Source organism: Scyliorhinus torazame, chromosome 5 (genome assembly GCF_047496885.1).
Source record: "Scyliorhinus torazame isolate Kashiwa2021f chromosome 5, sScyTor2.1, whole genome shotgun sequence".
Classification (NCBI taxonomy): Eukaryota; Metazoa; Chordata; class Chondrichthyes; order Carcharhiniformes; family Scyliorhinidae; genus Scyliorhinus; species Scyliorhinus torazame.
In genome coordinates this window covers 37934267-38006355 of record NC_092711.1, presented here as the reverse complement: position 1 = coordinate 38006355, position 72089 = coordinate 37934267, and positions in this window count along the sequence as shown.

Here is a 72089-nt window from a genome sequence, read left to right as displayed (position 1 = left end):
CAATTTTACCATGTTTACGGTAGACCAGTGTTCAATTTGGCCTTGTTTACTGTACGGCTGTGTCTATTTTTTCCTTACTTACTGCAGGGCTCTGTTTTATTTTACCATGTTTACTGCAGGGCACTGTTAAATTTCTCCTTTCTCCCAGTGGGCTCTCTTTGATTTTACAGTGTTTCCTACAGGACTCTGTTTTATTATTTCACCTTATTTACTGTAGGGCTCTGTTCAATTTAACCTTGTTCAATGTAGGGCATTGTTTAATTGTACCTTGTTTTCTTCAGGGCACAGTTTAATTATTTTACCTTGTTTACTGTCGGGCACTGTTAAATTTGACCTTGCTTCCGGTAGGCCTCTGTTACATTTGACCTTGTTTACTGCAGTCCAATGGTTACTCTGACCTCGTTTCCGGCACGGTTAAATTCGACCTTGTTTACTGTCGGGCACTGTTAAATTTGACCTTGCTTCCGGTAGGGCTCTGTTAGATTTTACAGTGTTTCCTGTAGGACTCTGTTTAATTATTTTGCCTTTTTACTGTAGGGCCCTGTTTAATTTGACCTTGTTTATTGTAGGGCACCGATTATTTTACCATGTTTAGAGCAAGGCTGTTTCTTTACCTCGTAAACTGTGCGGCACTCACCAATTTTACCGTCATTACTGTGCGACACGTTCTTAATGTCGGCTTGTTGAAGTAGTGCACTGTTTAGTTTTACCTTATTCAGTGTAGAGCACTGTTGATTTTTTTTACCGTGTTTCCTACAGAGCACTCTTTATTTTTATCTTGATTACTATCGGGCACTCTTTAATTTTACGTTATTCACTGTAGGACACTGTTAACCATTGCTTGTTAAATGTGGGGTACATTTGAAATTTAGCGTGTTTATTGTAGGACACTGTTTAATTTTAATTGTATATGTAGGGCACAGTTTATTTAACCTTGTTTACTGTAGCACTCTGTTCAATTTTACCTTGTTCACTGTAGGGCACTGTTTAATATGACTTTGTGTAGTCGGGCTCTGTTTAATTTGCCCTTGTTTACTGTAGTGCTCTGTTTAATTTTACCTTGTTTATTGCCGTATTCTGTTTAATTATTCTCTCTTTACTGTCGGGCTCTGTTTAATTTGACCTTGTTTATTGTAGAGCACTGGTAATTTTATCGTGTTCCCTGTGGGATGATTCTGTTATCTTGTTTACTGCCGTGCAATGTTTAATATATCATGCTATCATTTAACTTGTTTCTTCCAGGGCTTTGTTCAATATGACCTTACTTACTGTACGGATCTGTTTTGTATCAGTCTTGTTTCTCGAAGGCACTGTCCAATTTTACGACCTTTACAGTCGGGCACTGTTTACTTTTCCCTTCTTTACTGTAGACTGATAATTTGACCTTGTTTACTGTCGGGCTCTGGTTAATTTGACCTTCTTTACTCTAGGGTCCTTTTTAATTTTACCTTGGTTACTGTTGGGCTCTGTTGAATTTCGCATTGTTTACTGTAGGCTGATAATTTGACCTTTTTTGTAGAAGTGCTCTGTTTAATTTGAAATTGTTCACTGTAGAGCTCCGTTTAATTTGACCTTATTTACTGTAGTACACAGTGTAATGTTACCTCCTTTACTTAAGGGCGCTTTTTAATCTTACCTTGTTGATTGTACGGCTGTTTACTTTTAACTTGTTCACTGTGTCGCCTTGTTTCATTTTACCTTATTTACTGTACTGCTTTGTTTAATTTTACCTGGTTTATTGTAGCGTCTGTCCAATTTAACCATGTACACTGTGGGGCGCTATATAATATGACCTTCTTTAGAGTAGGGCTCTGTTTAATTTGCCCTTGTTTACTGTAGTGCTCTGTTTAATTTTAACCAGTTTACTGTATTGCTCCGTTTAATTTTACCTTGTTTACTGCCGGGCTCTATGTTTAATATAAGTCTCTGTTTAATGTGTCCTTGTTTACTGTTGGGCTCATTTTTAATTTGCCCTTGAATACTTTATTTACTGTAGTAAACAGTGTAATTTTAACTTCTTTACTGAAGGGCACTGTTTAATTTTACCTTGTTTATTGTCGGGCTGTTTAATTTTACCTTGTTTACTGTGGCGCCTTGTTTCATTTTACCGTAATTACTGTCGTGCATCGTTTAATTTGACCTTGTTTACTGTGGGCTCTGTTTAGCTTGTTTATTGCAGGTCACTGTTTAATTTGGCATTGTATTCTGTAGGGCTATGTTTAATTTTCTCTTGGTCACCGTAGGGCACTCGATAATTTTACCTTGTTTACTGTTGCGCACCGTTTAATTTTACCTTGTTGACTGTAGGGCACTGTTTCATTGTACCGTATTTGATGTCGGGCTCCATTTAATTTTACCCTGTTGTCTGTCGGGCTCTGTTTTATTTTACCTTGTTGACTGCAGGCCATTGTTTAATTCGACCTCGTTTTCTAGAGGGCACTGATTCAATTTACCACATTGAATGTTGGACTCTGATTAATTATACCTTGTTTAACTGTAGGTCTCTGATCAATTTTACCATGTTTACTGTAGACCAGTGTTCAATTTGGCCTTGTTTACTGTAGGGCTCTGTCTATTTTTTCCGTACTTACTGCAGGGCTCTGTTTTGTTTTACCATGTTTACTGCAGGGAACTGTTAAATTTGACCTTGCTCCTGGTGGGCTCTCTTCGATTTTATACTGTTTGCTACAGGAATCTGTTTTATTATTTCACCTTATTTACTGTAGGGCTCTGTTCAATTTAACCTTGTTCAATGTAGGGCACTGTTTAATTTTACCTTGTTTTTTTCAGGGCACTGTTTAATTTTACATTATTTACTGTCGGGCTCCGATTAATTTTACCTTTTTCACTGTAGGACTTTGTTTAATTTGACCATGCTTATTGTCGGGCTCTGATTAATTATACCTTGTTCACTGTTGCGCTCGGTTTAATTTTACCTTGTTCACTTTAGCTCACTGTTTCATTTTACATTGTTTACTACAGTCCAATGATTAATCTGACCTCGTTTCCGGCACGGTTAAATTCGACCTTGTTTACTGTCGGGCACTGTTAAATTTGACCTTGCTTCCGGTAGGGCTCTGTTAGATTTTACAGTGTTTCCAGTAGGACTCTGTTTAATTATTTTACCTTATTTACTGGAGGGCCCTGTTTAATTTGACCTTGTTTATTATAGGGCACCGATTATTTTACCGTGTTCAGTGCAACGTTGTTTCTTTACCTCGTTTACTGTGCGGCACTCACCAATTTTACCTTCATTACTGTGCGACACTTTTTAATGTCGGCTTGTTGATGTAGTGCACTGTTTAGTTTTACCTTATTCAGTGTAGAGCACTGTTGGTTTTTTACCGTGTTTCCTACAGAGCACACTTTTATTTTATCTTGGTTACTATAGGGCACTCTTTAATTTTACGTCATTCACCGTAGGACGCTGTTAACCAATGCTTGTTAACTGTGGGGTACATTTGAAATTTAGCTTGTTTATTGTAGGACACTGTTTAATTTTAATTGTATACTGTAGGGCACAGTTTATTTTAACCTTGTTTACTGTAGCGCTCTGTTCAATTTTACCTTGTTCACTGTAAGGCAGTGTTTAATTTGACCTTGTTTATTGTAGTTCTCAGTGTAATTTTACCTTGTTTACTGTATTGCTCCACATAATTTTACCTTGTTTACTGCCGGGCACTATTTAATTTTTCTATCCTTATTGTAGGGCTCTGTTTAATTTGACCTTGTTTACTGTAGGGAACTGATCATTTTACCGTGTTCACTGTGGGCTGATTCTTTTATCTTGTTGACTGCCGGGCAAACTTTAATTATATTTGCTTACAGCAGGACATTGTTTAATTCTACCTTGTTTACTGTACAGCACTGTTTCATTTTACCGTATTTACTGCACGGCTCTGTATAAGTTGACCTTGTTTACTGTAGGACACTGTTTAATTTAACTTGCTTACTCCAGTGTTTTGTACAATGTGACCATATTTACTGCAGGGATCTGTTTTGTTTCATTCTTGTTTACTCTGAGGCACTGTCCAATTTTACGGTGTTTGCTGTAGGGCACTGTTTACTATTCCCCTGTTTACTGTAGGCTGATAATGTTACCTTGATTACTGTTGTGCTCTGTTTAATTTGACCTTCTTAACTGTAGGGTCCTTTTTAATGTTACCTTGTTTCTGTAAGGTACTGTTTAACTTTACCTTGTTTACAGTAGGACACTGTTTAATTTCACCTTGTTTACTGTTGGGCTCTGTTGAATTTCAGTGTTCACTGTAGGGTTCTGTTTCATTTTATCTTGTTTACTGTATTCTGATAATTTGACATTTTTCACAGAAATGTTTAATTTGAACTTGTTCACTGCAAAGCTCCGTTAAATTTGCCTTTATTTACTATAGTACACAGTGTAATTTTATCTTCTTTACTGAATGGCACTTCTTAATTTTACCTTGTTTATTGTAGGGCTGTTTCATTTTACCTTGTTTACTGTGGCGTAATTTTTCATTTTACCGTATTTACTGTAGTGCTTTGACCTTGTTTACTCTAGGTCACTGTTTAATTGGTTACTGCAGGTCACAGTTTGATTGGACTTTGTTTACAGTAGGGCTCTGTTTCATTTGTCCTGGTTCACTGTCGGGCTCATTTTTAATTTGACCTTGATTACTTTAGGGCCGTGTTTATTTTTACCTTGGTCACAGTAGGGAACTTTATAATTTTACCTTGTTTACTGTTGCGCACCGTTCAATTTTACCTTGTTCACTGTAGGGCACTGTTTCATTGTACCATATTTAATGTCGGGCTCTGTTTAATTTTACATTGTTCACTGTAGCGCACTGTCTCATTGTACTGTATTTAATGCCGGGCTCTGTTTAATTTTACCTTGTTGATTGTAGGGCACTGTTTCATTGTACCGTATTTAATGTCGGGCTCCGTTTAATTTTACATTGTTCACTGTAGGGCACTGTCTCATTGTACCGTATTTAATGTCGGGCTCTGTTTAATTTTACATTGTTCACTGTAGGGCACTGTCTCATTGTACCGTATTTAATGTCGGGCTCTGTTTAATTTTACATTGTTCACTGTAGGGCACTGTCTCATTGTACTGTATTTAATGTCAGGCTCTGTTTAATTTTACCTTGTTCACTGTAGGGCACTGTTTCATTGTACCGTATTTAATGTCGGACTCCATTTAATTTCCCCTTGTTTACTGTAGGGCTCTGTATAATTTTGCATTTTTCACAATAGCGCACTCTATAATCTTACCTTGTTTACACTTGCGCTCCGTTTAATTTTACCTTGTTTACTGTTGGTCACTGCTAATTTGACCAGGTTTCCGGTAGGGCTCATTTTTAATTTCACCTTGATTCCTTTAGGGCACTGTTTTCTTTTATCTTGGTCACACTAGGGCACACTATAATTTTACCTTGCTTACTCTTGTGCTCTGTTTAATATTACCTTATTCACTGTTGGGCACTGTTTAATTTACCTTGTTTACTGAAGGGCACTGGTTAATTTGACCTCGTTTACTGGTGGACACGGTGAAATTCGACCTTGTCCACTGTAGGGCACTGTTTAATTTTACCATATTTATTGTAGGGCTCTGTTTAATTCTACCTAGTTTACTGTAGTGCACTGTTTAATTTGACCTTTCTTCCGGTAGGGCACTGTTCGATTTTATCGTGTTTACTGCCGGGCTCTGTTTAATTTTTCGGTCTTTACTGTAGTGCTCTGTTTCCTTTGACCTTGTTTATTGTAAGGCACTGATTATTTTACCGTGTTCACTGTGGACTGATTATTTTATCTTGTTGCTGTAGGGCAGTGTTTAATTATATCTTTCATACATCAGGACATCGTTTAATTCTACCTTGTTTACTGTATGGCACTGTTTCATTTTACCACATTTACAGTACGGCTCAGTATAAGTTTACCTTGTTTACTGTGGGACACTGTTTAATTTAACTTATTTACTCCAGGGCTTTGTTCAATAGACCTCATTTACTGCAGGGATCTGATTTGTTTCATTGTTGCTTACTGTAAGGCACTGTGCAATTTTACGGTCTTTGCTGAAGGGAACTGTTTACGTTTCCCTTGATAACTGTAGGCTAAAAATCTGACGTTGTTTACTTTAGGGCTCTGTTAAATTTCACCTTCTTCACTGTAGTGTCCTTTTTAATTTTACCTTATTTACTCTAGAATACTGCTTATTTTGACCTTGTTTACTGTAGGTCACTGTTAATTTGACCTGGTATACTGTAAGGATCATTTTTACCATGATTACTGTTGGGTTCTGATAAATTTTACCTTGTTTCCTGTAGGACACTGTTTATTTCGACCGTGTTTATTGAAGGGCTCTGCTTAATTTGACCTTGTTTACTGTAGGGCCCTGTTTCATTTTACTTTGTTCACTGGAGGGCATTGTTTCATTGTACCGTATTTAATGTCGGGCTCTGTTTAATTTTACCATGTTTACTGTCGGGGTCTGTTTAATTTTACCTTGTTTCCTGTAGGACACTGTTTAATTCGACCATGTTTATTGAAATGCTCTGTATAATTTGGCCTTGTTTACTGTACGGCTCCGTTTAATTTGACTTTTTTTACTGGAGGCTGATAATTTGAACTTTTTTATAGAAGTGCTCTGTTTAATTTGAACTTGTTCACTGCAGAGCTCCGTTTAATTTGACCTTATTTACTGTAGTACTGTAGTACACAGTTTAATTTAACCTTCTTTATTGAAAGGGACTGTTTAATTTTACTGTGTTTATTGCAGGGCTGTTTACTTTTATTATTTTTATTGTGGCACCTTGTTTCATTTCACCGTATTCACTGTTGTAGTGCTTTGTTTAATTTGACCTTGTTTACCGTCGGGCTCTTTTAAATTTCACATTGTTTACTGTAGGTCACTATTTCATTTGATCTTGGTTACATAGAACATAGAACAATACAGCGCAGTACAGGCCCTTCGGCCAACGATGTTGCACCGAAACAAAAGCCATCTAACCGACACTATACCATTATCATCCATATGTTTATCCAATAAACTTTTAAATGCCCTCAATGTTGGCTAGTTCACCACTGTAGCAGGTAGGGCATTCCACGGCCTCACTACTCTTTGCGTAAAGAACCTACCTCTGACCTCTGTCCTATATCTATTACCCCTCAGTTTAAAGTTATGTCCCCTCGAGCCAGCCATTTCCATCTGCGGGAGAAGGCTCTCACTGTCCACCCTATCCAACCCCCTGATCATTTTGTATGCCTCTATTAAGTCTCCTCGTAACCTTATTCTCTCCAACGAAAACAACCTCAAGTCCATCAGCCTTTCCTCATAAGATTTTCCCTCCATACCAGGCAACATCCTGGTAAATCTCCTCTGCACCCGCTCCAAAGCCTCCACGTCCTTCCTATAATGTGGTGACCAGAACTGTACGCAATATTCCAAATGCGGCCGTACCAGAGTTCTGTACAGCTGCAACATGACCTCCTGACTCCGGAACTCAATCCCTCTACCAATAAAGGCCAACACTCCATAGGCCTTCTTCACAACCCTATCAACCTGGGTGGCAACTTTCAGGGATCTATGTACATGGACACCTAGATCCCTCTGCTCATCCACACTTTCAAGAACTTTTCCATTAGCCAAATATTCCACATTCCTGTTATTCCTTCCAAAGTGAATCACCTCACACTTCTCTACATTAAACTCCATTTGCCACTTCTCAGCCCAGCTCTGCAGCTTATCTATATCCCTCTGTAACCTGCTACTTCCTTCCACACTATCGACAACACCACCGACTTTAGTATCGTCTGCCAAGTTACTCACCCACACTTCTGCGCCTTCCTCTAGGTCATTGATAAAAATGACAAACAGCAACGGCCCCAGAACAGATCCTTGTGGTACTCCACTTGTGACTGAACTCCATTCTGAACATTTCCCATCAACCACCACCCTCTGTCTTCTTTCAGATACCCAATTTCTGATCCACATCTCTAAATCACCCTCAATCCCCAGCATCCGTATTTTCTGCAATAGCCTACCGTGGGGAACCTTATCAAACGCTTGCTGAAATCCATATACACCACATCAACTGCTCTACCCTCGTCTACCTGTTCAGTCACCTTCTCAAAGAACTCGATAAGGTTTGTGAGGCATGACCTACCCTTCACAAAGCCATGCTGACTATCCCTGATCATATTATTCCTATCTAGATGATTATAAATCTTGTCTCTTATAATCCCCTCCAAGACTTTACCCACTACAGACGTGAGGCTCACCGGTCTATAGTTGCCGGGGTTGTCTCTGCTCCCCTTTTTGAACAAAGGGACCACATTTGCTATCCTCCAGTCCTCTGGCACTATTCCTGTAGCCCATGATGACATAAAAATCAAAGCCAATGGTCCAGCAATCTCTTCCCTGGCCTCCCAGAGAATCCTAGGATAAATCCCATCAGGCCCTGGGGACTTATCTATTTTCAGCCTGTCCAGAATTGCCAACACCTCTTCCCTACGTACCTCAATGCCATCTAATCTATTTACCTGGAGCTCAGCATTCTCCTCCACAACATTATCTTTTTCCTGAGTGAATACTGACGAAAAATATTCATTTAGTATCTCGCCCATCTCTTCAGACTCTACACACAACTTCCCATCCCTGTCCTTGACTGGTCCTACTCTTTCCCTAGTCATTCGCTTATTCCTGACATTCCTATAGAAAGCTTTTGGGTTTTCCTTGATCCTTCCTGCCAAATACTTCTCATGTCCCCTCCTTGCTCGTCTTAGCTCTCTCTTTAGATCCTTCCTCGCTACCTTGTAACTATCCATCGCCCCAACTGAAACTTCACACCTCATCTTCACGTAGGCCTCCTTCTTCCTCTTAACAAGAGATTCCACTTCTTTGGTAAACCACGGTTCCCTCGCTCGGCACCTTCCTCCCTGCCTGACCGGTACATACTTATCAAGAACCTGCAGTAGCTGATCCTTGAACAAGCTCCACTTATCCAGTGTGTCCAACACTTGCAGCCTACTTCTCCACCTTATCCCCCCAAGTCACGTCTAATGGCATCATAATTTCCCTTCCCCCAGCTATAACTCTTGCCCTGCGGTGTATACTTATCCCTTTCCATCCTTAACGTAAACGTCACCGAATTGTGGTCACTGTCCCCAAAGTGCTCACCTACCTCCAAATCCAACACCTAGCCTGGCTCATTACCCAAAACCAAATCCAATGTGGCCTCGCCTCTTGTTGGCCTGTCAACAAACTGTGTCAGGAAACCCTCCTGCACACACTGTACAAAAAACGACCCATCTAATGTACTCGAACTATATATTTTCCAGTCAATATTTGGAAAGTTAAAGTCTCCCATAATAACTAACCTGTTACTTTCGCTCTTATCCAGGATCATCCTCGCCATTCTTTCCTCTACATCCCTAGAACTATTTGGAGGCCTGTAGAAGACTCCCAACAGTGTGACCTCTCCTTTCATGTTTCTATCCTCAGCCCATACTACCTCGGAAGATGAGTCCCCATCTAGCATCCTCTCCGCCACCGTAATACTGCTCTTGACTAGCAGCGCCACACCTCCCCCTCTTTTGCCTCCTTCTCTGAGCTTACTAAAACACCTAAACCCCGGAACCTGCAACATCCATTCCTGTCCCTGCTCTATCCATGTCTCTGAAATGGCCACAACATTCGAAGTCCCAGGTACCAACCCATGCTGCCAGTTCGCCTACCTTATTTCGTATACTCCTGGCATTGAAGTAGACACACTTCAAACCTATTACTGCAGGTCACTGTTTAAATTGACCTTGGTTACTGCAGGTCACTGTTAAAATTTGATGTTGTTTACAGTCGGGCTGTGTTTAATTTGTCTTTGTTCACTGGAAGGTCATTTTTAATTTCACCTTGATTCCTATAGGGCTCTGTTTAATTGTACCGAGGCCACAGCAGGGCACTATAATTTTACGTTGTTTAGTGTTGCGCTCCGTTTAATTTTACCTTGTTCACTGTAGGGCACAGTTTCATTTTACCATATTTATTGTAGGGCTCTGTTTAATTCTACCTTATTTAAATATAGGTCCCTGTTTTATTTTACCATGTTTACTATAGTGCACTGTTAGTTTTGACCTTGATTCCGGTAGGGCTCTGTTCGATTTTACACTGTTTCCTGGAGGACCCTGTTTAATTATTTTACTTTATTTGTTGTAGGGCTCTGTTTAATTTCACCTTGTTTACTATACGACACTGATTATTTTACCGTTTTCAGTGTTGGGATGTTTCTTTATCTCTTTTACTGTCGGTCACTGACTAATTTTACCCTCTTTACTGTCGGGGAAATTTTAATTTTAGCTTGTTTAAGTAGTGCACTGTTTAATTTTACCTTATTTAGTGCAGAGCACTGTTTATTTTTTTACCATGTTAACTGTAGAGCACTCTTTAATTTTATCTTGATTACTGTAGGGCACTGTTGAATTTGACCTTGTTTCGAGTAGGGCTCTGTTTAATTTGCCCTTGTCTACTGTAGTGTTCTGTTTAATTTTACCTTCTTTACGGTATTGCTCCGTATAATTTTTCCTTGTTTACTGTCGGGCTCTGTTTCATTTTTATATCTTTACTGTAGGGCTCTGTTTAATTTGGCCTTGTTTATTCTAGTGCACTGATTATTTTACCGTGTTCACCGTGGGCTGATTCTGTTATCTTCTTTACTGTAGAGCAATGTTTAATTATATCTTGCTTCAGCAGGACACCGTTTAATTCTACTTTGTTTACTGTACGTACTGTTTCATTTTACCGTATTTACAGGACGGCTCTGTATAAGTTTACCTTGTTTTCTGTAGGACACTTTTTAATTTAACTTATATACTCCAGGGCTCCGTTCAATATGACCTTACTTCCTCTAGGGATCTGTTTTGTTCCATTCTTTTTCACAGTGAGGCACTGTCCAATTTTACGGTCTTTGCTGTAGGGCACTGTTTACTTTTCCCTTCTTTACTGCAGGCTGATAATGTGACCTTGATCACTGTAGGGCTCTGTTTAATTAGACCTTCTTTAATGTAGGGTCCTTTTTACTTTTACCTTGTTTACTAGAGGGTACTGTTTAACTTTCCCTTGGTCACAGTCGGGCACTGTTCAATTTCACCTTGATTACTGTTAGGCTCTGTTTAATTTTACAGTGTTTATTGTAGGGCTCTGATTCATTTTGCCTTGTTTACTGTCGTGCTCTGTTTAATTTGAACTTGTTCACTGTAGAGCTCCGTTTAATTTGACCCTTTTTACTGTAGTACACAGTATAATTTTCCCTTCTTTAATGAAGGGCACTGTTTAATTTTACCTAGTTTATTGTAGGGCTGTTTAATTTTACCTTGTTTACTATTGCACCTTGTTTTATTTCACCGTATTTACTGTGTTGCTTTCTTTAATTTGACCTTGTTTACTGTAGGGCTCTGATTAATTTTACCTTGTTTACTGAAGGTCATGGTTTAAGTTGACCTCAGTTACTGCAGGTCAGTGTTTAATTTGTCCTTGTTTACAGTAGGCCTCTGTTTAATTTGGCCTTGTTCACTGTAGGGCTAATTTTTAATGTGACCTTGATTACTGTAGGGCTCTGTTTAATTTTCTCTCGGTCACAGAAGGGAACTCTATAATTTTATCTTATTTACTCTTGAGCACCGTTTCATTATCCTTGTTGATTGGAGGGCACTCAGTCAACTCAGTTTCATTGTACCGTATTTAATGTCGGGCTCCGTTTAATTTTAACTTGTTTACTGTTGGTCGGTGTTTAATTTGACCTCGTTTACTGCAGGGCACTGTTTCATTTTATCATATTTAATGTAGGGCTCCGTTTAATTCCACCTTGTTTAACTGTATGTCTCTTTTAATTTTACCATGTTCACTGTGGGCCTCTGTTCAATTTGGCCTTGTTTACTGTAGGGCTCTGTCTAATTTTACCGTGTTTGCTGTAGGGCTCTACTTAATTTGACATTGATTACTGTTGATCTCTGTTTAATTCTACCTTGTTCACGGTAGTGCACTGTCAAATTTGATCTAGCTTCCGGTAGGGCTCTTTTCGATTTTCCACTGTTTCCTGTAGGGTTTCCTCCGGGTGCTCCGTTTTCCTCCCACCGTCCAGAGATGTGGAGGTTGGGTGAATTGACCATGATGAATTGCCCTTAGTGTCCAGAATTGCCCTTTGTGTTGGATGGTTGTGTTGACGTTGGGTAGGGTGCTCTATCCAGACACCGGTGCAGACTCAGTGGGTCGAATGGCCTCCTTCTGTACTGTAAATGCTATGATAATCTATGATTAATCTAGGACAAACGTTTGGCACAACATCGTTGGCCGAAGGGCCTGTTATGTGCTGTATTTTTTAATGTTCTATGACTCTGTATAATTATTTTACCTTTTTTACTGCAGAGCTCTGTTTATTGTCACATTGTTCACTGTAGGACACTCTTTAATTTTACCTTTTCTACTGTGGGGCACTGTTTACTTTTACCTTGGTTGATGTCGGGCACCGTTTAATTTGACCTCGTTTACTTTATGTCATTGTTTATTTTTACCTTGTTCACTGTCGGGCTCCGATTAATTTTACATTGTACACTGTCGGACTTTGTTTAATTTTCCATTGTTTTCTGGAGGCCTCGGTTTACTTTTACCTTGTTTACGGTAGGTCACTGTTAATTTGACCTGGTTTAAAGTAGGGCTCATTTTTAATTTAACCTTGATTACTGTAGAGTTCTGGTTAATTTTACCTTGGTCTCAATAGGGCACTCTATAATTTTACCTTGTTTACTGTTGCGCTCCGTTTAATTTTACATTGTTTACTGTCGGTCACAGTTTAATTTTACCTTGTTTACTTCAGGATACTGTTAAATTGGAACTTGTTCACTGTAGGGCACTGTTTCATTTTACCCTATATTGTAGGGCCCATATTAATTCTATCTCGGTTAACTATAGTTCTCTGTTCCATTTTACAGTGTTTACCGTAGTGCTCTGTTTATTTGACATTGATTACTGTTGGTCTCTGTTTAATTCTACCTTGTGCACTGTGGGCCACTGTTAAATTTAACCTGGCTTCCAGGACGGCTGTTTTCGATTTTCCAGTGTTTCCTGTAGGACTCTGTTTAATTATTTTACCTTATTTACTGCTGGGCTCTGTTCATTTTTACCTGGTTCACTGTAGGACACTCTTTAATTTTACTTATTTTACGTAGGGCTCTGTTTAATTTAACTTTGTTCAATGTTGGGCACTGTTTAATTTTAACTTGTTTACTGTAGGGACCTGTTTAATTTTACCTTGTTTACTGTGGGGAACTGTTTAATTTTACCTTGTTTTCTGTAGTGCACTGTTTAACTTCACCTCGTTTACTGTATGGCATTCTTTATTTTTACCTTGTTCACTGTCGGGCTCCGATTAATTTTACGTTGTTCACTGGAGGACTTTGTTTAATTTTACGTTGTTCACTGTAGGACTTTGTTTAATTTTTTTCTTGTTTACTGTAGGTCACTGTTAATTTGACCTGGTTTAAAGTAGGGCTCATTTTTAATTTGTCCTTGATTACTGTAGGGCTCTGTTTTATTTTCCCTTGGTCACAATCGGGCACTCTATAATTTTAACCTTGTTTACTGTTGCGCTCCGTTTAATTTTACCATGTTCACTGTTGGGCACTGTTTCATTGTACTGTGTGTGCTGTCGCGCTCTGGTAATTTTACATTGTTCACTGTTGGTCACTGTTTAATTTTACCATATATTGTAGGGCTCATTTTAATTCTATCTTGTTTTACTAGAGGTATCTGTTTAATTTTACCTTGTTTACTGTATGGAATTGCTTATTTGTATCTTGTTTACTGTCGGGCTCCGATGAATTTTACCTTGTTCACTGAAGGAGTTTGTTTAATTTGACCATATTTACTGTGGGGCTCTGTTTAACATTACATTGGTCACAATAGGGCCTGTATTATTTTACCGTGTTTATTGTTGCGCTCGGTTTAATTTGATCTTGTTCACTCTGGGACACTGTTTCATTGGACCGTATTTCATGTCGGGCTCTGCTTAGTTTTACCTTGCTCACTGCAGGCTGATAATGTGACCTTTTTTATAGAAGTGCTGTATTTAATTTGAACTTGTTCACTGTAGAGCTCCGTTTAATTTGACATTATGTATTGTAGTACAGAGAATAATTTAAATTCTTTACTGAAGGGCACTGTTTAATTTTATCTTGTTTGTTGTAGGGCTGTTTAATTTTACCTTGTTTACTCTGGCACCTTGTGTCATTTTACAGTATTTACTGCAGTGCTTTGTTTAATTTGACCTCGTTTACTGTAGGGCTCTGATTAATTTTACCTTGTTTACTGTAGGTCACTGTTTAACTTGACCTTGGTTACTGCAGGCCACTGTTTAATTTGACCTTGTTTACAATAGGGCTCTGTTTAAGTTGTCCGTGTTCACTGTCGGGCTCAATTTTAATTTGACCTTGATTACTGTAGGGTTCGACTTAATTGTATCAAGGGCACTCTATAATTTTACTTTGGTTATTGCTGCGATCTGTTTAATTTTACTTTGGTCACAATAGGGCACTGTTTCATTGTACCGTATTTAATATCGGGCTCTGTTTAATTTGACCTTGTTTACTGTTGGTCACTGTTTAATTTGACCTCGTTTACGAGACGACATTGTTAAATGTGACCTTCTTTTACTTTATTTACTGTAGAGCTCTGTTTAATTTGACCTTGTTTCTGGTAGGGCATGGTTATTTTACCGTTTTCAGTGTAAGGTTGTATCATTATCTCGTTTGCTGTAGGACCTTTTTAATTTTAGCTTCTTTATGTAGTGCACTGTTTAGTTTTACCGTATTCAGTGTAGAGCGCTGTTGATTTTTTTTACCATGTTTACTATCGGGCACTCTTTAATTTTCCTTTTTTTCTGTAGCGCACTGTTTAATTGACCTCGTTTACTGTTGTACAGAATATAATTTTACCTTCTTTACTGAAGGGCACTGTTTAATTTTACCTTGTTTATTGTAGGACTGTTTAATTTTACCTTGTTTACAGTGGCGCCTTATTTCATTTTACCGTATTCACTATCGTGCTTTGTTTAATTTGACCTGGTTTACAGTAGGGCCCATTTTTTATTTCACCTTGATTACTGTAGGGCTCTGTTTTATTTTATCCTGATCACAATAAGGCACTCGATAATTTTACCTTGTTTACTGTAGGTCAATGTTTAATTTTACCTTGTTTACAGTAGGGCTCTGTATAATTTTACCTTGTTTCCTGTTGCACTCCGTTTAATTTTACCTTTTTCCCTGTAGGGGACAGTTTAATATTACCTTGTTTACTGTAGGTCAATGTTTAATTTGACATTGTTTACAGTAGGGCTCTGTTTAATTTTACCTTGTTTACTGTAGGTAAATGTTTAATTTTACAATGTTTACAGTAGGGCTCTGTATAATTTTACCTTGTTTACTGTTGCACTCCGTTTAATTTTACCTTTTTCCCTGTAGGGGACAGTTTAATATTACCTAGTTTACTGTAGGTCAATGTTTAATTTTACCTTGTTTACTGTAGGTCACTATTTAATTTTACCGTGTTTACTGTAGGCCACTGGTTAATTTGACCTTGTTTACTGGTGGACACGGTTTAATTCTACCTCGTTTACGGCAGGTCCCTGTTTAATTTATCCTTGATTACAGTAGGGCTCTGTTTAATTTGACCTTGCTCACAGTCGGACTCAATTTTAATTTGACCTTGATTACTGTCGGGCTCTGTTTTATTTTACCTTCGTCACAATAAGGCTCTCTACTGTAGGGCACAGTTTAATTTTACCTCGTATACTGTGGGGCACTGATTATTTTTTTCTTGATTACTTAGGGCACTGTTTCAGTTTGTCTTGTTTACTGTTTGACTCTGTTCAGGTTTACCTTATTTACTGCAGGGCTCTGTTTAATTTTAACCTTATTTTCTGTAGGAACTGTTTAATTTTACCTTGTTTACTCTAGGGCTCTGTTTAATTTTACCTTGTTTACTGTCGGGCTCTGTTTTATTTTACCTTGGTCACAATAGGGCTCTCTACTGTAGGGCACAGTTTACTTTTACCTCGTATACTGTGGGGCACTGAGTAATTTTATCTTGATTACTTAGGGCACTCTTTCAGTTTATCTTGTTTACTGTTTGACTCTGTTCAGGTTTACCTTATTTACTGCAGGGCTCTGTTTAATTTTAACCTTATTTTCTGTAGGAACTGTTTAATTTTACCTTGTTTACTCTAGGGCTCTGTTTAATTTTACCTTGTTTACTGCAGGGCTCTGTTTAATTTTAACCTTATTTTCTGTAAGGCACTGTTTAATTTCCCCAGTATACAGTTGGACACAGTTTAATTTACCCTTGTTTATAGTAGGTCACTGTTTCATTTTCCCCTGTTTTCTCTACGGCTCTGTTTACCTCTACCTTGTGTGCTGTAGTTCACTGTTTAATTTTACCTTGTTACTCTGTTTAATTTGTCTTGGTACACTTTAAGGCTCTCTTTTATCTTACCTTATTTACTGTAGGGCACTGTCAAATTGTACCGAGTTTACTGCAAAGTGCTGTTGAAGTTTACCGTGACTACTGTAGAACATTGTTTAATTTTATCTTGTTTGCTCTAGGGCATTGTTTACTGCTGGGTAATGTTTAATTTTACCTTTTGTACGGTAGGGTACTCTTTAATTTTGACATGTTAACTGTAAGGCTCTGTTTAAATTAATGGTGATTACTGTAGGGCAATGTTTATTTTTATATCATATACTGAGGGGCACTGTTCAATTTTACCTTGTTTACTGTAGGGTTATGTTTACTTTTACTTCGTTTACTGTAGGGCTCTGTTTAATTTGACCTGGTATACTGTGGGGCACTGTTTAATTTCACTTGTTTACAGTAGGGTTCTGCTTACGTTTACTTCAATTACTGTAGGGCACTGTTGAATAAACGTGTTTACTGTAGGGCTTTGTTTAATTTCACCGGGTTTACAAGAGGGCGCTATTTAATTTTATGTGGAATACTCTGGGATTCTGTTTAATTTAACTTCTTTTAAACTCGGGCGCTGTTTAATTTTCCCGTGTTTAGTGTAGGGCTCTGCTTCAATTTACTGTGATTACTATATGGCATTGTTTAATTTTTCCTTGGCTGTTCTGGGACTCTGTTCAATTTTACTATGTTTATTGTGGTCCACTGTTTAATTTAACCTTGTTTACTATTGTGCTCTGTTTCATTTTTCCGTCTGTACATTTAAGCTCTGTTGAATTAAACCTTGTTTATTCATGGGCACTGTTTAATTTACCCTGTTTATTGTATGGCTCTGTTGAACTTTACCTTATTTACTGGAACTCAGCTTAATTAAACTGCAGGGCTCTGTTTCATTTTACCTTGTTTACTGTCGGGCTCTGTTTAATAGTACCTTGTTTACTGTCGGACTCTGTTTAATAGTATCTTGTTTACTGTCGGGCTCTGTTTAATTTCACCGTGTTTACTGTCGGGCTCTGTTTAATATTACCTTGTTTACAGTCGGGCTCTGTTTAATATTGCCTTGTTTACTGTCGGGCTCTGTTTAATAGTACCTTGTTTACTGTCGGGCTCTGTTTAATATTACCTTGTTTACTGTCGGGCTATGTTTAATATTACCTTGTTTACTGTCGGACTCTGTTTAATATTATCTTGTTTACTGTCGGGCTCTGTTTAATTTCACCGTGTTTACTGTCGGGCTCTGTTTAATAGTACCTTGTTTACTGTCGGGCTCTGTTTAATATTACCTTGTTTACTGTAGGGCTGTGTTTAATATTGCCTTGTTTACTGTCGGGCGCTGTTTAATATTACCGTGTTTACTGTCGGGCTGTGTTTAATATTACTTTGTTTACTGTCGGGCTCTGTTTAGTATGACCGTGTTTACTGTAGGGCTGCGTTTAATATTACCTTGTTTACTGTAGGGCTGTGTTTAATATTACCGTGTTTACTGTCGGGCTCTGTTTAATATTACCTTGTTTACTGCAGGGCTCTGTTTCATTTTACCTTGATTACTGTCGGGCTCTGTTTAATTTCACCGTGTTTACTGTCGGGCTCTGTTTAATATTACCTTGATAACTGTCGGGCTCTGTTTAATATTACCGTGTTTACTGTCGGGCTCTGTTTATTAGTACCTTGTTTACTGTCGGGCTCTGTTTAATATTACCTTGTTTACTGTAGGGCTGTGTTTAATATTGCCTTGTTTACTGTCGGGCGCTGTTTAATATTACCGTGTTTACTATCGGGCTGTGTTTAATATTACTTTGTTTACTGTCGGGCTCTGTTCAATATGACCGTGTTTACTGTAGGGCTGCGTTTAATATTACCTTGTTTACTGTAGGGCTGCGTTTAATATTACCGTGTTTACTGTCGGGATCTGTTTAATATTACCTTGTTTACTGCAGGGCTCTGTTTCATTTTACCTTGATTACTGTCGGGCTCTGTTTAATTTCACCGTGTTTACTGTCGGGCTCTGTTTAATATTACCTTGATAACTGTCGGGCTCTGTTTAATATTACCGTGTTTACTGTCGGGCTCTCTTTAATATTATCTTGTTTACTGTCGGACTCTGTTTAATTTCACCTTGTTTACTGTCGGGCTCTGTTTAATATTATCTTAGTAAGACGTCTTACAACACCAGGTTAAAGTCCAACAGGTTTGATTCGATGTCACTAGTTTTCGGAGCGCTGCTCCTTCCTCAGGTGAATGAAGAGGTCTGTTCCAGAAACACATATACAGACAAATTCAAAGATGCCATACAATGCTAGGAATGCGAGCATTAGCAGGTGATTAAATCTTTACAGATCCAGAGATGGGGTGACCCCAGGTTAAAGAGGTGTGAATTGCATCAAGCCAGGACAGTTGGTAGGATTTCGCAGGCCAGATGGTGGGGGATGAATGTAATGCAACATGAATCCCAGCTCCCGGTTGAGGCCGCACTCATGTGTGCGGAACTTGGCTATAAGTTTCTGCTCGGCGATTCTGCGTTGTCGCGCGTCCTGAAGGCCGCCTTGGAGAACGCTTACCGGAGATCAGAGGCTGAATGCCCTTGACTGCTGAAGTGTTCCCCGACTGGAAGGGAACATTCCTGCCTAGTGATTGTCGCGTGATGTCCGTTCATTCGTTGTCGCAACGTCTGCATGGTCTCTCCAATGTACCACGCTTCGGGAAAACCTTTCCTGCAGCGTATACCTCTTCATTCACCTGAGGAAGGACCAGCGCTCCGAAAGCTAGTGACATCGAAACAAACCTGTTGGACTTTAACCTGGTGTTGTAAGATTTCGTACTGTGCTCACCCCAATCCAACGCCGGCATCTCCACATCAATATTATCTTGTTTACTGTAGGGCTCTGTTTACTATTACCTTGTTTACTGTAGGGCTCTGTTTAATTTGACCGTGTTTACTGTAGGGCTCTGTTTAATATTATCTTGTTTGCTGTAGGGCTCTGTTTACTATTACCTTGTTTACTGCAGGGCTCTGTTTAATATTAACTTGTTTACTGTCGGGCTGTGTTTAATATTACCTTGTTTACTCTCGGGCACTGTTTAATATTACCGTGTTTACTGTAGGGCTGTGTTCAATATTATCGTGTTTACTGTCGGGCTCTGTTTAATATTAACGTGTTTACTGTCGGGCTCTGTATAATATTACCTTGTTTACTGCAGGGCTCTGTTTCATTTTACCTTGTTTACTGTAGGGCTCTGTTTAATTTCACCGTGTTTACTGTCTGGCTCTGTTTAATATTACCTTGTTTACTTTCGGATCTGTTTAATATTGCCTTGTTTACTGTCGGGCTCTGTACAATATTACCTTTTTTACTGTTGGGCTCTGTTTAATATTACCTTGTTTACTGTCGGGCTGTGTTCAATATTACCGTGTTTACTGTCGGGCTCTGTTTAATATTAACGTGTTTACTGTCGGGACTGTATAATATTACCTTGTTTACTGCAGGGCTCTGTTTCATTTTACATTGTTTACTGTAGGGCTCTGTTTAATTTCACCGTGTTTACTGTCTGGCTCTGTTTAATATTACCTTGTTTACTTTCGGATCTGTTTAATATTGCTTTGTTTACTGTCGGGCTCTGTACAATATTACCTTTTTTACTGTTGGGCTCTGTTTAATATTACCTTGTTTACTGCAGGGCTCCATTTAATATTACCGTGTTTACTGTAGGGCTATGGTTAATGTTACGGTGTTTACTGTCGGGCTCTGCTTAATTTAACCGTGTTTACTGTAGGGCTCTGTTTAATATTACCGTGTTTACTGTAGGGCTCTGTTGAATTATACATTGTTTACTGTTGGGCTCTGTTTAATCTCACCGTGTTTACTGTCGGGCTCTGTTTAATATTATCTTGTTTACTGCAGGAAACTGTTTAATATTACCTTGTTTACTGTCGGGCTCTCTTTAATATTATCTTGTTTACTGTCGGGCTCTGTTTAATTACTGTAGGCAACCGTTTAATATTATAGAACATAGAACATGGAACGATAAAGCGCAGTACAGGCCCTTCGGCCCACGATGTTGCACCGAAACAAAAGCCATCTAACCTACACTATGCCATTATCATCCATATGATTATCCAATGAACTTTTAAATGCCCTCAATGCTGGCGAGTTCACTACTGTAGCAGGTAGGACATTCCACGGCCTCACTACGCTTTGTGTAAAGAACCTACCTCTGACCTCTGTCCTATATCTATTACCCCTCAGTTTAAAGTTATGTCCCCTCGTGCCAGCCATTTCCATCCGCGGGAGAAGGCTCTCACTGTCCACCCTATCTAACCCCCTGATCATTTTGTATGCCTCTATTAAGTCTCCTCTTAACCTTCTTCTCTCCAACGAAAACAACCTCAAGTCCATCAGCCTTTCCTCATAAGATTTTCCCTCCATACCAGGCAACATCCTGGTAAATCTCCTCTGCACCCGCTCCAAATCCTCCACGTCCTTCCTATAATGTGGTGACCAGAACTGTACGCAATACTCCAAATGCGGCCGAACCAGAGTTCTGTACAGCTGCAACATGACCTCCTGACTCCGGAACTCAATCCCTCTACCCATAAAGGCCAACACTCCATAGGCCTTCTTCACAACCCTATCAACCTGGGTGGCAACTTTCAGGATCTATGTACATGGACACCTAGATCCCTCTGCTCATCCACACTTTCAAGAACTTTACCATTAGCCAAATATTCCGCATTCCTGTTATTCCTTCCAAAGTGAATCACCTTACACTTCTCTACATTAAACTCCATTTGCCACCTCTCAGCCCAGCTCTGCAGCTTATCTATATCCCTCTGTAACCTGCTACATCCTACCACACTATCGACAACACCACCGACTTTAGCATCGTCTGCAAATTTACTCACCCACCCTTCTGCGCCTTCCTCTAGGTCATTGATCAAAATGACAAACAGCAACGGCCCCAGAACCGATCCTTGTGGTACTCCACTTGTGACTGTACTCCATTCTGAACATTTCCCATCAACCACCACTCTCTGTCTTCTTTCAGCTAGCCAATTTCTGATCCACATCTCTAAATCACCCAGGACCCAGACGTACTACCCAAGGACCACTGTAAATAATGATATTCTACCCGAGGACCACTGTAAATAATGATATACTACCCAGGGACCACGGTAAATAATGATATACTGCCCAGGGACCACTGTAAATAATGATGCACTACCCAGGGACCACTGTAAATAATGATATTCTACCCAGCGACCACAGTACATAATGAGATAATACTCAGGGACCATTGGAGAGACGGATATACTACCCAGGGACCACTGTAAATAATGATACACTACCAAGGGACGACTTTAAATAATGATATTCTCCCCAGGGCCCAAAGTAAATAATGAGATAATACCCAGGGACCATTAAAGATACGGATATACTACGCAGAGACCACTGTAAATAATTATATTCTCCCCAGGGACCACAGGAAATAATGAGATAATACCCAGGGACCATTGTAGATGCTGTTGTACCACTCAGCGACCATTGTAAATAATGAGATAATACCCAGGGACCGCAGTAAATAATGATATACTACACAGGGACCACTATAAATAATGAGAAAATACCCAGGGACCACAGAAAATAATGAGAAAATACCCAGGGACCATTGTAGATCCTGATACACCACCCAGGGACCACTGTAAATAATGATATTCTCCTGAGGGACCACAGTAAATAATGAGATAATACCCAGGGACTATTGTAGATACGGATATACTACCGAGAGACCACTGTAAATAATTATATTCTCCCCCAGCGATCGCAGTAAATAATGAGATAATACCCAGGGACCATTGTAGATACTGATATACCACTCAGCGACCATTGCAAATAATGAGATACTACCCAGGGACCACAGTAAATAATGATATACTACCCAGGGATCACTGTAAATAATGATACACTACCCAGGGACCACTGTAAATAATGATATTCTACACAGTGACCACAGTAAATAATGAGATAATACGCAGGGACCATTGTAGATACGGATATACTACCCAGGGACCACTGAAAATAATGATATTCTCACGAGGGACCACAGTAAAAATGAGAGAATACCCAGGGACCATTGTAGATACTGATGTACCACTCAGGGACCACTGTAAATAATGATATTCTCCCGAGGGACCTCTGTAAATGATAATATACTACCCGGGGACCATTGTAGATATGGCTATACTACCCAGGGACCCCTGTAAATAATGATATTCTGCGCAGGGACCACCGTGAATAATGATATTCTACCCAGGGACCACTCGAAATAATTATAAACTCCCCGGGGACCACTGTAAATAATGATATACTATCCATTGACCATTGTAAATAATAATATACTACCCAGTGACCCCTGTAAATAATGATATTCTGCGCAGGGACCACCGTAAATAATTATATTCTACCCAGGGACCACTCGAAATAATGATATACTCCCCGGAGACCACTGTAAATAATGATATACTATACATTGACCATTGTAAACAATGATATACTACCCAGAGACCACTGTAAATAATGATATCCTACCCAGGCACCACTGTGAATAATGATATTCTGCGCAGGGACACCGTAGATAATGATATTCTTCCAAGGGACCACTGGAAATAATAATCTACTCCCCGGAGACCACTGTAAATAATGATATACTATCCATTGACCATTGTAAATAATAATATACTACCCAGGGACCCCTGTAAATAATGATATTCTGCGCTGGGACCACCGTAAATAATGATATTCTACCCAGGGACCACTCGAAATAATGATATACTCCCCGGAGACCACTGTAAATAATGATATACTATACATTGACCATTGTAAATAATGATATACTACCCAGAGACCACTGTAAATAATGATATCCTACCCAGGCACCACTGTGAATAATGATATTCTGCGCAGGGACACCGTAGATAATGATATTCTTCCAAGGGACCACTGGAAATAATAATCTACTCCCCGGAGACCACTGTAAATAATGATATACTATCCATTGACCATTGTAAATAATAATATACTACCCAAGGACCCCTGTAAATAATGATATTCTGCGCTGGGACCACCGTAAATAATGATATTCTACCCAGGGACCACTCGAAATAATGATATACTCCCCGGAGACCACTGTAAATAATGATATACTATACATTGACCATTGTAAATAATGATATACTACACTGAGACCACTGTAAGTAATGATATCCTACCCAGGGACCACTGTGAATATTGATATGTTGCCCAGCGACCACTTTAAATAATGCTGTACAATGCAGGGACCACTGTGAATGGTGATATACTACACAGAGCACACCAGAAAAGATGACGTACAGCCCTGGGACTACTGTAAATAATGATATACCAAACGGGGACCAATGTAAATAATGCAATATTACCCAGGCACCATAGTAAATAATGATATTCTACTCTGCGGCCACTGAAACAAATGATATGCTGCCCAGGGGCCAATGCAAACAATGATCTTCCACCCTGGGACCACTATAAATAATGATATACCGTCCAGAGACCACTGCAAATAATTATATATAACCAAGGGACAACTGTAAATAATGATATACTACCCAGGGACCACTGTAAATAATGATATTCTACCCGATGACCACTGTAAATAATGATATACTACCCAGGGACCACGGTAAATAATGATATGCTGCCCAGGGACCACTGTAAATAATGATGCACTACCCAGGGACCACTGTAAATAATGATATTCTACCCAGCGACCACAGTACATAATGAGATAATACTCAGTGACCATTAAAGATACGGATATACTACGCAGAGACCACTGTAAATAATTATATTCTCGCCAGGGACCACAGTAAATAATGAGATAATACCCAGGGACTATTGTAGATACTGATATACCACTCAGAGACAATTGTAAATAATGAGATACTACCCAGGGACCGCAGTAAATAATGATATACTACCCAGGGACCGCTGTAAATAATGGGAAAATACCCAGGGACCACAGACAATAATGAGAAAATACCCAGAGACCATTGTAGATCCTGATACACCACCCAGGGACAACTGTAAATAATGATATTCTCCCGAGGGACCACAGTAAATAATGAGATAATGCCCAGGGACGATTGTAGATACGGATACACTACCCAGAGACCACTGTAAATAATTATGTTCTCCCCAGCGATCTCAGTAAATAATGAGATAATACCCAGGGACCATTGTAGATACTGATATACCACTCAGCGACCATTGTAAATAATGATATAATACCCTGGGACCACAATAAATAATGATATACTACCCAGGGATCACTGTAAATAATGATACACTACCCAGGGACCACTGTAAATAATGATATTCTACCCAGTGACCACAGTAAATAATGATATACTACCCGGGGACCATTGTAGATATGGATATACTACCCAGGGACCTCTGGAAATAATGATATTCTGCGCAGGGACCACCGTGAATAACGATATTCTACCCAGGGACCACTCGAAATAATGATAAACTCCCCGGAGACCACTGTAAATAATTATATACTATCCATTGACCATTGTAAATAATGATATACTGCCCAGAGACCACTGTAAATAATGATATCCTACCCAAGGACCACTGTGAATAATGATATTCTGCGCAGGGACACCGTAAATAATGATATTCTTCCAAGGGACCACTGGAAATAATAATATACTCCCCGGAGACCACTCGAAATAATGATATCATAGATTATCATAGAATTTACAGTGCAGAAGGAGGCCATTCGGCCCATCGAGTCTGCACCGGCTCTTGGAAAGAGCGCCCTACCCAAGGTCAACACCGCCACCCTATCCCCATAACCCAGTAACCCCACCCAACACTAAGGGCAATTTTGGACACTAAGGGCAATTTATCATGGCCAATCCACCTAACCTGCACATATTTGGACTGTGGGAGGAAACCGGAGCACCCGGAGGAAACCCACGCACACACGGGGAGGACGTGCAGACTCCGCACAGACAGTGACCCAAGCCGGAATCGAACCCGGGACCCTGGAGCTGTGAAGCAATTGTGCTATCCACAAGGCCACCGTGCTGCCCGTTATACTCCATTGACCATTGTAAATAATAATATACTACCCAGGGACCCCTGTAAATAATGATATTCTGCGCAGGGACTACCGTAAATAATGATATTCTACCCAGGGACCACTCGAAATAATGATATACTCCCCGGAGACCACTGTAAATAATGATATACTATCCATTGACCATTGTAAATAATGATATACTACCCGGAGACCACTGTAAGTAATGATATCCTACCCTGTGACCACTATAAATAATGATATACCGTCCAGAGACCACTGCAAATAATTATATATAACCAAGGGACAACTGTAAATAATGACATACTACACAGGGACCACTGTAAATAAGAATATACTACACAGGGACAACAGTAAATAATGATATTATTCACAGGGACCACTGTAACTATTAATATACTATCCAGGGTCCAATGTAAATAATGATGTTTTACCCAGGGACCATTTAAAATAATGATATCCTGCACAGGGACCACTGTAAATAATGATATATTACCCAGGGACCACTATAAAGAATGATATACTGCCCAGGGACAACTGTAAATAATGAAAAACTACCCAGGGACTACTGTGATTAATGATATATTTCCCAGGGACCACTGTAAATAATGATATACTATACAGGGACCACTGTAAATAATTATATACTACCCAGGGACAACTGCAAATAATGAAAAGCTACCCAGGGACTACTGTGATTAATCATATATTTCCCAGGGAACACTGCAAATAATGATATACTACAACATGGACTACTGTAAATAATGATATACTACCCAGGGACCACTGTGATTAATGATATATTTCCCATGGACCACTGTAAATAATGATATATTAGCCAGGGACCATTTAAGATACAGATATACCGCCCAGAGACAACTGTCAATAATGAGATACTACTCAGGGACCACTATAAATAAAGATATACTGACCAGGGCCTACTGTAAATAATGAGATGATACCCAGGGACCACTGTAAATAAATAAATAATACCCAGGCACCACTGTACATAATGATAAGCTACCCAGGGACCACAGTAAATAATGATATACTACCCGGGGACCCCTGTAAATAATGATATTCTCCCCAAGAACCAATGTAAATAATGATAATCTGCACAAGGACCACTGTAAATAATGATATTCTACCCGGGGACCACTGAAAATAATGATATTCTACCCGGGGACCACTGTAAATGATGATATACTACCCGGGGACCACAGTAAATAATGAGATAATACCCAGGGACCATTGTAGATACGGATATACTACCCATTGACCACTGTAAATAATGATATACTACCCAGGGACCACTGTGATTAATGATATATTGCCCAGGGACACTGGAAATAATTACATACTATCCAGGAGCCAATGTAAATACAGATGTATTACACAGGGCAAACTATAATTGATGACATGCAGTCCAGGGACAACTGTAAATCATGATATACTGCCCAGGGACCACTGTAAATAATGATATTCTACCAAGGGACCACTGTAAATCATGATGTACTGCCCAGGGACCACTGTAAATAATTATATTCTCCCACGGGACCACTGTAAATAATGATATACCGGACAGGGACCACTGTAAATAATGAGATTCTACCCAGGGACCACTGTAACTAATGATATTCTGCACAGGGGCCACAGTATTTAATGTTATAATACCCAGGGGCCATTGAAGATACGGATATACTACCCAGAGACCACCTTAAATAATGATATACTACCCAGGGACCACTGTAAATAATTATATACTACCCAGGGACGACTGTATATAATGACATACTACCCAGGGATACTGTAAATAATGATATTCTACCCAGGGACCACTGTAAATAATGATATACTTCCTAGGGACCTCTGTAAATAATGATATACTACCCAGGGACCACTGTAAATAATGATGTGCTGCCCAGGGACCACTGTAAATAAAGATGCTTTACCCAGGGACAACTGCAAATAATGATATTCAACCCAGGGGCCGCTGTAAATAATGATATGCTATCCAGGGACCTCTGTAAAAAATGATATACTACCCCGGGACCACTGTAAATAATGATGTACTGCCCAGGGACCACTGTAAATAATGATGTTTTACCCAGGGACCACTGTAAATAATCATTTTTTACCCAGGGACCACTGTAAATAATTATATTCTGCACAAGGACCACTGTAAATAATGATATTTTACCCAGGGACTACTGTAAATAATGATACACTGCCAAGGGACCAATGTAAATAATGATATTCTCCCCAGGGATCACTGTAAATAATAATATATCGGACAGGGACCACTGTAAATAATGAGATTCTACGCAGGGACCACTGTAAATAATGATATTCTACCCAGGGACCACTGTAAATGATCCACTACCAATTGACCACTGTAAATACTGATATTCTCCCCAGGGACCACAGCAAATAATGAGATAATACACAGGGACCATTGTAGATACGGATAGACTACCGAGACACCACTGTAAATACTTATATTCTCCCCAGGGACCACAGCAAATAATGAGATAAAAGCCAGGGACCATTGTAGATACTGATATACCACTCAGGGACCATATTAAATAATGATATTCTACCCAGGCACCACTGCAAATGATGATATACTACCCGGGGACCACAGTAAAAACGGAGATAATACCCAGGGACCATTGTAGATACTGATATACCACTCAGAGACCGCGGTAAATAATGATATTCTGCGCAGGGGCCACTGTAAATAATGATATACTATCCATTGATCACTGTAAATAATGATATACTGTCCAGGGACCACTGTGAATCCTGATATATTGCCCCGGGACACTGGAAATAATTATATACTATCCAGGAGCCACTGTGAATGCAGATGTATTACACAGGGCACACTATAATTGATGACATACTGTCCATGGGCAACTGTAAATCATGATGTACTGCCCAGGGACCACTGTAAATAATGATATTCTACCCAGGGACAACTGCAAATAAGGATATTCAACCCAGGGACCACTGTAAATAATGATATAAACCCAGGGACCACTGTAAATAATGATATTCTACTCAGGGACCACTGTAAATAATGACATACTACCCACGGACCACTGTACATAAGACCATAAGACCATAAGACATCGGAGCGGAAGTAAGGCCATTCGGCCCATCGAGTCCACTTCGCCATTCAATCATGGCTGATTTCAACTCCATTTACCCGCTCTCTCTCCATAGCCCTTAATTCCTCGAGAAATCAAGAATTTATCAACTTCTGTCTTCAAGACACTCAACGTCCCGGCCTCCACCGCCCTCTGTGGCAATGAATTCCACAGACCCACCACTCTCTGGCTGAAGAAATTTCTCCTCATCTCTGTTCTAAAGCGACTCCCTTTTATTCTAAGGCTGAGTCCCCGGGTCCTAGTCTCCCCTGCCAATGGAAACAACTTCCCTACATCCACCCTATCTAAGCCATTCATTATCTTGTAAGTCTCTATTAGATCACCCCTCAACCTCCTAAACTCCAATGAATATAATCCCAGGATCCTCAGACGTTCATCGTATGTTAGGCCTACCATTCCTGGGATCATCCGTGTGAATCTCCGCTGGACCCGCTTCAGTGCCAGTATGTCCTTCCTGAGGTGTGGGGCCCAAAATTGCTCACAGTATTCTAAATGGGGCCTAACTAATGCTTTATAAAGCTTCAGAAGTACATCCCTGCTTTTATATTCCAAGCCTCTTGAGATGAATGACAACATTGCATTTGCTTTCTTAATTACGGACTCAACCTGCAACTTTACCTTTAGAGAATCCTGGACTAGGACTCCCAAGTCCCTTTGCACTTCAGCATTATGCATTTTGTCACCGTTTAGAAAATAGTCCATGCCTCTATTCTTTTTTCCAAAGTGCAAGACCTCGCACTTGCCCACGTTGAATTTCATCAGCCATTTCTTGGACCACTCTCCTAAACTGTCTAAATCTTTCTGCAGCCTCCCCACCTCCTCCATACTACCTGCCCCTCCACCTATCTTTGTATCATCGGCAAACTTAGCCAGAATGCCCCCAGTCCCGTCATCTAGATCATTAATATATAAAGAGAACAGCTGTGACCCCAACACTGAACCCTGCGGGACACCACTCGTCACCGGTTGCCATTCCGAAAAATAACCTTTCATCCCAACTCTCTGCCTTCTGCCTGGCAGCCAATCGTCAATCCATGTTAGTACCTTGCCTCGAATACCATGGGCCCTTATTTTACTCAGCAGTCTCCCGTGAGGCACCTTGTCAAAGGCCTTTTGGAAGTCAAGGTAGATAACATCCATTGGCTCTCCTTGGTCTAACCTATTTGTTATCTCTTCAAAGAACTCTAACAGGTTTGTCAGGCACGACCTCCCCTTACTAAATACATGCTGACTTGTCCTAATCTGACCCTGCACTTCCAAGAATTTAGAAATCTCATCCTTAACAATGGATTCTAGAATCTTGCCAACAACCGAGGTTAGGCTAATTGGCCTATAATTTTCCATCTTTTTCCTTGTTCCCTTCTTGAACAGGGGGGTTACAACAGCGATTTTCCAATCCTCTGGGACTTTCCCGGACTCCAGTGACTTTTGAAAGATCATAACTAACGCCTCCACTATTTCTTCAGCTATCTCCTTTAGAACTCTAGGATGTAGCCCATCTGGGCTCGGAGATTTATCAATTTTTAGACATCTTAGTTTCTCTAGCACTTTCTCCTTTGTGATGGCTACCATATTCAATTCTGCCCCCTGACTCTTCGGAATTGTTGGGATATTACTCATGTCTTCTACTGTGAAGACTGACGCAAAGTACTTATTTAGTTCCTCAGCTATTTCCTTGTCTCCCATCACAAAATTACCAGCGTCATTTTGGAGCGGCCCAATGTCAACTTTTGCCTCCCGTTTGTTTTTAATGTATTTAAATAAACTTTTACTATCATTCCTAATGTTACTGGCTAGCCTACCTTCAAATTTGATCCTCTCTTTCCTTATTTCTCTCTTTGTTATCCTCTGTTTGTTTTTGTAGCCTTCCCAATCTTCTGACTTCCCACTACTCTTTGCCACGTTATAGGCTTTCTCTTTTGCTTTGATGCATTCCCTAACTTCCTTTGTCAGCCATGGCTGCCTAATCCCCCTCTGATAACCTTTCTTTTCTTTGGGATGAACCTCTGTACTGTGTCCTCAATTACTCCCAGAAACTCCTGCCATTGCTGTTCTACTGTCTTTCCCACTCGGCTCTGCTCCCAGTCGATTTTCGTCAGTTCCTCCTTCATGCCCCTGTAGTTACTTTTATTTAACTGTAACACCTTTACACCTGATTCTACCTTCTTTCTTTCAAATTGGAGATTGAATTCTACCATATTATGATCACTGCCTCCTAAGTGCTCCCTTACTTTAAGATCTTTAATCAAGTCTGGCTCATTACATAACACGAAGTCCAGAATGGCCTGTTCCCTCGTGGGCTCCATCACAAGCTGTTCCAAAAAGCCCTCCTGTAAACATTCAATGAATTCCCTTTCCTTGGGTCCACTGGCAGCATTATTTACCCAGTCCACCTGCATATTGAAGTCCCCCATGATCACTGTGACCTTGCCTTTCTGACATGCACTTTCTATTTCGTGGTGCATTTTGTGCCCCCGGTCCTGACCACTGTTAGGAGGCCTGTATATAACTCCCATTATGGTTTTTTTGCCTTTGTGGTTCCTCAACACTACCCACACAGACTCCACATCATCTGACCCTATGTCATTTAGTGCTATTGATTTAATTTCATTCCTAATTAACAAGGCAACACCGCCCCCTCTGCCCACCTCCCTGTCTTTTCGATAGGTTGTGAATCCCTGGATGTTGAAATGCCAGTCCTGAACCCCCTGCAACCATGTCTCTGTGATGCCTACCACATAATACCTGCCAGTCAGAATCTGGGCCACAAGCTCATCTACCTTGTTCCGTACACTCTTCAGACCTGCCGGAGCCCAAAACAAAGTCCTACGCTGCAGCCCCAGGCGGTCCCAGTCCCACCTCAGGCAGAGGGGTGGGAGGACAGGAGGCCGGGCCTGCAGCCCTGGATGGTCCCATTCCCACTTCAGGCAGAGGGGTGGGAGGACAGGGTCCGCAGTCCCCGATGGTCCCACTCCCACCTCAGGCAGAGGGGTGGGAGGACAAAGTACGCAGTCCCCGATGGTCCCACTCCCACCTCAGGCAACAAAGAACAAAGAACAAAGAAATATACAGCACAGGAACAGGCCCTTCGGCCCTCCAAGCCCGTGCCGACCATGCTGCCCGACTAAACTACAATCTTCTACACTTCCTGGGTCCGTATCCTTCTATTCCCATCCTATTCATATATTTGTCAAGATGCCCCTTAAATGTCCCTATCGTCCCTGCTTCCACTACCTCCTCCGGTAGCGAGTTCCAGGCACCCACTACCCTCTACGTAAAAAACTTGCCTCGTACATCTACTCTAAACCTTGCCCCTCTCACCTTAAACCTATGCCCCCTAGTAATTTACCCCTCTACCCTGGGGAAAAGCCTCTGACTATCCACTCTGTCTATGCCCCTCATAATTTTGTATACCTCTATCAGGTCTCCCCTCAACCTCCTTCGTTCCAGTGAGAACAAACCGAGTTTATTCAATCGCTCCTCATAGCTAATGCCCTCCATACCAGGCAACATTCTGGTAATTCTCTTCTGCACCCTCTCTAAAGCCTCCACATTCTTCTGGTAGTGTGGCGACCAGAATTGAACACTATACTCCAAGTGTGGCCTAACTAAGGTTCTATACAGCTGCAACATGACTTGCCAATTCTTATACTCAATGCCCCGGCCAATGAAGGCAAGCATGCCGTATGCCTTCTTGACTACCTTCTCCACCTGTGTTGCCCCTTTCAATGACCTGTGGACTTGTACTCCTAGATCTCTTTAACTTTCAATACTCTTGAGGGTTCTACCATTCACTGTATATTCCCTACCTGCATTACACCTTCCAAAATGCATTACCTCACATTTGTCCGGATTAAACTCCATCTGCCATCTCTCCGCCCAAGTCTCCAGACAATCTAAATCCTGCTGTATCCTCAGACAGTCCTCATCGCTATCCGCAATTCCACCAACCTTTGTGTCGTCTGCAAACTTACTAATCAGACCAGTTACATTTTCCTCCAAATCATTTATATATACTACAAAGAGCAAAGGTCCCAGCACTGATCCCTGTGGAACACCACTGGTCACAGCCCTCCAATTAGAAAAGCATCCCTCCATTGCTACTCTCTGCCTTCTATGGCCTAGCCAGTTCTGTATCCACCTTTTCAGCTCACCCCTGATCCCGTGTGACTTCACCTTTTGTACAAGTCTACCATGAGGGACATTGTCAAAGTCCTTACTGAAGTCCATATAGACAACATCTACTGCCCTACCTGCATCAATCATCTTAGTGACCTCCTCGAAAAACTCTATCAAGTTAGTGAGACACGACCTCCCCTTCACAAAACCGTGCTGCCTCTCACTAATACGTCCATTTGCTTCCAAATGGGAGTAGATCCTGTCTCGAAGAATTCTCTCCAGTAATTTCCCTACCACTGAAGTAAGGCTTACCGGCCTGTAGTTCCCGGGATTATCCTTGCTACCCTTCTTAAACAGAGGAACAACATTGGCTATTCTCCAGTCCTCCGGGACATCCCCTGAAGACAGCGAGGATCCAAAGATTTCTGTCAAGGCCTCAGCAATTTCCTCTCCAGCCTCCTTCAGTATTCTGGGGTAGATCCCATCAGGCCCTGGGGACTTATCTACCTTAATATTTTTTAAGACACCCAACACCTCGTCTTGTTGGATCTCAATGTGACCCAGGCTATCTAAACCCCCTTCTCCAGACTCAACATCTACCAATTCCTTCTCTTTGGTGAATACTGATGCAAAGTATTCATTTAGTACATCGCCCATTTCCTCTGGCTCCACACATAGATTCCCTTGCCTATCCTTCAGTGGGTCAACCCTTTCCCTGGCTACCCTCTTGCTTTTTATGTACGTGTAAAAAGCCTTGGGATTTTCCTTAACCCTATTTGCCAATGACTTTTCGTGACCCCTTCTAGCCCTCCTGACTCCTTGCTTCAGTTCCTTCCTACTTTCCTTATATTCCACGCAGGCTTCGTCTGTTCCCAGCCTTTTAGCCCTGACAAATGCCTCCTTTTTCTTTTTGACGAGGCCTACAATATCACTCGTCGTCCAAGGTTCCCGAAAATTGCCGTATTTATCTTTCTTCCTCACAGGAACTTGCCGGTCCTGTATTCCTTTCAACTGCCACTTGAAAACCTCCCACATGTCAGATGTTGATTTGCCCTCAAACATCCGCCCCCAATCTATGTTCTTCAGTTCCCGCCTAATATTGTTATAATCAGCCTTCGCCCAATTTAGCACATTCATCCTCGGACCACTCTTATCCTTGTCCACCAGTACTTTAAAACTTACTGAATTGTGGTCACTGTTACCGAAATGCTCCCCTACTGAAACATCTACCACCTGGCCGGGCTCATTCCCCAATATCAGGTCCAGTACCGTCCTTTCCCTAGTTGGACTGCCTACATATTGTTTTAAGAAGCCCTCCTGGATGCTCCTTACAAACTCCGCCCCGTCTAAGCCCCTGGCACTAAGTGAGTCCCAGTCAATATTGGGGAAGTTGAAGTCTCCCATCACCACAACCCTGTTGCTTTTACTCTTTTGCAAAATCTGTCTACCTATCTGCTCCTCTATCTCCCGCCGGCTGTTGGGAGGCCTGTAGTATACCCCCAACATTGTGACTGCACCCTTCTTATTCCTGATCTCTACCCATATAACCTCATTGCCCGCTGAGGTGTCCTCTCGCAGTACAGCTGTGATATTCTCCCGAACAAGTAGCGCAACTCCGCCTCCCCTTTTACATCCCCTTCTATCCCGCCTGAAACATCTAAATCCTGGAACGTTTAGCTGCCAATCCTGCCCTTCCCTCAACCAGGTCTCTGTAATGGCAACAACATCATAGTTCCAAGTACGACTCCAAGCTCAAAGTTCATCTGCCTTACCCGTAATGCTCCTTGCATTAAAACATATGCACTTCAGGCCACCAGACCCGCTGTGTTCAGCAACTTCTCCCCGTCTGCTCTGCCTCAGAGCCACACTGTCCCTATTCCCTAGTTCTCCCTCAATGCTCTCACCTTCTGACCTATTGCTCCCGTGCCCACCCCCCTGCCATACTAGTTTAATTATGGCAGAGTTTAGGCAGAGGGGTGGGAGGACAGGAGGCTGGACCTGCAGCCCTGGATGGTCCCAGTCCCACCTCAGGCAGAGGGGTTGGAGGACAGGAGGCCGGGCCTGCAGCCCTGGATGGTCCCACTCCCACCTCAGGCAGAGGGGTGGGTGGACAGTGTCCGCATTCCCCGATGGTCCCGCTCCCACCTCAGGCAGAGGGGTGGGAGGACAGGGTCCGCAGTCCCCGATGGTCCCACTCCCACCTCAGGCAGAGGGGTGGGAGGACAGGGTCCGCAGTCCCCGATGGTCCCACTCCCACCTCAGGCAGAGGGGTGGGAGGACAGGTTCCGCAGTCCCCGATGGTCCCACTCCCACCTCAGGCAGAGGGCTGGGAGGACAGGGTCCGCAGTCCCCAATGGTCCCACTCCCACCTCAGGCAGAGGGGTGGGAGGACAGGGTCCGCAGTCCCGATGGTACCACTCCCACCTCAGGCAGAGGGGTGGGAGGACAGGGCCCGCAGTCCCGATGGTCCCACTCCCACCTCAGGCAGAGGGGTGGGAGGACAGGGTCTGCAGTCCCCGATGGTCCCTCTCCCACCTCAGGCAGAGGGGTGGGAGGACAGGAGGCCGGGCCTGCAGCCCTGGACGTTCCCGCTCCCACCTCAGGCAGAGGGGTGGGAGGACAGGGTCCGCAGTCCCCGATGGTCCCACTCCCACCTCAGGCAGAGGGGTGGGAGGACAGGGTCCGTAGTCCCCGATGGTCCCACTCCCACCTCAGGCAGAGGGGTGGGAGGACTGGGTCCGCAGTCCCCGATGGACCCACTCCCACCTCAGGCAGAGGGGTGGGAGGACAGAGTTCGCAGTCCCCAATGGTCCCACTCCCACCTCAGGCTGAGGGGTGGAAGGACAGAGTTCGCAGTCCCCAATGGTCGCACTCCTACCTCAGGCTGAGGGGTGGGAGGACAGGAGGCTGGGCCTGCAGCCCTGAACGTTCCCTCTCCCACCTCAGGCAGAGGGGTGGGAGGACAGGAGTCTGGGCCTGCAGCCCTGGATGGTCCCACTCCCACCTCAGGCAGAGGGGAGGGAGGACAGGAGGCTGGGCCTGCAGCCCTGGACGGTCCCACCCACCTCAGGCAGAGGTTTGGGAGGACAGGAGGCCGGGCCTGCAGCCCTGGATGGTCCCACTCCCACCTCAGGCAGAGGGGTAGGAGGACAGGAGGCTGGGCCTGCAGCCTGGATGGTCCCACTCCCACCTCAGGCAGAGGGGTGGGAGGACAGGAGACCGTGCCTGCAGCCATGGGTGGTCCCACTCCCACCTCAGGCAGAGGGGTGGGAGGACAGGAGGCAGGGCCTGCAGCCCTGGATAGTCCCACTCCCACCTCAGGCAGTGGGGTGGGAGGACATGGGCTGGGCCTGTAGCCCTGGATGGTCCCACTCCCACCTCAGGCAGAGGGGTGGGAAGACAGGAGGCAGGGCCTGCAGCCTGGATGGTCCCAGTTCCACCTCAGGCAGAGAGGTGGGAGGACATGAGGCTGGGCCTGCAGCCCTGGATGGTCCCACTCTCACCTCAGGCAGAGGGGTGGGAGGACAGTAGGCTGGGCCTGCAGCCCTGGATGGTCCCACTCCCTCCTCAGGCAGAGGGGTGGGAGGACAGGAGGCTGGACCTGCAGCCTGGATGGTCCCACTCACACCTCAGGCAGAGGGGAGGGAGGACAGGGTCCGCAGTCCCCGATGGCCCCACTCCCACCTCAGGCAGAGGGGTGGGAGGACAGGGTCCGTAGTCCCCATGGTCCCACTCCCACCTCAGGCAGAGGGGTGGGAGGACAGGGTCCGCAGTCCCCGATGGTCCCACTCCCACCTCAGGCAGAGGGGTGGGAGGACAGGAGGCTGGGCCTGCAGCCCTGGATGGTCCCACTCCCACCTCAGGCAGAGGGGTGGGAGGACAGGAGGCTGGGCCTGCAGCCCTGGATGGTCCCACTCCCACATCAGTCAGAGGTGTGGGAGGACAGGAGGCTGGGCATGTAGCCCTGGACGTTCCCGCTCCCACCTCAGGCAGAGTGGTGGGAGGACAGGAGTCCGGGCCTGCAGCCCTGGACGGTCCCACCCACCTCAGGCAGAGGTTTGGGAGGACAGGAGGCCGAGCCTGCAGCCATGGATGGTCCCACTCCCACCTCAGGTAGAGGGGTGGGAGGACAGGAGGCTGGGCCTGCAGCCTGGATGGTCCCACTCCCACCTCAATCAGAGGGGTGGGAGTACAGGAGACCGTGCCTGCAGCCATGGGTGGTCCCACTCCCACCTCAGGCAGAGGGGTGGGAGGACAGGAGGCTGGGCCTGCAGCCCTGGATAGTCCCACTCCCACCTCAGGCAGAGGGGTGGGAGGACAGGAGGCTGGGCCTGTAGCCCTGGATGGTCCCACCCACCTCAGGCAGAGGGGTGGGAAGACAGGAGGCATTGCCTGCAGCCTGGATGGTCCCAGTCCCACCTCAGGCAGAGGGGTGGGAGGACATGAGGCTTGGCCTGCAGCCCTGGATGGTCCCACTCTCACCTCAGGCAGAGGGGTGGGAGGACTGGAGGCTGGGCCTGCAGCCCTGGATGGTCCCACTCCCACCAGGCACAACACAAGCTGGGGCAGGTAGGATCGGGAACTCCACTTCCTCACACCACCAACAGCTCTCACTTCAAGCTCTCTCACTTCACACTGAAGCTCCGCTCAGCAACACACACAGACACACACTGAACAAGAGGGGCAATGTTTTCAGTGAAGTGGGAGAATTTGTCCCTCAGACTCAGTTTTATCCTCAGTGAGCTGTGAGCAAACTCCAGCCCCAGTCTCTGACACGTGTGGAATGTCTGCCTCAGAGGACAGCTCACTATTGACATGTAAATGACTGACAAGAGATACCAATCTCCTTACTGTTGATAAATGACAGCAATGGATCCAGCAACTGCTGTCTTCACACAATCCTCCCACAGGGACCACATTTCTGTATAACAGAATTGAAGCATAAGTTAACATTCTATTGGGAAATGATTAGAAACAGTATTGGTTGAGATCTCCTCAGAGATCTGTGTGCAGACCTACCCCCTGACTGTCTGTCATGAATGTTTTCAGTCTGTCCGCTGTGATTATTTACTAAGGATGTGTCTTCACAGGAGAGGCCAGAGGCATTTGTCCTGTCTGTGGTTATGTTAATTCAGGGCACAGCAACAGATCTAGCAATATCCTGTGCTTACTTCAGTCTTGATGTTAATATTTATATCCCCCTGAGTTTCTGACTAGTTTGGAATGTCTATTCGTCTGTCTCCCAAGGAGAGTTTTGTATACAATGAGTAAAGACCGGCAAGGAACCCCAGGACGTTGCTGTCTTGGGAGTCATTGATGGGGGCAATCTTATTCTGTTCCTCACAGACAGATTTCTTCAGTGAGCTGCTCTATAAATTGGGATTCAATTTGATTTTTCCCACTGGGAGATGTAAAGTTTATTCCTGAATAAATACAGGGTCATCGGCAACAACATCATTGTATTAGACAGTGAGGATCAATGGGGTTTTTCACTGACTTCCTCTGATGTCAATTTCTGAGATTAGAATTTAAAATGAAACAATTTGGATTCAATGAAAACGGTCAGTTTGATAACCCCAACTGATTTCTGTTAACTCAACCCCCACGCTCCTCTCTCACCTTGTTTTTAATTTGGGGAATTCTGCAGGCAGCTTGTGCACAGGAAGAGCCCAAAAATGGGGCACTTTCAAAATTAAGTTCAGACTCTCTGAAGATGGATTTCTTTCTCTCTTTCTACTCGAAGGTGTACAAACTGACAGCACGCAGATTGATTGCACAGTAAGATTCCACAGTCAGAAATGTGATCATGGTGGAAAATTCCCCATGTGCTATGGGGAAAGCGGGATTAGTTTGAGGATTGACCCAGGGCTGTGGGGAGAGTGGGATTAGTTTGGGAATGACGCAGGGCTGTGGGAGAGTGGGATTAGTTTGGGGACTGACACAGGGCAGTGGGGAGAGTGGGATTAGTTTGGGGATTGACACAGGGCTGTGGGGAGAGTGGGATTAGTATTGGGGTTGACCAGGGCTGTGGGGAGAGTGGGATTAGTTTGGGATTGATCCGGGACTGTGGGGATAGTTGGATTAGTTTGGAAATTGCCACAGGGCTGTGGTGAGAGTGGGATTAGTTTGGGGATTGATACAGGGCTGTGTGGAGAGTGGGATTAGTTTGGGGATTGATACAGGGTTATGGTGAGAGTGGGATTAGTTTGGGGATTGACACAGGGCTATGTGGAGAGCGTGGGGCAGTGGGATTAGTTTGGGGATTGATACAGGGTTACATGGAGAGAGTGGGGCAGAGCGATTAGTCTGGGGATTGTTACAGGGCTATGGGGAGAGAGCCGGGCAGTGGGATTCGTTTGGGGATTGATACAGGGATATGGGGAGAGAGTGGGGCAGTGGAATTAGTTTGGGGATTGTTACAGGGCTATGGGGAGAGAGCCGGGCAGTGGGATTAGTTTGGGATGGATACACGGCTATGAGGAGAGAGCCGGGCATTGGGATTAGTTTGGGGATTTATGCAGGGCTTTGGGGAGAGAGTGGGGCTGTGGGATTAGTTTGGGGATTGATACAGATTTACAGGGAGAGTGTGGGTCAGTGGGATTAGTTTGGGGATTGATACAGGGCTTTGGGGAGAGAGTGGGGCAGTGGGATTAGTTTGGGGATTGATACAGGGCTATGGGGAGAGAGTGGGGTGGTGGGATTAGTTTGGGGATTGATACAGGGTTATTGGGAGAGAGTGGGGCAGTGGGATTAATTTGGGGATTGATACAGGGCTATGGGGAGAGAGTGGGGCAGTGGGATTAGTTTGGGGTTGATACATGGCTATGGGGAGAGTGGGGCAGTGGGATTAGTTTGGGGACTGATACAGGGCTATGGGGAGAGAGAGAGGGGCAGTGGGATTCGTTTAGGGATTGATACTGGGCTTTGGGGATAGAGCGGGGCAGTGGGATTAGTTTGGGGATTGATACAGGGCTCTGGGGACAGCAGGGCAGTGGGATTAGATTGTGGATTGATACAGGGCTGTGGGGAGAGAGGGAGCAATGCGAATAGTTTGGGATTGATTCAGGGCTATGGGGAGAGTGGGGCAGTGGGATTAGTTTGGGGATTGATACAGAGCTATGGGGAGAGAGAGGGGCAGTGGGATTCGTTTGGGAATTGATACAGATTTTCAGGGCGAGTGTGGGGCAGTGGGATTAGTTTGGGGATTGATACAGGGCTTTGGGGAGAGAGTGGGGCAGTGGGATTAGTTTGGGGATTGATACAGGGCATTGGGGAGAGAGTGGGGCAGTGGGATTAGTTTGGGGATTGATACAGGGCTATGGGGAGAGAGTCGGGCAATTCAAATAGTTTGGGATTGATACAGGGCTATGGGGAGAGAGCGGAGCAGTGAGATTAGTTTGGATTGATACAGGGCTATGGGGAGAGAGAGTGGCAGTGGGATTAGCTTGGGGATTGATACAGGCCTATGGGGAGAGAGCGTGGCAGTAGGATTAGTTTGGGGATTGATACAGGGATTTGGGGAGAGAGTGGGGCAGTGGGATTAGTTTGGGGATTGATACACGGCTCTGGGGAGAGAGCAGGGCAGTGGGATTAGGTTGTGGATTGATACAGGGCTATGGGGAGAAAGTGGGGCAATGCGAAAAGTTTGGGATTGATACAGGGCTATGGGGAGAGAGGGGGCAACGCAAATCGTTTGGGATTGACAAAGGGCTTTGGGGAGAGAGTGGGGCAGTTGGATTAGTTTGGGGATTGATACAGGGATTTGGGGAGAGAGTGGGGCAGTGGGTTTAGTTTGGGGATTGATACACGGCTATGGGGAGAGAGCGGGGCAGTGGGATTTATTTGGGGATTGATACAGGGCTATGGGGAGAGTGTGGGGCAGTGGGATTAGTTTGGGATTGATACAGGGCTCTGGGGAGAGAGCGGAGCAGTGGGATTAGTTTGGGGATTGATACAGGGCTATGGGGAGAGAGTGGGGCAGTGGGATTAGTTTGGGGATTGATACAGGGCTATGGGGAGAGAGTTGGGCAGTGGGATTAGTTTGCGGATTGATACAGGGCTATGGAGAGAGGGTGTGGCTGTGGGATTAGTTTGGGGATTGATACAGGGCTATGGGGAGAGAGTGGGGCAGTGGGATTAGTTTTTGGGATTGATCCAGGGCTATGGGGAGAGAGTGGGGCAGTGGGATTAGTTTGGGGATTGATACAGGGCTATGGGGAGATGATGGGGCAGTGGGATTAGTTTGGGATTGATACAGGGCTATGGGGAGAGGACGGGGCAGTGGGATTAGTTTGGGATTGATACAGGGCTATAGGGAGATGACGGGGCATTGGGATTAGTTTGGGATTTACAGAGGGCTATGGGGAGAGGACGCGGCAATGGGATTAGTTGGGGACTGACACAGGGCTATGGGGAGAGAGTGGGACAGTGGGATTAGTTTGGGATTGATACAGGGCTATGGGGAGATGATGGGGCAGTGGGATTTGTTTGGGATTGATACAGGGCTCTGGGGAGATGATGGGGCAGTGGTATTAGTTTGGGATTGATACAGGGCTATGGGGAGAGAGTGGGACAGTGGGATTTGTTTGGGATTGATACAGCGCTATGAGGATAGAGCGGGATAGTGGTATTAGCCTGGATTGATATATAGCTATGGGTAGAGGACGGCGCAATGGGATTAGTTTGTATTAATCCAGGGTTCTGTGGAGGGAGTGGGGCACTGGGATAAATTTGGATTGACACATGGATCTGGGGACATATTAGGGCACTTGGAAATGTTTGGATTGACACAAGGCTATGCGGAGAGAGTGGGGCAGTGGAATTAATTTGGGATTGATAGAGAGCGATGCGGAGACAGTGGGACAGTGGGATTAGTTCGTCAAACACAAACACATGCGCGTGCATACACTGACAGATATATACACCTGTACACATACATGCGTACACACACATACACTCCTACATAGACACATGCGTGCATGCGCACACAGACACACAGATTTGCTGTGTACATTAGCCCTTTGAGGCAATTTGATAGAATGCTACACATCCTATTTTGCCAATGACACCAAACATTAGACAGCATTGTAAGCAGCATTGCTGAAACAAATTGCAGAGAGATATTAATAGTTTGGCTGAAGACTGAACTGGTGGACGCATTTCAGTGTCGGGAAATGTAAGATGATGTACTTTAGACTTAAAAAGATTAGAACTGTGTTCTTCATAAATGATGAGAATACAGAAACAGTGGAAGTTCAAACTGCACAGATATTTCACAGCTGGATTCACACAATACAGACAGCAATATATCGGAGATTGTGGAAGTGCCACACATGTTGTCAAATGTAGTACATGGGGTCCCTCAATGTTTCAATCTTACTGAGAAACTGTCAGCCCACAGGGACAACATTTCTGTTTAATAGGAATGATGGGCAAGTTAAAATAGTTCCGTTTCAAAGTTTAAAATAACCAGTCATTTTTCTGTGCAGCTTTCGGAATCTGTCAGTGGAATTTACTTCATACAGGCAAGTGTCAACAAGTGTATGGGGAACTGATGAGAAGTTTTCATGGAGATACTCCTGCATCATGGAAATGTGTGAGATCTATTTAGGGTTGGGAAATGGATTGATGATCAAAGGATGCAGTTGTTTTTTTAACTACATTAGACTGAGAGCCTTGAAGATTCACAACTTCCATGTGCTGTGAGAAAGGATTGATTAACCAAGGCCTATTATTCAAATACTTCAGACAAGTGAATAAGCTACAGGAACATTGAATTACAGACAGAGACAAGCAGACACCTGTAATCGGAGCTTAAACTTCATGTTTGAATGTGAAGGGCTGAAATAAACAAGAGTCCACCCTGGGATTCTGTGCAATTTAAGTTCTGCTTTTCCAAAAAATAAAAATAACTATCTGCAATGAAAAATTCCTTGGACAGGACAGAGGAATTTTGACTCTGTATTTAACCCCAGACAGTATTTGTGTTGTGAGTGTTTGATGGGCAGCGTAGATGGAGCTTTACTCTGAAACACTGGAATTCAGTCTCAGGACTGATTTAATCAAAATGCTTCAGAATAATAATTGATATTGTACATCTCGTGTGTGTCTCAGTGTCAGCTGCGAAACATGTACAGCACAATCTCATCCTGTTTCTGTGTGTCTCTCTCTCTGAAATTAGCTGGTCCATTTCCTACATTACCACTTTTCAAAAGGGCTCCATTGCCTTTGAAACAGTTTGTGATACCCAAAGGTTATGAAAACTGCTTTAGAAATACCTGTCCCCAAGCTGCTGTGAGGATGTTCAGAGTCAGTGTGTGACTTGGGTCACACACAGGCCAGATAGACCTCTCCAAGTTAAAGATTTCTCTCCATTTGAAAGATGTATTGACCCAGTCTGTCTGAGTTTGAGTATGTGTATTTTCTATACACGTGTGTGTGTGTTGGGGGGGGGGGGGGGGGTGCCGTTTATGTCTGGCATTCTTTACGCGGCACTGTAAGTTACACGGTAGCCCAGTGGGTAGCACTGCAGCTTCACAGCTCCAGGGTCCCAGGTTAGAATCCCGGCTTGGGTCACAGTTTGTGCGGAGCATGCACGTTCTCCCCTTGTCCGCGTGGGCTTCTCCCGGGTGCTCCGGTTTCCCCCCTAACGTCCCGAAGGACGTGCTGTTTGGTGAATTTGACATTATGTATTCTCCCTCAGTGTACCTGAACAGGCGCCAGTTTGGCGACAAGGGACTTTTCTCAGTAACTTCATTGCAGTCTGTGACTGTGTGTGTGTGCGTGTGTCTGTGTGTGTGCCTGTGTGTGTATCTGTGTGTCTCAGTTTGACTTTGTTTAGTACTGATTGAAGATAATGAGATAGAAAGTTTGATAGAAAGTTTGGCAGCATTGTAGGTGCAAACAATAATGACAGAGGCAGTGTGAACCCTGAAGAGAGCGCCATACCTAGGCCCACTCCCCTACCCCGTCGCTGTCACCCCACCTAACCTGAACATCTTTAGATTCTGTGGGCAATTTGGATTGATCACCGCCAACCCACCTAACCTGTACGTCTTTGGGCGGTGGGAGGAAATCGGAGCACCCGGAGGAAATCCACGCAGACAAGGGGAGAACGTCCAGACTCCGCACAGACAGTGACCTAAGCCGGGAATCGAACCTGGGACTCTGTAGCTGTGAGGCAGCAGTGCTAACCGCTGTTCAGTCCCGGCTCTGGGTCACTGTCCGTATGGAGTTTGCACATTCTCCCCGTGCTGGCGTGGGTTTCACCCCCAGAAACCAAAGATGTGCAGGGCAGGTGGATGGGCCGCGCTAAGTTGCCCCTGAATTGGAAAAACTGAACTGGGCTCTGGATTTATTGAAAAAATCTTTTTATTGCCATTTCCACAATTCTGTGCATTGCGGCTTGTTTACATTTCTCAGAGAGTGAAAAGGCTTTCTCTTACGTTTCTATAGTTACAAACTGTTGCCGTTCAGTTCGGCGTGTCTGCCCCCCCCCCCAACCCCCCTTTCCCTAACCCTTCCCCTCTCTCCCCCGCAGACCCCCCGTGATGCCCTTCCGGGCCGACCTGGTGTGTGACCCACTGCTCCTTGTTTACCCCCTTTACCCCCCTTTCTTTTCTCCCTCCATCGGTTTCAGCCGTGTTCTTTCAGTGGATATGGGGTGGGGGGGGGGGGATTCTCCCTCTCCATCTCTCTAGGTGGGGGGGGGGGGGTTCCCCCCTCTCCATCTCTCTCGGTGGGGGTGTCCCCCCCTCTCCATCTCTCTCGGTGGGGGGGTGGGTTCCCACTCTCCATCTCTCTTGGTGTGGGTGGTTCCCCCCTCTCCATTTCTCTCGGTGGGTGGAGGGGTCCCCCATCTCCATATCTCTAGGTGGGGGGGTCCCCCCTCTCCATCTCTCTCGGTGGGGGGGGGGTCCCCTTGACCATCTCTCTCGGTGGGTGGGGGGGGGTTCCCCCTCTCCATCTGGGGGGGGGGGGGGGGTTCCCCCTCTCCATCTCTCTCGCTGGGGGGGGCTTCCCCCCTCCCCATCTATCTCATAGAACATAGAACATTACAACGCAGTGCAGGCCCTTCGGCCCTTGATGTTGCGCCGACCTGTGAAACCACTCTAAAGCCCATCTACACTATTCCCTTATCGTCCATTTGTCTACCCAATGACCATTTGAGTGCCCTTAGTGTTGGCGAGTCCACTACTGTCGCAGGCAGGGCATTCCACACCCTTACTACTCTCTGAGTAAAGAACCTACCTCTGACATCTGTCTTATATCTATCTCCCCTCAATTTAAAGCTATGTCCCCTCGTGCTAGACATCACTATCCGAGGAAAAAGGCTTTCACTGTCCACCCTATCCAATCCCCTGATCATCTTGTATGCCTCAATTAAGTCACCTCTTAACCTTCTTCTCTCTAACGAAAACAGCCTCAAGTCCCTCAGCCTTTCCTCATAAGATCTTCCCTCCATACCAAGCAACATTCTGGTAAATCTCCTCTGCACCCTTTCGAATGCTTCCACATCCTTCCTATAATGCGGCGACCAGAATTGCACGCAATACTCCAAATGCGGCCGCATCAGAGTTTTCTACAGCTGCAATATGACCTCATGGCTCTGAAACTCAGTCCCTCTACCAATAAAAGCTAACACACCATATGCCTTCTTAACAACCCTCTCAACCTGATTGGCAAATTTCAGGGATCTATGTACATGGACACCGAGTTCTCTCTGCTCATCCACACTGCCAAGAATCTTACCATTAGCCCAGCACTCTGTCTTCCTGTTATTCCTTCAAAAATGAATCACCTCACGCTTTTCTGCATTAAACTCCATTTGCCACCTCTCAGCCCAGCGCTGCAGCTTATCTATGTCTCTCTGTAACTTGTAACATCCTTCCGCACTGTCTACAACTCCACCGACTTTAGTGTCATCTGCAAATTTACTCACCCATCCTTCTACGCCCTCCTCCAGGTCATTTATAAAAATGACAAACAGCAGTGGCCCCAAAACAGATCCTTGTGGTACACCACTAATAACTGGACTCCAGTCTGAACATTTCCCATCAACCACCACCCTTTCTCTTCTTCCAGCTAGCCAATTTCTGATCCAAACTGCTAAATCACCCTGAATCCTATGCCTCCGTATTTTCTGCAATAGCCTACCGTGGGGAACCTTACCAAACGTTTTACTGAAATCTATATACACCACATCAACTGCTTTACCCTCATCCACCTGTTTGGTCACCTTCTCAAAGAACTCAATAAGGTTTGTGAGGCACGAACTACCCTTCACAAAACCGTGTTGACTATCTCTAATAAAATTATTCCTTTCCAGATGATTATACATCCTATCTCTTGTAAACCTTCCCAAGATTTTGCCCACAACAGAAGTAAGGCTCACTGGTGATAGTTATCGTGGTTGTCTCTTGTCATCTTCTTGAACAAGGGGACAACATTTGCTATCCTCCAGTCTACTGGCACTATTCCTGTAGACAAAGATGACTTAAAGATCAAAGCCAAAGGCTCAGCAATCTCCTCCCTAGCTTCCCAGAGAATCCTAGGATAAATCCCATCCGGCCGAGGGGACTTATCTATTTTCACACTTTCCAGAATTGCTAACACCTCCTCCTTATGAACCTCAAGCCCTTCTAGTCGAGTAGCCTGAATCTCAGTATTCTCCTCGACAACATTATCTTTTTCCTGTGTGAATACTGACGAAAAATATTCATTTAGCACCTCTCCTATCTCCTCGGACTCCAAGCACAACTTCCCAATACTGTCCTTGACTGGCCCTACTCTTACCCTAGTCATCCGTTTATTCCTGACATATCTATAGAAAGCTCTAGGGTTATCCTTGATCCTACCTGCCAAAGACTTCTCATGTCCCCTCCTGGCTCTTCTTAGCTCTCTCTTTAGACCCTTCCTAGCTAACTTGTAACTCTCGAGCGCCCTAACTGAACCTTCATGTCTCATCTTTACATAAGCCATGGGCAGCACGGTAGCATTGTGGATAGCGCAATTGCTTCACAGCTCCAGGGTCCCATGTTCGATTCCGACTTGGGTCACTGTCTGTGCGGAGTCTGCACATACTCCCCGTGTGTGCGTGGGTTTCCTCCGGGTGCTCCGGTTTCCTCCCACAGTCCAAAGATGTGCAGGTTAGGAGGATTGGCCATGATAAATTGCCCTTAGTGTCCAAAATTGCCCTTAGTGTTGGGTGGGGTTACTGTGTAATGGGGATAGGGTGGAGGTGTTGATCTTGGGTAGGGTGCTCTTTCCAAGAGCCGGTGAAGACTCGATGGGCCGAATAGCCTCCTTCTGCACTGTAAATTCTATGATAAGCTTCCTTCTTCCTATTGGCAAGTGTTTCGACTGCTTTAGTAAACCACAGTTCCGTTGCTCGACCACTTCCTCCCTGCCTGACAGGTACATACTTATCAAAGACACGCAGTAGCTGTTCCTTGAACAAGCTCCACATTTCCATTGTGCCCATCCCCTGCAGCTTTCCTCTCCATCTCTATCGGTGGGGGCGGGGTTCCCCCCTCTCCATCTCTCTCGGTGGGGGGGGGGGGATTCCGCCTCTCCATCTCTCTCGGTGAGGGAGGGGTTCCCCCCTCGCCATCTCTCTCGGTGGGGGGGGGGTTATTCACCCTCTCCATCTCTCTCGGTGGGTGGGGGATTCCCCACTCGCCATCTCTCTCGGTGGGGGGGTTCTACCCTCTCCATCTCTCTCGGTGGGGGGGAGGGAATTACCCCCTCTCCATCTCTCTCGGTGGTGGGGGGTGTTTCCCTTCTCCATCTCGCTTGGTGGGGGGGGACCCCTTCTCCATCTCACTCGGTGTGGGGGGGGTCCCCTCGATGGGGGGTCCCCTTCTCCATCTCTCTCGGTGGGGGGGGGTTCCTCCCTCTCGATCTATCTCGGTGGGGTAGGGGGGCGGTCGCCCCTCTACATCTCTCTCAGTCTCTGCGTCTCTCCGTCTCTCTCTGCGAATCTGTCAAAACAAAATCCACAATCAGCAGTCGGCCATTTAATGTCAGTTCACAGTGGCCATTTTATGTCACGTCATGGTGGCCATTTTATGTCATTTCACGGTGGCCATTTTATGTCAGATCACGGTGGCCATTTTATGGCAGTTCACGGTGGCCATTTTATGTCAGATCACAGTGGCCATTTTATATCAGTTCACGGTGGCCATTTTATGTCAGTTCACGGTGGCCATTATATATCAGTTCACGGTGGCCATTTTACATCAGCTCACGGCAGCCATTTTATGTCAGTTCATGGTGGCCATTTTATGTCAGTTCACTGTTGCCATTTTATGTCAGTTCACAGTGTCCCTTTTAATGTCAGTTCACGGTGGACATTTTATGTCAGTTCACAGTGGTCATTTTATGTCAGTTCACGGTGAACATTTTATGTCAGTTCACGGCAGCCATTTTATGTCAGTTCATGGTGGCCATTTTATGACAGTTCACGGTGGCCATTTTAAATCAGCTCACGGCAGCCATTTTATGTCAGTTCACGGTGGCCATTTTATGTCAGTTCATGCTGGCCATTTTATATCAGATCACGGTGGCCATTTTATGTCAGTTCACGGTGGCCATTTTTTATCAGTTCACGGTGGCCATTTTATGTCAGCTGACGGCAGCCATTTTATGACAATTCACTGTGGCCATTTTAAATCAGCTCACGGCAGCCATTTTATGTCAGTTCATGGTGGCCATTTTATGTCAGTTCACTGTGGCCATTTTATGTCAGTTCACAGTGTCCATTTTATGTCAGTTCACGGTGGACATTTTATGTCAGTTCATGGTGGCCATTTTATGTCAGTTCACGGCAGCCATTTTATGTCAGTTCACGGCAACCACTTTATGTCAGTTCATGGTGGCCATTTTATGTCGGTTCACGGGGGCCATTTTGTGTCAGTTCACGGTGGCCATTTTATGCCAGTTCATGGGGGCCATGTTATGTCAGTTCATGGTGGCTATTGTATGTCAGTTCACAATGGCCATTTTATGTCAGCTCACGGCAGCCATTTTATGACAGTTCATGGTGGCCATTTTATGTCATTTCACTGTGGCCATTTTATGTCAGTTCATAGTATCCATTTTATGTCAGTTCACGGCAGCCATTTTATGTCAGTTCATGGTGGCCATTTTATGTCGGTTCACGGCAGCCATTTTATGTCAGTTCACGGCAACCATTTTATGTCAGTTCATGGTGGCCATTTTATGTCGGTTCACGGGGGCCATTTTGTGTCAGTTCACGGTGGCCATTTTATGCCAGTTCATGGGGGCCATTTTATTTCAGTTCATGGTGGCTATTGTATGTCAGTTCACAATGGCCATTTTATGTCTGTTCACGGTGGCCATTTCATCTCAGTTCACAGTGGCCATTTTCTGTCAGTTCACCGGGGGCCATTTTATGACAGCTCGCAATGGCCATTTTATGTCAGTTCACGTTCGCCATTGTATGTCAGTTCATGGCGGCCATTCTATGTCAGGTCACGGCGGCTATTTTATGTTAGTTCATGTGGCCATTTTATGTCAGTTCACAATGGCAATTTTATGTCAGTTCACGGTAGCCATTTTATATCAGTTCACAGTGGCCATTTTATGTCAGTTCACGGGGTCCATTTTATGTCAGTTCACAGTGGCCATTTTATCTCAGTTCACAATGGCCATTTTATGTCAGATCACGTGGGCCTTTTTATGTCAGGTCGCAATTGCCATTTTATGTCAGTTCACGGGGGCCTTTGTATGTCAGTTCACAATGGCCATTGTATGTCAGTTCACAATGGCCATTTTATGTCAGTTCACAGTGGCCATTTTATGTCAGTTCATGGTGGCCATTTTATGACAGTTCACAGTGGCCATTTTAAATCAGCACACGGTGGACATTTTATGTCAATTCACGGCAGCCATTTTATGTCAGTTCACGGTGGCTATTTTATGTCAGTTCATGGTGGCCATTACATATCAGATCACGGTGGCCATTTTATGTCAGTTCACGGTGGCCATTTTTTATCAGTTCACGGTGGCCATTTTATGTCAGTTCACGGCAGCCATTTTATGTCAGTTCATGGTGGCCATTTTATGTCAGTTCACGGCAGCCATTTTATGTCAGTTCACGGTGGCCATTTTTTATCAGTTCACGGTGGCCATTTTATGTCAGTTCACGACAGCCATTTTATGTCAGTTCATGGTGGCCATTTTATGTCAGTTCACGGCAGCCATTTTATGTCAGTTCACGGCAACCATTTTATGTCAGTTCATGGTGTCCATTTTATGTCGGTTCACGGGGGCCATTTTATGTCAGTTCACGGTAGCCATTTTATGTCAGTTCACGAGGGCCATATTATGTCAGTTCATGGTGGCTATTGTATGTCAGTTCACAATGGTCATTTTATGTCAGTTCACGGTGGCCATTGTATCTCAGTTCACAGTGGCCATTTTCTGTCAGTTCACCGGGGCCATTTTATTCAGTCGATGGGGGCCATTTTATGTCAGTACACGGTGGCCATTTTATATCAGTTCTCGGAGGTCATTTTATGTCGGTTGACGGGGGCCATTTTATGACAGCTCGCAATGGCCATTTTATGTCAGTTCACGGTGGCCATTGTATGTCAGTTCATGGCGGCCATTTTATGTCAGTTCACGGGGTCCATTTTATCTCAGTTCACAATGGCCATTTTATGTCAGTTCACGGGGACCTTTTTATGTCAGGTCGCAATGGCCATTTTATGTCAGTTCACGGGGGCCATTGTATGTCAGTTCACAATGGCCATTGTATGTCAGTTCACAATGGCCATTTTATGTCAGTTCACAATGGCCATTTTATGTCAGTTCACAATTGGCATTTTATGTCAGTTCACAATGGCCATTTTATGTCAGTTCACAATTGGCATTTTATGTCAGTTCTCAATGGCCATTTTATGTCTCTTCACATTGGCCATTTTATGTCAGTTCACGTGGGCCATTGTATGTCAGTTCACAATGGCCATTGTACGTCAGTTCACAATGGCCAATTTATGTCAATTTGCAATGGCCATTTTATGTCAGTTCACGGGGGCCATTGCATGTCAGTTCACAATGGACAGTTTATGTCAGTTCACAGGGGCCTTTGTATGTCATATCGCAATGGCCATTTTATGTTAGTTCACGGTAGCCATTGTATATCTGTTCACGGTGGCCATTTTATGTCTGTTCACAATGGCCATTTTATGTCAGGTCACGGTGGCCATTTTATGTCAGTTCACAATGGCCATTTTATGTCAGTTCACGGGGTCCATTTTATGTCAGTTCACAATTGCCATTTTAGGTCAGTTCACGGTGGCCATTGTATATCAGTTCACAGGGTTCATTTGATGTCAGTTCACGGTGGCCATTTTATGTCTGCTCATGGTGGCCATTGTATGTCAGTTCACAGTGGTCATTTTATGTCTGTTCACAATGGCCATTTTATGTCGGTCATGGTAGCCATTGTATGTCAGTTCACAGTGTCCATTTTATGTCAGTTTGCAATGGCCATTTTATCTCAGTTGACGGTGACCATTTTATGTCAGTTCACGATGGCCATTTTATGTCAGTTTGCAATGGCCATTTTTTCCCAGTTGACGGTGGCCATTTTATGTCAGTTCATGGTGGCCATTGTATGTCAGTTCACAATGGCCATTGTATGTCAGTTCAAAATGGCATTTTATGTCAGTTTGCAATGGCCATTTTATCTCAGTTGCGGTGGCCAGTTCATGTCGGGTCAAGGGGGCCATTTTATGTCAGTTCACGGTGGCCATTTTATGTCAGTTCACCAGGCCATTTTATTCAGTTGAAGTGGCCATTTTATGTCAGTACACGGTGGCCATTTTATGTCAGTTCACGGCGGCCATTTTATGTCAGGTCACGGTAGCTATTTTATGTTAGCTCGTGGCAGCCATTGTATGTCAGTTCACGGCGGCCATTTTATGTCAGGTCACGGTGGCTATTTTATGTTAGCTCATGGCAGCCATTTTATGTCAGTTCACGGTGGTCATTTTATGTCGGTTGAAGGGGGCCATTTCTGGCAATTGTCAGCCATCCCACAGCCAGCACTGTCAGTGCTCCCCCACACAGCCATCACTGCCAGTGCCTCCTCACACAGCCAGCACTGTCAGTGCTCCCACCACACAGCCAGCACTGTCAGTGCTCCCCCCACACAGACTGCACTGTCAGTGCACCCACCACATAGCCAGCACTGTGAGTGCTCCGACCACACAGCCAGTACTGTCAGTGCTCCCCCACATAGCCAGCAGCGTCAGTGCTCCCACCACACAGCCAGCACTGTCAGTACTCCCCCACAGAGCCACCACTGTCAGTGCTCCACCCACACAGCCAGCACAGTCAGTGCTCCCCCACTCAGCCAGCACTGTCAGTGCTCCCACCACACGGCCATCACTGTCAGTGGTCCCCCACACAGCCAGCACTGTCAGTGCTCCCACCACACAGCCAGCACTGCCAGTGCTCCCCACACAGCCAGCACTGTCAGTGCTCCACCCACACAGCCAGCACTGCCAGTGCTCCTCCCACCACACAGCCAGCACTGTAATTGCTCCTCCCACACACTGCCAGCACTGTCAGTGCTCGCCCGACACAGCCAGCACTGTCAGTGCTCCCACCACACAGCCAGCACTGTCAGTGCTCACACCACTCAGCCAGCACTGTCAGTTCTCCCCCTACCCAGCCAGCACTGTCAGTGCTCCCCCTCACAGCCAGCACTGTCAGTGCTCCCACCACACAGCCATCACTGTCAGTACTCCCACCACACTGCCAGCACTGTCAGTGCTCCCCCACACAGCCAGCACTGTCAGTGCTCCCCCACACAGCCAGCACTGTCAGTGCACCCCCACACAGCCAGCACTGGCAGTGCTGGCTGTGTGGGTGGAGCACTGACAGTGCTGGCTGTGTGGGGAGCACTGGCAGTGCTGGCTGTGTGGTGGGAGCACTGACAGTGCTCCCCACACAGCCAGCACTGTCAGTGCTCCACCCACACAGCCAGCACTGCCAGTGCTCCTCCCACCACACAGCCAGCACTGTAATTGCTCCTCCCACACACTGCCAGCACTGTCAGTGCTCGCCCGACACAGCCGGCACTGTCAGTGCTCCCACCACACAGCCAGCACTGTCAGTGCTCACACCACACAGCCAGCACTGTCAGTGCTCCCCCTACCCAGCCAGCACTGTCAGTGCTCCCCCTCACAGCCAGCACTGTCAGTGCTCCCACCACACAGCCATCACTGTCAGTACTCCCACCACACTGCCAGCACTGTCAGTGCTCCCCCACACAGCCAGCACTGTCAGTGCTCCCCCACACAGCCAGCACTGTCAGTGCACCCCCACACAGCCAGCACTGTCAGTGCTCCCCCCACACAGCCAGCACTGTCAGTGCTCCCACCACACAGCCAGCACTGTCAGTGCTCACACCACACAGCCAGCACTGTCAGTGCTCCCCCTACCCAGCCAGCACTGTCAGTGCTCCCCCCACACAGCCAGCACTGTCAGTGCTCCCACCACACAGCCATCACTGTCAGTGCTCCCCCCACACAGCCAGCACTGTCAGTGCTCCCCACACAGCCAGCACTGTCAGTCCTCCCCCACACAGACAGCACTGTCAGTGCTCCCCACACAACCAGAACTGACAGTGCTCACCCACACAGCCAGCCCTGTCAGTGCTCCCACCACACAGCCAGCACTGTCAGTGCTCCCCCCACACAGCCTGCACTGTCAGTGCTCCCACCACACAGCCAGCACTGTCAGTGCTCTCACAAGACAGCCAGCACTGTCAGTGCTCCCCCACATAGCCAGCAGTGTCAGTGCTCCCACCACACAGCCAGCACTGTCAGTGCTCCCCCACAGAGCCAGCACTGTCAGTGCTCCACCCACACAGCCAGCACTGTCGGTGCTCCCCCACTCAGCCAGCAGTGTCAGTGCTCCCACCACACGGCCATCACTGTCAGTGCTCCCACCACACAGCCAGCACTGTCAGTGCTCCCCCCCACACAGCCAGCACTGTCAGTGCTCCCCCTACCCAGCCAGCACTGTCAGTGCTCCCCCCACACAGCCAGCACTGTCAGTGCTCCCACCACACAGCCATCACTGTCAGTACTCCCACCACACTGCCAGCACTGTCAGTGCTCCCCCACACAGCCAGCACTGTCAGTGCTCCCCCCACACAGCCAGCACTGTCAGTGCACCCCCACACAGCCAGCACTGTCAGTGCTCCCCCCACACAGCCAGCACTGTCAGTGCTCCCACCACACAGCCAGCACTGTCAGTGCTCACACCACACAGCCAGCACTGTCAGTGCTCCCCTTACCCAGCCAGCACTGTCAGTGCTCCCCCCACACAGCCAGCACTGTCAGTGCTCCCACCACACAGCCATCACTGTCAGTGCTCCCCCACACAGCCAGCACTGTCAGTGCTCCCCCACACAGCCAGCACTGTCAGTGCTCCCCCACACAGACAGCACTGTCAGTGCTCCCCACACAACCAGCACTGATAGTGCTCCCGCCACACAGCCAGCACTGTCAGTACTGCCCCACAGAGCCATCACTGGTAGTGCTCCCCCACACAGCCAGCACTGTCAGTGCTCCCCACACAGCCAGCCCTGTCAGTGCTCCCACCACACAGCCAGCACTGTCAGTGCTCCCCCCACACAGCCTGCACTGTCAGTGCTCCCACCACACAGCCAGCACTGTCAGTGCTCCCACAAGACAGCCAGCACTGTCAGTGCTCCCCCACATAGCCAGCAGTGTCAGTGCTCCCACCACACAGCCAGCACTGTCAGAGCTCCCCCACAGAGCCAGCACTGTCAGTGCTCCACCCACACAGCCAGCACTGTCGGTGCTCCCCCACTCAGCCAGCACTGTCAGTGCTCCCACAACACGGCCATCACTGTCAGTGCTCCCATCACATAGCCTGCACTGTCAGTGTACCCCCACACAGCCAGCACTGTCAGTGCTCCCACCACACAGCCAGCACTGCCAGTGCTCCCCACACAGCCAGCACTGTCAGTGCTCCACCCACACAGCCAGCACTGCCAGTGCTCCTCCCACCACACAGCCAGCACTGTAATTGTTCCTCCCACACAATGCCAGCACTGTCAGTGCTCCCCCACACAGCCAGCGCTGTCAGTGCTCCCCCACACAGCCAGCACTGTCAGTGCTCCCCACACAACCAGCACTGACAGTGCTCCCGCCACACAGCCAGCACTGTCAGTACTCCCCCACACAGCCATCACTGTCAGTGCTCCCCCACACAGCCAACACTGTCAGTGCTCCCCCACACAGCCAGCCCTGTCAGTGCTCCCACCACACAGCCAGCACTGTCAGTGCTCCCCCCACACAGCCTGCACTGTCAGTGCCCCCACCACACAGCCAGCACTGTCAGTGCTCCCACAAGACAGCCAGCACTGTCAGTGCTCCCCCACATAGCCAGCAGTGTCAGTGCTCCCACCACACAGCCAGCACTGTCAGTGCTCCCCTACAGAGCCAGCACTGTCAGTGCTCCACCCACACAGCCAGCACTGTCAGTGCTCCCCCACTCAGCCAGCACTGTCAGTGCTCCCACCACACGGCCATCCCTGTCAGTGCTCCCACCACACAGCCAGCACTGTCAGTGCTCCCAACACGCAGCCAGCACTGTCAGTGCTCCCCCACACAGCCAGCACTGTCAGTGCTCCCACCACACAGCCAGCACTGCCAGTGCTCCCCACGCAGCCTGCACTGTCTGTGCTCCCCCACACAGCCAGCAATGTCAGTGCTCCCACCACACAGCCAGCACTGTCAGTGCTTGCCCGACACAGTTAGCACTGTCAGTGCTCCTCCCACACACTGCCAGCACTGTAAGTGCTCGCCCGACACAGCCAGCACTGTCAGTCCTCCCACCAGACAACCAGCACTGTCAGTGCTCCCACCACACAGCCAGCACTGTCACTGCTCCCACCACACACAGCCAGCACTGTCAGTGCTCCCCCACACAGTCAGCACTGTCAGTGCTCCCCACACAGCCAGCACTGTCAGTGCTCCCCCACACAGCCAGCACTGTCAGTGCTCCCACCACACAGCCAGCACTGTCAGTGCTCCCCCACACAGCCAGCACTGTCATTGCTCCCACCCCCACACAGCCAGCACTGTCAGTGCTCCCAACACAGCCAGCACTGTCAGTGCTCCCACAACACAGCAAGCACTGCCATGCGCCCACCACACAGTCAGCACTGTCAGTGCTCCCCCCACACAGCCAGCACTCTCAGTGCTCCCACCACACAGCCAGAAATGTCAGTGCTCCCACCACACAGCCAGCACTGTCAGTGCTCCATTCACACAGCCAGCACTGTCAGTGCTCCCCCCCACACAGCCAGCACTGTCAGAGCTCCCACCACACAGCCAGAAATGTCAGTGCTCCCACCACACAGCCAGCACTGTCAATGCTCAGACGACACAGCCAGCACTGACAGTGCTCCCCTCACACAGCCAGCACTGTCAGTGCTCCCCCACACAGCCAGCACTGTCAGTGCTCCCCTCACACCGTCAGCACTGGCAGTGCTCCCACCACACAGCCAGCACTGCCAGTGCTCCCACCACACAGCCAGCACTGTCACTGATCCCACCACACAGCCAGCACTGTCAGTGCTCCCACCACACAGCCAGCACTGTCAATGCTCAGACCACACAGCCAGCACTGACAGTGCTCCACTCACACAGCCAGCACTGTCAGTGCTCCCCCACACAGCCAGCACTGTCAGTGCTCCCCTCACACCGTCAGCACTGTCAGTGCTCCCACCACACAGCCAGCACTGTCAGTGCTCCCACCACACAGCCAGCACTGTCACTGATCCCACCACACAGCCAGCACTGTCAGTGCTCCCACCACACAGCCAGTACTGTCAGTGCTCCCCCACACAGCCAGCACTGTCAGTGCTCCCACCACACAGCCAGCACTGTCAGTGCTCCTCACACAGCCAGTACTGTCAGTGCTCCCCCACACAGCCAGCACTGTCAGTGCTCCCCCCACACAGCCAGCACTGTCAGTGCTCCCACCACACAGCCAGCACTGTCAGTGCTCCCCCACACAGCCAGCACTGTCAGTGCGCCCCCACACAGCTAGCACTGTCAGTGCTCCCCCCACACAGCCAGCGCTGTCAGTGCTTGCCCCACACCGTTAGCACTGTCAGTGTTCCCCCCACACAGCCAGCACTGTCAGTGCTCCCCCCACACAGCCAGCACTGTCAGTGCACCCACCACACAGCCAGCACTGTCAGTGCTCCCTCACACAGCCAGCACTGTCAGTGCTCCCCCCACGCAGCCAGCACTGTCAGTACTCCCCCGTACAGGCAGCACTGCCGGTGCACCCCCCACACAGCCAGCACTGTCAGTGCTCCCACCACACAGCCAGCACTGTCAGTGCTCCCACCACACAGCCAGCACTGTCAGTGCACCCCCACACAGCCAGCACTGTCAGTGCTCCACCCACACAGCCAGCACTGCCAGTGCTCCTCCCACCACACAGCCAGCACTGTAATTGCTCCGCCCACACATTGCCAGCACTGTCAGTGCTCGCCCGACACAGCCAGCACTGTCAGTGCTCCCACCACACAGCCAGCACTGTCAGTGCTCACACCACACAGCCAGCACTGTCAGTGCTCCACCCACACAGCCAGCACTGTCAGTGCTCCCCCACACAGCCAGCACTGTCAGTGCTCCCCCACACAGCCAGCACTGTCAGTGCTCCCCACACAACCAGCACTGACAGTGCTCCCGCCACACAGCCAGCACTGTCAGTACTCCCCCACACAGCCATCACTGTCAGTGCTCCCCACACAGCCAGCACTGTCAGTGCTCCCACCACACAGCCAGCACTGTCAGTGCTCCCACAAGACAGCCAGCACTGTCAGTGCACCCCCACATAGCCAGCAGTGTCAGTGCTCCCACCACACAGCCAGCGCTGTCAGTGCTCCCCCACAGAGCCAGCACTGTCAGTGCTCCACCTACACAGCCAGCACTGTCAGTGCTCCCACCACACAGCCAGCACTGTCAGTGCTCACACCACACAGCCAGCACTGTCAGTGCTCCCCCTACCCAGCCAGCACTGTCAGTGCTCCCCCCACACAGCCAGCACTGTCAGTGCTCCCACCACACAGCCATCACTGTCAGTGCTCCCACCACACAGCCAGCACTGTCAGTGCTCCCCCACACAGCCAGCACTGTCAGTGCTCCCCCCACACAGCCAGCACTGTCAGTGCACCCCACACAGCCAGCACTGTCAGTGCTCCCCCACACAGCCAGCACTGTCAGTGCTCCCACCACACAGCCAGCACTGTCAGTGCTCACACCACACAGCCAGCACTGTCAGTGCTCCCCCTACCCAGCCAGCACTGTCAGTGCTCCCCCCACACAGCCAGCACTGTCAGTGCTCCCACCACACAGCCAGCACTGTCAGTGCTCCCCCCACACAGCCAGCACTGTCAGTGCTCCCCCACACAGCCAGCTCTGTCAGTGCTCTCCCACACAGCCAGCACTGTCCGTGCTCCCCACACAACCAGCACTGACAGTGCTCCCGCCACACAGCCAGCACTGTCAGTACCCCACACAGCCATCACTGTCAGTGCTCCCCCACACAGCCAGCACAGTCAGTGCTCCCCACACAGCCAGCCCTGTCAGTGCTCCCACCACACAGCCATCACTGTCAGTTCTCCCCCCACACAGCCAGCACTGTCAGTGCTCCCCCACACAGCCAGCACTGTCAGTGTTCCCCCACACAGCCAGCACTGTCAGTGCTCCCCACACAACCAGCACTGTCAGTGCTCCCCTCACACCGTCAGCACTGTCAGTGCTCCCACCACACAGCCAGCTCTGTCAGTGCTCTCCCACACAGCCAGCACTGTCAGTGCTCCCCACACAGCCAGCACTGTCAGTGCTCCCACCACACAGCCAGCACTGCCAGTGCTCCCCCACACAGCCAGCACTGTCAGTGCGCCCCCACACAGCTAGCACTGTCAGTGCTCCCCCCACACAGCCAGCGCTGTCAGTGCTTGCCCCACACCGTTAGCACTGTCAGTGTTCCCCCCACACAGCCAGCACTGTCAGTGCTCCCCCCACACAGCCAGCACTGTCAGTGCACCCACCACACAGCCAGCACTGTCAGTGCTCCCTCACACAGCCAGCACTGTCAGTGCTCCCCCCACGCAGCCAGCACTGTCAGTACTCCCCCGTACAGCCAGCACTGCCGGTGCACCCCCCACACAGCCAGCACTGTCAGTGCTCCCACCACACAGCCAGCACTGTCAGTGCTCCCACCACACAGCCAGCACTGTCAGTGCACCCCCACACAGCCAGCACTGTCAGTGCTCCACCCACACAGCCAGCACTGCCAGTGCTCCTCCCACCACACAGCCAGCACTGTAATTGCTCCGCCCACACATTGCCAGCACTGTCAGTGCTCGCCCGACACAGCCAGCACTGTCAGTGCTCCCACCACACAGCCAGCACTGTCAGTGCTCACACCACACAGCCAGCACTGTCAGTGCTCCACCCACACAGCCAGCACTGTCAGTGCTCCCCCACACAGCCAGCACTGTCAGTGATCCCCCACACAGCCAGCACTGTCAGTGCTCCCCACACAACCAGCACTGACAGTGCTCCCGCCACACAGCCAGCACTGTCAGTACTCCCCCACACAGCCATCACTGTCAGTGCTCCCCACACAGCCAGCACTGTCAGTGCTCCCACCACACAGCCAGCACTGTCAGTGCTCCCACAAGACAGCCAGCACTGTCAGTGCACCCCCACATAGCCAGCAGTGTCAGTGCTCCCACCACACAGCCAGCGCTGTCAGTGCTCCCCACAGAGCCAGCACTGTCAGTGCTCCACCTACACAGCCAGCACTGTCAGTGCTCCCACCACACAGCCAGCACTGTCAGTGCTCACACCACACAGCCAGCACTGTCAGTGCTCCCCCTACCCAGCCAGCACTGTCAGTGCTCCCACCACACAGCCAGCACTGTCAGTGCTCCCACTTCACAGCCATCACTGTCAGTGCTCCCACCACACAGCCAGCACTGTCAGTGCTCCCCCACACAGCCAGCACTGTCAGTGCTCCCCCCACACAGCCAGCACTGTCAGTGCACCCCACACAGCCAGCACTGTCAGTGCTCCCCCACACAGCCAGCACTGTCAGTGCTCCCACCACACAGCCAGCACTGTCAGTGCTCACACCACACAGCCAGCACTGTCAGTGCTCCCCCTACCCAGCCAGCACTGTCAGTGCTCCCCCCACACAGCCAGCACTGTCAGTGCTCCCACCACACAGCCATCACTGTCAGTGCTCCCCCCACACAGCCTGCACTGTCAGTGCTCCCCCACACAGCCAGCTCTGTCAGTGCTCTCCCACACAGCCAGCACTGTCAGTGCTCCCCACACAACCAGCACTGACAGTGCTCCCGCCACACAGCCAGCACTGTCAGTACCCCACACAGCCATCACTGTCAGTGCTCCCCCACACAGCCAGCACAGTCAGTGCTCCCCACACAGCCAGCCCTGTCAGTGCTCCCACCACACAGCCATCACTGTCAGTTCTCCCCCCACACAGCCAGCACTGTCAGTGCTCCCCACACAGCCAGCACTGTCAGTGCTCCCCCACACAGCCAGCACTGTCAGTGCTCCCCACACAACCAGCACTGACAGTGCTCCCGCCACACAGCCAGCCCTGTCAGTACTCCCCCACACAACCATCACTGTCAGTGCTCCCCCACACAGCCAGCACTGTCAGTGCTCCCACACACAGCCAGCCCTGTCAGTGCTTCCACCACATAGCCAGCACTGTCAGTGCTCCCCCACACAGCCAGCCCTGTCAGTGCTCCCCCCACACAGTCAGCACTGTCAGTGCTCCCAACACACAGTCAGCACTGTCAGTGCTCCCACCACACAGCCAGCACTGTCAGTGCTCCCCACACAGCCAGCACTGTCAGTGCTCCCCCACACAGCTAGCACTGTCAGTGCTCCCCCCACACAGCCAGAACTGTCAGTGCTCCCACCACACAGCCAGCACTGTCAGTGCTCCCCCACACAGCCAGCACTGTCAGTGCGCCCCCACACAGCCAGCACTGTCAGTGCTCCCCCCACACAACCAGTACTGTCAGTGCTCCCCCACACAGCCAGCACTGTCAGTGCTCCCACCACACATCCAGCACTGTCAGTGTTCCCCCCACACAGCCAGCGCTGTCAGTGCTTGCCCCACACAGTTAGCACTGTCAGTGCTCCTCCCACACACTGCCAGCACTGTCAGTGCTCGCCCGACACAGCCAGCACTGTCAGTCCTCCCACCAGACAACCAGCACTGTCAGTGCTCCCACCACACAGCCAGCACTGTCAGTGCTCCCACCACACACAGCCAGCACTGTCAGTGCTCCCCCACACAGTCAGCACTGTCAGTGCTCCCCACACAGCCAGCACTGTCAGTGCTCCCCCACACAGCCAGCACTGTCAGTGCTCCCAGCACACAGCCAGCACTGTCAGTGCTCCCCCACAAAGCCAGCACTGTCATTGCTCACACCCCCACACAGCCAGCACTGTTAGTGCTCCCCACACAGCGAACACTGTCAGTGCACCCCACACAGCCAGCACTGCCAGTGCTCCCCACACAGCCAGCACTGTCAGTGCTCCCACCACACAGCCAGCACTGTCAGTGCTCCCACCACACAGCAAGCACTGTCATGCGCCCACCACACAGTCAGCACTGTCAGTGCTCCCACCACACAGCCAGCACTGCCAGTGCTCCCCCCACACAGCCAGCACTGTCAGTGCTCCCACCATACAGCCAGCACTGTCAGTGCTCCCACCACACAGCCAGCACTGTCAGTGCTCCCCACACAGCCAGCCCTGTCAGTGCTCCCACCACACAGCCAGCACTGTCAGTGCTCCACCCACACTGCCAGCACTCTCACTGCTCCCAACAAACAGCCAGCACTGTCAGTGCTCCCCAACACACAGCCAGCACTGTCAGTGCTCCCACCACACATCCAGAAATGTCAGTGCTCCCACCACACAGGCAGCACTGTCAGTGCACCCCCACACAGCCAGCACTGTCAGTGATCCATTCACACAGCCAGCACTGTCAGTGCTCCCCCACACAGCCAGAACTGTCAGTGCTCCCACCACACAGCCAGAAATGGCAGTGCTCCCACCACACAGCCAGCACTGTCAGTGCTCAAACCACATAGCCAGCACTGACAGTGCTCCCCCCCACAGCCAGCACTGTCAGTGCTCCCCCACACAGCCAGCACTGTCAGTGCTCCCCTCACACAGTCAGCACTGTCAGTGCTCCCACCACACAGCCAGCACTGTCAGTGCTCCCACCACACAGCCAGCAATTTCACTGATCCCACCACACAGCCAGCACTGTCAGTGCTCCCACCACACAGCCAGTACTGTCAGTGCTCCCTCACACAGCCAGCACTGTCAGTGCTCCCACCACACAGTCAGCACTGTCAGTGCTCCCCACACAGCCAGTACTGTCAGTGCTCCCCACGCAGCCAGCACTGTCAGTGCTCCCCCCACACAGCCAGCACTGTCAGTGCTCCCACCACACAGCCAGCACTGTCAGTGCTCCCCCACACAGCCAGCACTGTCAGTGCGCCCCCACACAGCCAGCACTGTCAGTGCTCCCCCCACACAACCAGCACTGTCAGTGCTCCCCCACACAGCCAGCACTGTCAGTGCTCCCACCACACAGCCAGCACTGTCAGTGTTCCCCCCACACAGCCAGCGCTGTCAGTGCTTGCCCCACACAGTTAGCACTGTCAGTGTTCCCCCCACACAGCCAGCACTGTCAGTGCTCCCCCCACACAGCCAGCACTGTCAGTGCACCCACCACACAGCCAGCACTGTCAGTGCTCCCCCACACAGCCAGCACTGTCAGTGCTCCCCCACACAGCCAGCACTGTCAGTGCTCCCCCATACAGCCAGCACTGCCGGTGCACCCCCCACACTGCCAGCACTGTCAGTGCTCCCACCACACAGCCAGCACTGTCAGTGCTCCCACCACACAGCCAGCACTGTCAGTGCTCCCCCACACAGCCAGCACTCTAGGTGCTCCCCCCATACAGCCATCACTGCAAGTGCACCCCTCACACAGCCAGCACTGTCAGTGCTCCCACCACACAGCCAGCACTGTCAGTGCTCCCACCACACAGCCAGCACTGTCAGTGCTCCCCCCACACAGCCAGCACTGTCACACTCCCAGCTGATTGGCAATGCGGGGAAGGACACACCCAGCTGATCGGCAATGCGTGGATGCACACGCCCAGCTGTTCGCCAATGGGGAGAAGCACATTCCCAGCTGATCGGCAATGCGGGGAAGCACATACCCAGCTGATCGGCAATGCGGGGAAGCACACACCCAGCTGATCGGCAATGGGGGGAAGGACAGACCCAGCTGATCGGCAATGGGGGGAAGGACAGACCCTGCTGATCGGCAATGTGGGGAAGCACACACCCAGCTGATCGGCAATGCGGGGGAAGCACACACCCAGCTGATCGGCAATGGGGGGAAGCACACACCTAGCTAATCGACAATGCGGGGAAGCACATTCCCAGCTGATCGGCAATGCAGGCAAGCACACACCCAGCTGATCGGCAATGTGGGGAAGGACACACCCAGCTAATCGGCAATGCGGGGAAGTGTATTCCCAGCTGATCGGCAATGCGGGGAAGCACACACCCAGCTGATCGGCAATGGGGGGAAGGACAGACCCAGCTGCTCGGCAATGGGGTGAAGGACACTCTCAGCTGATCGGCAATGGGGGGAAGCACACACCCAGCTGATCGGCAATGCGGGGAAGCACACTCCCAGCTGATCGGCAATGAGGGGAAGCACACACCCAGCTGATCGGCAATGCGGGGATGCACACACTCAGATGTTCGGCAATGGGGGGGAAGCACACTCCCAGCTGATCGGCAATGCGGGGAAGCACTCACCCAGCTCATCGGCAATGGGGGGAAGCACACACCCAGTTGATCGGCAATGGGGGGAAGCACACACCCAGCTGATCGGCAATGCGGGGAAGCACACTCCCAGCTGATCGGCAATGGGGGAAGCACACACCCAGCTGATCGGCAATGGGGGGGAAGCACACACCTAGCTAATCGACAATGCGGGGAAGCACATTCCCAGCTGATCGGCAATGCACGCAAGCACACACCCAGCTGATCGGCAATGTGGGGAAGGACACACCCAGCTAATCGGCAATGCGGGGAAGTGTATTCCCAGCTGATCGGCAATGCGGGGAAGCACACACCCAGCTGATCGGCAATGGGGGGAAGGACAGACCCAGCTGCTCGGCAATGGGGTGAAGGACACTCTCAGCTGATCGGCAATGGGGGGAAGCACACACCCAGTTGATCGGCAATTCGGGGAAGCACACACCCAGCTGATCGGCAATGCGGGGAAGCACACTCCCAGCTGATCGGCAATGAGGGGAAGCACACACCCAGCTGATCGGCAATGCGGGGATGCACACACTCAGATGTTCGGCAATGGGGGGGAAGCACACTCCCAGCTGATCGGCAATGCGGGGGAAGCACTCACCCAGCTCATCGGCAATGGGGGGAAGCACACACCCAGTTGATCGGAAATGCGGGGAAGCACACACCCAGCTGATCGGCAATGCGGGTAAGCACACTCCCAGCTGATCGGCAATGGGGGAAGCACACACCCAGCTGATCGGCAATGGGGGAAAGCACACTCCCAGCTGATCGGCAATGGGGGGAAGTACACACCCAGCTGATCGGCAATGGGGAGAAGCACACTCCCAGCTGATGGGCAATGCGGGGAAGCACACACCCAGCTGATCGGCAATGGGGGAAGCACACTCCCAGCTAGTCGGCAATGCGGGGAAGCACACACCCAGCTGATCGGCAATGGGAGGAAGGACACACCCAGCTGATCGGCAATGCGGGGAAAGGACAGACCCAGCTGATCGTCAATGGGGGGGAAGGACAGACCCAGCTGATCGGCAATGCGGGGAAGCACACACCCAGCTGATCGGCAATGGGAGGAAGGACACACCCAGCTGATCGGCAATGGGGGGAAGCACACACCCAGCTGATCGGCAATGGGGGGAAGGACAGACCCAGCTGATCAGCAATGCGGGGAAAGGACAGACCCAGCTGATCGGCAATGGGGGGGAAGGACACACCCAGCTGATCGGCAATGGGGGGAAGCACACACCCAGCTGATCGGCAATGGGGGGAAGGACAGACCCAGCTGATCGGCAATGCGGGGAAAGGACAGACCCAGCTGATCGGCACTGCGGGGAAGCACACACCCAGCTGATCGGCAATGGGGGGAGGCACACACCCAGCTGATCGGCAAATGGGGAAGGACAGACCCAGCTGATCGGCAATGCGGGGATGCACACAGCCAGCTGTTCGGCAATGGAGGGAAGCACACACCCAGCTGATCGGCAATGGGGGGAAGCACACACCCAGCTGATCGGCAATGCGGGGATGCACACACCCAGCTGATCGGCAATGGGGGGAGGCACTCACCCAGCTGATCGGCAATGCGGAGAAGCACACACCCAGCTGATCGGCAATGGGGGGAAGCACACACCCAGCTGATCGGCAATGCGGGGAAGCACACACCCAGCTGATCGGCAATGGGGGGAGGCACACACCCAGCTGATCGGCAATGGGGGGAAGGACAGACCCAGCTGATCGGCAATGGAGGGAAGGACACTCCCAGCTGATCGGCAATGCGGGGAAGCACACACCCAGCTGATCGGCAATAGGGGAAAGGACAGACCCAGCTGATCGGCACTGCGGGGAAGCACACACCCAGCTAATCGGCAAGGAGGGGAAGCACACTCCCAGCTGATCGGCAGTGGGGGAAACACACACCCAGCTGATCGGAAATGCGGGGAAGGTCACACGCAGCTGATCGGCAATGGGGGGAAGCACACTCCCAGCTGATCGGCAATGGGGAGAAGGACAGACCCAGCTGATCGGCAATGCGGGGAAGCACACTCCCAGCTGATCGGCAATGTGGGGAAGCACTCACCCAGCTGATCGGCAATGGGGGGAAGCACACTCCCAGCTGATCGGCCATGGGGGGAGTCACACCCACCCACCGATAGTCCTGGTAATGCAGAATGGTAAATCAGGGTGAGGCTGGCTGGGGATGGTCAGTTTAACCGGCACTGCGAGGAGAGAGATGCCGAGTGGGTGGGGTTTCCTCTCAGGATTTAATGAATTGAAGAATTGATCTAAAGGGAACTTTCAGCACATTGTTCAAATGCTGCCTGAACTGAGTCTGTGTCACGGCGTAAATCGCAGTGTTTGTGCAGCAACTCAGGAGCTGCAGCATGAAGCCCAATTCCTGAACATAATCATCTAACCGTACAGACCGATACCCCAGCCACCACATCCGGCTCCATATAGAATAAACAATTACCGCTGACCATAACAGGATGAAATTGGCGGAGATAACGAAGAGTAAAATGATGGATTTCCTCCGACTCTCCATCTCTGGGTCTCTGGCACTGTGCCCACTGCTGTGAGCCCGGAGTCTCCTGCGGGCGCTGCTGCTCAGGACAATGTGTCTGACGGTGAGAACATTGAGCAGCAGAATCAGGGCGAATGGAACACCCGGGGTTAGAATGTGGTGGAGGAGCTCGATTGGTCCCCAGACCGGAGATTCCGCAACACCCATTGTGACATCACAAAACCAGGGGTTGTTCTCCAGCCGATACCCACCGGACATCGTAACCCCCCAGGAAATGTCCTTCAAACAGCTCAGCACAGCCACTGTTCCCAGAACCACAGCCGCCGTTTTCTCGCTGCAATATTTACTTTTCAGCCTCGGGCAACAAATGGCCACAAATCGATCAAAGGTGAAAGTGACGGTGAACCAGACAGAACAGTCAGTGGCTGCATAAAGCAGGGCGGCGTGGATATTACACACGGGGATGGACTGCAGGAAAATAAACTGTTCCCTAAAAACAATGGGAATGTGTCTGAATATCAGGTCGAGAATAACGACCAGTAGATCCCCCACTGCCATGGCCAACAGGTAACAAGTCACACATTTGGACAGCCCACAGTTTCTTCTCTTCAGGATCACAATTGTGATGAGGTTCACTGTGAGGAAGGGAAATACACAATTAAATTATGCATCAGCCTGGGAAAGACATCACAAGTATGGTCGGCGTGGTGTTGAGGGAGTCAAATAAATATATACTAATACACACACTCTCACACACACACACACACACTAACACACTCACACACACACAGACACTGACACACACACACTAACACACTCACACACACACACACACTAACACACTCACACACACACACACACACTGACACACACACTCACAGACACAGCCACAGAGACAGTAATACACTCTCACACACACAGACACGAACACACTCACACACAGAGACAGTAATACACTCTCACTCACACAGACACTAACACACTCACACAGAGACAGTGACACTAACACACTCACACAGAGACAGTAACACACTCACACTCACAGAGAGACAGTAAGACACTCACACTCACACAGACACTAACGCACTCACACACACACAGGGACAATAACACACACACAGACACTAACACACTCACACTCACACACAGAGACAGTAATACACTCACACACACACTAACACCTCCACACACACTAACACTCCCACAAAGACATTATCCCCCCACACGCACACTAACCCCCCCACACACTAAACACTCCAAACACGCACTAAATCCCCCCCCCACACACACAACCCCCCACACACATATTACCCCCCACACACACTAACCCCCGCCCCATTAACACACACACTCACCCCTTCACACACACACACTCTCACCAACGTACACTGTACGTACACTACAACCAACGTACTCTAATCACACGTACACTGGGCAGCACGGTAGCATAGTGGTTAGCACAATTAGGAGCTCCAGTCACTGAATGTCAGCCTCTCAGCCAAGCAGGATCTCTAGCCTCTGACTGACAGCCTCTCGGCCAATCAGGAAATACAGCCTCTGACTGACAGCTCCTAATTTGGGCAGCACGGTAGCACAGTGGTAAGCACAATTGCTTCACAGTTCCAGGGTCCCAGGTTCGATTTCCCGCTGGGTCACAGTATGCACATCCTCCCCGTGTCTGCGTGGGTTTCCTCCCACAGTCCAAAGACGTACAGCTTAGGAGGTTTGGTCATGATAAACTGCCTTTCGTGACCAAAAATGTCAGGAGGGGTTATTGGGTTGCGTGAATGGGGTGGAAGTAAAGGGTTAAGTGGGTCGGTGCAGAATCGATGGGCTGAATGGCCTCCTTTTTGCACTGTAAATTCTACTCTACTCTAACCCATCCCCACACACAGTAACCTATCCCCACTCACACTACCCCATCCCCACACACACTAACATCCCCCCACACACATACTAACCCATCCCCACACACAGTAATCCATCACCACACACAATAACCCATCCCCACACACACTAACCAATCGCCACACACACTAACCCATCCCCACACACACTAACCCATCCCCACACACACTAACCCCCCCCCCCCACACACACACACACTAACCCCCACACACACTAACACATCCCCACACACTAACCCCCCCCCCACACACTAACCCCCCACACACACTAACCCATCCCCACACACTAACCCATCCCCACACATACTACCCACACCCCCACACACTAACCCCCCACACACACTAACCCATCCCCACACACAGTAATCCATCCCCACACACAATAACCCATCCCCACACACTAACCCATCCCCACACACTAACCCATCCCCACACACACTAACCCCCACCCCACACACTAACCCCCCACACACACTAACACATCCCCACACACACTAACCCCACACACACACACTAACCCCCCCCTCCACACACACACACTAACCCCCCCCACACACTAACCCATCCCCACACACTAACCCATCCCCACACACACTAACCCCCCCACACACAAACACCCGGCCCACACACTAACCCGCCACACACACTAACCCTTCAGCACACACACTAACCCATCCCCACACACACTAACACCCGCCCACACACACTAACCCTCCCACACACACTAACCCATCCCCACACACTAATCATCCCCACACACACTAACCTCCCCACACACTAATTCATCCCCACACACACTAACCCCACCCCCACAAACACTAACCACCACACATACACTAACCCATCCCCACACACATTAACCCCTCCACACACACTAACCCAACCACAAATACACTAACCCATCCTCACACACACTAACCCCCCCACACACACTAACCCATCCCCACACACACTAACCCAACCCCACGCCCTCTAACCCATCCCTACACACACTAACCCATCCCCACTCACACTAACCCCCCCATACAGACTAACCCATCCCCACACACACTCTACCCCCACACACACTAAGCCTCCCACACACACTAGCCCATCCCCACAAACACTAACCCCCCCCACCCACACACTAACCCCCTCCACACACACTAACCCATCACCACACACACTAACCCCCCACACAGACTAACCAATCCCCACACACATTCACCTCCCACACACACTAAGCCTCCCACACACACAAGCCCATCCCCACAAACACTAACCCCCCCACCCACACACTAACCCCCCACACATACATTAACCCATCCCCACACACACTAACACCCCCTCCACACACACTAACCCATCCCCACACACACTAAACCCAACACGCACTATCCCCCCACACACACTAAACCCCCCACACACACACTAACCCCGCAAACATACACTAACCCATCCACCACAGACACTAAACCCCCCACACACTAACCCATTCCCACTCACTCTAACCCCCCCCCCCCCCCACACAGACTAACCCATCCCCACACACAGTAACCCATCCGCACAGACAATAACTCCACCCACACACACACTAACCCATCCCCAGACACACTAACCCATCCCCACACACACTAACCTTCACCCCACACATACTAACCCATCCCCCCCACACTAACCACCCCCACACACACACTTACCCATCCCCACACACTAACCCATACCCACTCACACTAACACCCCACACACACTAACCCATCCCCACACACACTAACCCATCCCCACACATACTAACCCCTCCCCCCACACTACCCCCACACATAAACTAACCCATTCCCACACACACTAAGCCCCCACACACACAGTAAATTATGCCCACAGTCACTAACCCATCCCCACACACACTAACCCATCCCCACGCACACTAACACCCCGCCCACACACACTAAACCTCCCACACACACTAACCCATCCCCACACCCACTAACGACCCCGACACATACACTAACCCATCCCCACACACACTAACCACCCACCCACACACTAACCCATCTCCACTCAAAGTAACACCCCCACACACACTAAATCATCCCCACTCACACTAACCCCCTCCTCCCCCCAAACACCTACACTAACACATCCCCACACACACGAACCCATCCCCACACACACTAACACATCCCCACACACACTAAACCATCCCCACTCACACTAAACCCCCACACACAATTACCCATCCCCACACACACTAACCACCCCCACACACACTAACACATCCCCACTCACACTAACCCCCCTCACACACTAACCCATCCCCACTCACATTAACACCCCACACACACTAACCATCCCTACACACACAAATCCCCCCACACACACTAACCCATCCCCACACACACTAACCCCCCCCCCCCACACACACACAGTAACCCGTTTCCACACACAAAAAACAATCCCCACACACACTAACACCCCGCCCACACACACTAGCCCTCCCATACACATTAACCCAACCCCACACACTAACACCCCCCCCACACACACTACCCCCCACGCATAACCTAACCCATCCCCACACACAATAACCTCCCCACACACAGTAACCCATCCCCACACACACTAACCCATCCCCACACACTAACGCATCCCCACACACACTAACACCCCCTCACACACTAGCCCATTCCCAACACACACTAACACCTCCCCACACACACTAACCCATCCCTACACACACGAACACCCCCCACACTCACTAACCCATCCCCACACACACTAAACCCCCCCCCACACACTAAACCCCCCCCCACAAACTAACCCATCCCTACACATACTAACCTCGCCACACACACACTAACCCATCCCCACACACACTAACCCATCCCACCACACACTAGCCCCCCACACACACTAACCCATCCCCACACACTAACCCATCCCCACACACACTAACCCCCTTCACACGCACAAACCACCCCCAACACAACAACCCCCTCCACACACTAACCCAGCCCCACACACACTAACCCTCCACACACACTAAACCATCCCCTCACACACTAACCACCACCACACACACTAACTCCCCACAAACACTGACCCATCCCCACACACACTACACACACTAACCCTCACCCCAACACACAATAACCCATCTCTGCACACACTAACCCATCCCCACACACACTAACACCCAGACACACACTAACCCCCCACACACACTAACCCATCCCCACACACACTAACCCCCCCCACACACACACTAAACCCCCCACATAAACTGACCCATCCCCAAAAACAATAACACCCTCCAGCTTACACTAACACATCGCCACTTGCACTAACATCCCCCCCACACACACATACTAACACATCCCCACACAGACGAACCCATCCCCACATACTAACCACCCTTCACACACACTAACCACCACATGCACACAACCGCACCCACACACACTAACCGCTCCCACACATACTACCCCCCACACCCACTCACCCATCCCCACACATACTAACCCATCCCCACACACTACCCCCCCCCCACACACACTAACCCCCACACACACACTAAACCCCCACACACACTAACCCATCCCCACACACACTAACCCCCCCACACACACACTAACCCATCCCCACTCATACTAACCCCCCCCCCACACCCACACACTAACCATCCCCACACACACAAACCCCCCTACAGGGATGGTGCAGGCGGGAGGGATTCAGATATCTGGATAACTGGGGCTCTTTCTGGGGAAGGTA